The sequence below is a fragment of the Vigna umbellata genome, chromosome 8 (assembly GCF_029865625.1).
Source record: "Vigna umbellata cultivar VRB3 chromosome 8, Vumbellata_1.0, whole genome shotgun sequence".
NCBI lineage: Eukaryota > Viridiplantae > Streptophyta > Magnoliopsida > Fabales > Fabaceae > Vigna > Vigna umbellata.
This window is the reverse complement of record NC_142172.1, coordinates 15,082,345-15,154,433: the sequence shown is the minus strand read 5'-3', so window position 1 is coordinate 15,154,433 and position 72,089 is coordinate 15,082,345. Positions and strand designations below refer to the sequence as shown.

General features: G+C 32.4%; 4 protein-coding genes and 1 non-coding gene across 6 annotated transcripts; 2 read left to right on the top strand and 3 right to left on the bottom strand.

Annotated features, from left to right (window-relative positions):
• Window positions 1-26,492: 26,492 nt before the first annotated feature.
• LOC124842336 (guanylate kinase 2-like) lies at window positions 26,493-30,169 on the bottom strand. Its single transcript, XM_047318797.2, has 11 exons — window positions 29,958-30,169; window positions 29,511-29,539; window positions 29,265-29,372; window positions 29,079-29,155; window positions 28,870-28,996; window positions 28,371-28,736; window positions 27,653-27,774; window positions 27,422-27,557; window positions 27,288-27,330; window positions 27,093-27,198; window positions 26,493-26,895 (listed from the first exon to the last, which is right to left on the bottom strand). Exons 2-11 carry the CDS (start codon window positions 29,511-29,513, stop codon window positions 26,775-26,777), a joined length of 1,209 nt encoding a protein of 402 aa, XP_047174753.2. The 5' UTR covers window positions 29,514-29,539; window positions 29,958-30,169; the 3' UTR covers window positions 26,493-26,774.
• Window positions 30,170-44,089: 13,920 nt separating this feature from the next.
• LOC148194103 (uncharacterized) lies at window positions 44,090-47,665 on the bottom strand. Its single transcript, XM_088097110.1, has one exon. The coding sequence runs from the start codon at window positions 47,663-47,665 to the stop codon at window positions 44,090-44,092; it is 3,576 nt and encodes a 1,191-aa protein (XP_087953236.1).
• On the top strand, window positions 47,025-47,131 carry LOC148194104 (small nucleolar RNA R71). Its single transcript, XR_015781810.1, has one exon. It is a non-coding gene; the product is annotated as a small nucleolar RNA R71 (small nucleolar RNA).
• A 10,337-nt stretch (window positions 47,666-58,002) lies between the features above and the next one.
• LOC148194102 (uncharacterized) lies at window positions 58,003-59,881 on the top strand. Its single transcript, XM_088097109.1, has 4 exons — window positions 58,003-58,557; window positions 58,650-58,873; window positions 58,950-59,084; window positions 59,302-59,881. The coding sequence occupies exons 1-4, from the start codon at window positions 58,003-58,005 to the stop codon at window positions 59,879-59,881; spliced, it is 1,494 nt and encodes a 497-aa protein (XP_087953235.1).
• A 520-nt stretch (window positions 59,882-60,401) lies between these two features.
• Window positions 60,402-65,241, bottom strand: LOC124847693 (putative disease resistance protein RGA3). Of its 2 annotated transcripts, XR_015781501.1 has the most exons (3): window positions 62,527-65,241; window positions 60,772-61,066; window positions 60,402-60,698 (listed from the first exon to the last, which is right to left on the bottom strand). XR_015781501.1 is itself a non-coding variant. In XM_088096076.1 (2 exons), the coding sequence occupies exon 1, from the start codon at window positions 65,154-65,156 to the stop codon at window positions 62,529-62,531; it is 2,628 nt and encodes an 875-aa protein (XP_087952202.1). In that variant the 5' UTR covers window positions 65,157-65,241; the 3' UTR covers window positions 60,402-61,066; window positions 62,527-62,528. The 2 variants fall into 2 exon arrangements, 1 of the variants encoding a protein (XP_087952202.1); XM_088096076.1 differs by having other exon boundaries at window positions 60,402-61,066.
• Window positions 65,242-72,089: the final 6,848 nt, after the last annotated feature.

Sequence of the window (72,089 nt, the reverse complement as noted above, 5' to 3'; positions counted from 1 at the left end):
TAAAATATACTTGAGAAACTCCACTAATGTTAAAACTTATAGTGAATTATTTTTTCTTTTCAAGTAAGTTGAGTTTAGTTCATCTTAATTGAAATCTAAACACAAAATTCGTTTAAGTATATTTGTAAACATTGTTAATCATACTTGCAAAGAAGAAGCTAGTAGAATTTACAATCACCTTTTTTTTTCCTCTCTTTATTTTCATGTTTAGCTTCTCTATATGAGTGCAAAATTATGCTTCTAAATGGAATACAACTCACTGTTTTGATAGAAGGGGTCCCTTGAATATTATTTTAATAATAGTGATGATTAGAGATTTTTAGAATCTGTGTTCTTAACAATATCTATTTATTGCAATATATTGGGAGCGGAATTTTCGAAAGCTAGTCATTCTTTTAAAACTTTAAATGAAGCCTAGGGATGATTATAACTACTTAGATATTTGATTAATTTTGAGAAATAATTTTTTCAACAAAAATGTAAATTTTATTTTCCATACTCATATGAGAGAAGAAGAGTGAAAACTATATGATATAAAATGAGTGTGGTAAAAAATAGGAATAAAAATTATAAAGATATTGTATAAACAATATAATAATATTTTTTATTAGGGTTACTCGTTTAATATTTTGTTTTTTCTTTATAATATAGTCAATTTTTGTTTTGTTTTAATATACAAATACTTTCTTTATTATTACTCATTATTATTATTACTCTAATATACAAATACTTTCTTTATTACTAACAAGCTCAGCCTAAGTTATTGAAAAGTAACAATCCATTATTCAAGAGCAATAAAACTACATGATGAATTCTAATAAAAACAATTTTTAATTAAGTTTACCAAAGAATAATTCTATTTACAAATAATGTAATTAGATTTATTAAGACGAATTTTTACATACATAAAAATCAATTATACCCTTTCCATCACATGAATATCATCCTTATAATGATATTTGAATGTATGTTATATCTTGCAATTATATGTGACTACCAAAATGTGTCTTTTTTTTTTTAAATTCTAAAAACATTCTTAGGAAACACTTATACCAACCTTTAAAATATTAAAAATTATACGAATCATTTAAAAAGTAAAAAAAAACTAAAATGAAGTAAAAACCTATTAGAAATTTAAGTATAAGTGTAAGTTTATAAAAACGAGGAGGAAATTGAGTACAGTAGAAATTCATTATCTAAAATCTTAAAATTTTGGATTAGAAATTATTTGTATTTTTTATTTAACTCATGTATAATTGTATTTCTCTAATAATTTTCTTCGAAAGATCCATTACAATTAACATATATTATAGAAAAATATATATATATTTTTATATACTTATATGATCCCATTATAACTTTAACTCGAACTGAAGTATTTATGTTGTAACCTTCACGTACATAGAATCTGACCAACTTTTTGATACAAAGTGGTTTCTCTTGATGCTACTTTAATGGCAATGATTAGAAATTTAAAAACCATGCATTTCATTTCATGTGTGATTTCACAGCACTATTTTATGAAATGCATGATGTCGAAGTCTCTACAAATTGTGCATTATGTGTATACTTTTTAAGAATCTTGAATACATTTATAATGGGTTTGTAAATACGTGTACATGTATACAAATACTATGCATCCAATTTGAATTAGGTTTTTTGCTTTTGTTGTTTTTCCATGGTTTCTCACCCACACATAACTTGTTTGAGGTGCTTGTCCTTTTTGTTTAGGGCCATTCTAATTGTTTGAACTTGGAATTCATATTGATTATAATTTTTCATCACCAAGAAATCTCAACCAACCCACCATTAGCAAAAGTAATAACATATTAATTATTGTATATTCATTAGGTAAGTTTACTTTCCTTAATTTTCATAATTATTAATTAGAAATTAAGTCTTCGCAGATTGTGGTTGGAAGAAGATCATAACTTTGGATGGTAAGATACGTGATCTCTGTTGATACAACATATATATAGAGACAACTTAGCCAAATTTTAATCCATTTTGTCCTTAATTTGTGAAAACCATGGACTAAACAAATTCTTAGCCATGATCTTTTAGGTAACAATAATAAACCTATTCTCTCTTATCCTGATTTTCCTGCTTATTTTATACCCTCTTTTGGCTCTTACTTTTCTTTTATATCACTCATTACATCATTCCCCTTCACTTTTATATTCTTTCCATATCCAATAAATACACACACACACATTACTCAGTAGGATTTAAGAGGGCTACTTTTGTTTAAATTTTTTTTTTAAATTGTTCTTCTTTAAAACTTGATAATAAAAAGAAAATAAGAGATTGAAAATGAAATTCTATTTAAATGAAATTCTATTTTTTTAAATGTAGTTCTAAAATATTTTTCTCTTCTTTCTAAATTTTTGAAAAATTTCCTCATCATTTTGTAAATCAAATGCCATCTTAGAGATTCTCGTAGAGAATAGAACAAATATGGTTAATTAGAATTTGTTTAGGGGTAAGATTTTATTTTCCTTTCTTGAATTGGTTTTGAGAATCTTTGCATGCTTAGAACTATAATATTTGCATGTGGCTCTACGAGGACAAAGATGAATTTTTAGTTTAGGATCTAGATTGATAACAAACTTATGTACCATTTCAACCCTCTTGCGTAATTTGAGAAGTGGAAGCTTAAGTATGAGTAAAAGCATGTCTTAATAGGTAGGAGGAGTTATTTTTGTTTTGATAGTAATTTAGGATGAATAGATTGAAAACTTGATTACACTATCTTCATTTCTATGTACGATTTATGTTTTGTTTGAGTAAAATTTGAATGTTTGAAATTGAACAAGATACCATTGTTAATAGCGAATTATTTTAAATACTTTGAACTCAATACTATTGTTAAGATATTGAAATAGTGAATATATTTCCAAATTAATGTTACATTATGAAGATTCTTAAAGTGAGTTTTGAATATAATTTTTTATGAGAATAATCATTTTATGAATTGATTTATGAGCTTAATGAGAGTTCAAGTTACTTTTGAGTAATTTATCGTGTTAATAATTCTGTCTAAAAGTTTCAAATTATTATATTCATGTTTGGGTAAAGTTTTGAAAACAAGTTTGATCCTCATTCATGAAGTTGGTATATTTTGGTATTTTTTTTTGTTAAACAGGAAATCAACATTTGCTCTTAGTTTTGTTTTCGATTAATCATAATAGAAAGTCAAAGATTTTTTTAGTTTAAGTGAAGTAATTTTTTCTAAAGCTAAAAATACTGTTTTTTTTTTAATTTTTAATAATTTAATGCGAATGCTAAATACAAATGTAAATATATAGAAAATATTGAACTGTGATTTTGTTTAAGTGAAATATATTGTATGAAATGTTGATGAAAATAATAAGAATGGTATGAACACAAGATCATGTGAACCAACTTTTGAGTTGGTGTTAAATAAATACATTTATGTTATAATTAACCAAGATCCTCTTATGTTTAAGTCCCATATCTTAAAATATTATATGGTGAAAAATTGAGAGAGAAATGATTGTATATCATGTGTAGATATGCAACTTTCACTATTCTTAAGTTCATTTATTGATCTAAGTATTAGTTCATATATGATATTAGTCTTTAGTGAAACATATTTAATAAGAATATTTTAGAAGACGTTAACTGGTATTTTATTTGTTTTATATCTTTTGATATATAAAATCATTTTATATTTGTTAATATATTTACGTTGACGAGATGATTTTTGTATTCAATTGGTTAGTGAGTTTTCCAATTATGATGGTTTTGTATACACATTTGTGTTATGGCAAACACTCATTAAATTTACTCTGATAGTTATTGTTTGTGTAATGATGTACTATAATTATGATATGTATATAAGTGTAGATATAGATTTCATCACTAATTTAGGAAGGAACTAGAAATAACTAATGATTATATAATATATGTAAAGGAATGTGTATTTTGTTATAAAAAGTTAAAGTTTTGGTTGAAAATTAAAAAGAAGAAAAATAAAAATAAAAGCATAAAGATGATACTTTTTTCAGCGGCTGTCCTCCCACTTTTGTATTAAAAAAAGAGTAAAATGGGGGCTACCTTATAAAACCTGGATCATAAAGTTTAGCTTTGAGTTCAAAAGATTTGGAAGAACCGCGTAGAGTTAGATACAGGTCTTAACTGGGACCGCCTTCATCATCATCATCATCAAATATTGCTAAAAAACTTTAACCCATTCTCTTTTCTTTCAAAATAAATATATATTAAACTCAGCTCAATTTCTGCCAACTTAACTGGGCTGGATTCTCATCTCAATATTATATAAATCAAAACTATACAAAAAATAAAATAAAATATCAATGAAATTTGAAAAAAAAATAAAGATAAACATTCTATAAATAAAAAGAGTGAGTAAATTTTTCTTATTTCTTTTGGGGTGGTGTGTTATATATTAGATAATGGGCTAAGCTTTAACACCTTTATGCTGAATAAAATTTTATAATAAATGTTAGAAACCTTTTGAGGATTTAGTTTTTCAAGAATACATTTTTTTATTATGAATTAAAATTCAGTTGAGGTCATCAAATTTTGCTGCTTTTGCATATTCTTTCTTTAACGCTCATCTATAAGTTCTAACCAATGGTAAAACATGTTCTAAAAAGAGTGTGATGAATAATAACATATTAATTAACACTTGAAATTTTACTGAGAAATTAATAATAGTATACAGAAAGTTATAAACATCAGTCAGAAAGGGAGAAAATATGAAACGATTTAGATAACAGATGTGATGAAGGAGATAACAAAACAATGCTGTAAATATGTTATATTAATAATATAAAGTTATGTTAATCTGAGTGGCAGTAGGTTATTGCTGTGGCACTGTTTTTGTTTATTTATTATTTTTGCAGTTATATGAATGATGTCAGCTCGGTAACTTTTCAACCATGGAGAATCTTTGATGTTAATATAAAAATCACAAGATAAATTGCGGTGAGTGCTGACCATAGAGAATTTCTCTACCATACAAAAGGGTCTTTTTCTCTGTGCCCCCGTTTTCCATATACAATCTCAACTTTTCAACTAATCTTTGTGCAGTTTTTTGAAGAGAGGACCCTTTGACATTAAGATTTAGCTCAAGTTACATGGCACCAGGTTCTTCAAGAACAGTGATGAAGTGTAAAAAAGTTGAGGAAAGAATGCAGAAGAAAAAATCAATGGCAAGGTCTTCTGCTACTCTTTCTACTACTACTACTTCTTACTCTTCTTCTTCTTCAGGTACCAAAGAAGTAAAGGGTGAAGATGATCACAATGAGGAAGATATATGTTCTACACCAAAGGGTAAAAGGTTCAGAATACCAGAAGTCTCAACATGTCCACCAGCACCTAAGAAGAGAAGAGTTTCCACATGCTCCTCCAAGAAATCCCCAATAGCATTTTTTTCTTCACCAGATATGGAGAACTTTTTCTTTTCAGCCATTAAAACTGTAACAGCTTCGACTTTTACCCCAAGTGGAGTTTGAACTTCAGTTTCTGATCACCCTTTTCAAGTGACAGTGTTTATGTCTAGTTTGTAGTATGCAGATATGCAGAATACACACATATATAAATAATATATATATATATAGCTTAATTGATTGTTAGGCTTGTTTTTTCTTTTATTAATAATACTTCTAATGGTTTTTGCTGATGGATGATGTTGTTAATTAATCAAGCTGCTTGGTTTATCTGTCATCTTTGTCCTTCTTATTGGGGTCTGATTTCCATAGGTATAACATAATTTGCTTGATCAATATGTTGACTGAAACTGGCTTCAAAATTGTTGTGATTTGCATAATTATATAGTAATTGATGAATTGATGAAAATGTCACCGATAGACACCATTTTTTCTGATTGATGTTTAATTTTATGAGATATATATGTTGTTGATTTTCATCTGCTATATCTCTCTGATATGCTTTAATGTTACCTGCATAGAGTCATCTCCACACAACACGTAGAGAAAGGAGAGGGAAGAAAAGTAACTTTTTGAAATGAAGGGTAATAGGCTTTTGAATGTTCCCTCCTCTAATACTTTTCAATTTTTTCTTTTTTTATTCTTGTATTCCTATTTTTCTTTTTATTCTTATTTTTTTTAATACATTACTCTTTCTTATTGAAAACATATTCAATGAAAAGAAGTTTGTCATGTTTTTCAATAATTTTTACTTTTTATTTACAACAATTAAATAGTGTCTGTATCAGTATCATTAATATTCCTTGTTATACGTTTACTACAATATGAAAATAAGTAAAATAACTAGATAACATATAATCATCATTCAATTGAGAGGAGTTAACACATATATATAGGATAAAATTTAAACAGTTCATGCTATTTCTTTTAAATTTTATTTTAATTATTGTCTAATTTCACTGAATATTAAATTTCCATCATATCTCTCTCACAAACATATTGGGACTATCGCTAATTTGGATCTCACACATACGTATATGCTTTGTTTTTTTTTTTTATATATAATAATGTAAATAAAACATTCGAATGAGATAAATGAAATTATTGTGAGCAAATGCAAGTGTAACAACAATTTGGAACTGTCTAGTTTTTATTTCGAGCCGAAACATTGAATGAATTTTGAATTAAACTGAAATAGATGGTAAAAACAATTTTTATATTAACTTTAATATGCTTTTAGTTTCTAAAATTTGAAGAGGATTATTTTGTTCTCTCAAATATAAAATTAATTTTTAGTTCTTACAGTTTAAAAAGTATTTGAAATTAATCCCTTTATTCTAACTTTTTTTTTTCAAACTTCACCTATGAATAACGAAATACAAATTTACTTGCATGATAAATCACTTTGCATTTGCATTTTATATCAGGAAAAATCATATTACATATGAGTTTTCTTTTTAAAATACTTATTGGAGGAAAATTGGCCACAAAGAGTAATATAATAAAAAAACACAGGATCAAAAAAATTCCAAAAACAAAATATTTATTTAATATTTGAGGGATTAAAATATGTTTATATTTAATATATTCATTCATTGAATGTTATAGAAATATTTAAAATGTTTAATATCCTAAATCATTTAATAAAACATCACTCAAATCCATCTTTATAGATGAATATTCAACCCTTTCATTTAAAGAATACTTTTAGCACATAAAGTTCAATCCCAGATTCAAACATGTAATATAGACTCATCTTTCCTTTTAAAAACAAATAAAAATAAGAATCATATTAAGATTTGTTCTTATAACATTCCATTATTTGACTTAATGAATTACAAATTATCTTAGACGATTTATTCATCCAATAATAAATAGTGATCGGGTATTTTTTTATTTTGTGTAAATCAACTAAATACATTAATAAATCTTACTTCCCTTTAAATTTCTCTTCCTCCCCTTTTTTCTTTTTATCTTAATTACTTTATTCTCTTTACCTGTGTACTTCTCCATAATCATCTGTCTTTTCTATTCACCCCAATTGAAATGAGAATTAAAATAGTTAATCAGATTGAACAGCAAGTAAAGAAGGAAAGAGATAGAGGTATAGGAGCTATGCAAAAAGAAAAATGATAAATGAGTGATAAACTAAGATATTGGGTATGATTATCATTGCTGTCAATCTTATCTTGTACATGATTCGAGAGGGAACATGAAAAGAAAATAAAAAATAAAAAAATAAATAAGGCAAAGCACTCTCTGCGGCTAGAAAACGAGAATCCAAAGACAATGGATAGCTTCGTGAGGGAATATGCAAACCAAAAAAGTTGGGTATGTGCATGCAATTGTTTAGGGTTAATTATTCAAAGAAAAACAAGACATGAAAGATGAGAGAGAAAAAAAGAGGCACATGGACGAGAAGAATCCGATGAAACAGCTCGTGTCGAAGCTGATAATTTTAATTTAGGTTTCTATGTATGGACACACATAAATGGGGGAATCTCCAGAAACTCCTCGTGAAAATTTTAATTCTTACGTTCTTTTACTTTATGACAAAGAGCAAAATCGCAGTTATAAATTTGGTGTCGGCGCTAGGGACACGAACTTTTCCTGCATTGTGACGTTGTTCTTTCATGCCAATGTCGTTTTACCACTGCTTCCTGTGTTTTTTTATTAACCACATTCTGATTCAGTAGCATAAAGTGTTTTAATGTAATTTCAGAACTTTTATTTTTATTTTTTTAAAATTAATTAACAATGTTACACTGTTTGTGAACTATTAAATGATGTTTACTTCCCTAGTTTCTCATCCACAGTCTTTAAGCTTTACCACGTCACTCAATTAAACTAAATAATATATATTTTGTCTTAGGGATCTTTGCCCTGATTATTTTTTATTTGAAAATTTTCTTAATGTTTAAAAGGTTACTGTAAAAAATTGTTATTATGCATAATATTTAAATATTTTAGTGATTATTATTATTGTTTAAAGAAAATTACTTTTATAAATATTTGTAAGAAATTGTTGTATACTGCTGAAATGGAGTGTGAATTGGTATTTCATGACACTTTCTTTTCATAAATTCATGTTAGACAAAAAATAATTTGATATTATTTCAACAGAGTTTTTATTAATTAATAAAATCTCAAAAAAAGTTCTTGTAAAAGTTTATTGAGATACAAAAATACAATGAATAATGTTATAAGTAAATCATAAAGAAATTAAAATAAAGAGAGCATAAAAAAAATTATATAACAATGGTTTTCACCAAAAAAGTTGTACCATGACTTTTTCTGAATTAAGACAAACAATACAAAAACAATGGTTTTATAACCATTCTCGAATATATCTTACCACAAAAGTTATGACAAGCTTGACGTTTTCTTTTATATGTTTGTGTATTGCACAAAAATATCTTACATGTTTTAAAATATAATAGGTTAATGATAAAAATAATATAGTGTTAAACAACGTCATACTTGATTGAGAAGGAACTTTTAACATAAATCAATTAAGAGTGTGGGATTGGAGATGGAAGTATAAGAAAACTAAGGTAAACTTTTATATTTTGGATTGATGCATTGGTTCTATATATTGCATTATATATATAAATATAACAACTCTTAAGAATCTTGGACTACAAATGCAAGATCATCAATTGTTGTTTGGGTAGATACATAGAGGGAGGGTGGAAGGAGGAATGAATGAACCAAACACATATAGTCCAACTTTTGGTTCTATATAGGGTTGGGTACAGTTCACTTAAAAACCATAAACTATAGTTTATCTGTACTGTTTTGTACCTAAATAAACTTAAACTGTTTTTACTAAATCCAATTATATTGTTTAATAGTTCAGTTTAAAAATATTGAACTTGTTATACAGTTAACTATTAACTGGGGTTAACTGGAGTTTAGGTCATTCACTGTAACAATTTTCTGCCCATCCCCTTACATTTCTTTTTTCAACTCGCCCATTGGAATCTTGTCGCTGTTGAAGGCTCGTTGCCGTCGAAGGTTCGCCGCCGCCGTTGAAGACTTTTCCGTACTCTGTCATCGCCGAACTGTCGAAGGCTCTACACGGTTCGCCGCCGTCGAAGACTCGTCGCCGTTGAAGGCTCACCGCCATCGAAGGTTTTTCCGCTCTCTGTCGTCACCTCCTAACTGTTGAAGGCTCTACCACCATTTCACTCTAAGGTACTAATGTTTTTTCATTTCTTTTTCAAAAGGGATAAATAAAATTGGAAAGCGATGCACTCATGAGGGTGTATTCATCTGGGATGATCCTAGCGGTGGTAACACTTGATTTTCTTCTGGATTTTGTGGGAGCTTTAATTATTTAGAAAATTTTGATTTTATTTGCTTTTTTTGGATAAGGATAGATTCTGTGAATGAATGGTGTATTTGGTTGAGATGCATGACATACCTTTGTACAGTTAACTAGAGAAAATTACTAAAAGATGTAGTTCCTCGTATATTTCGAGAATCTGGATTTGTGAATGATGAGTCGTATTCAGCTGACAAGGATGAGTAATAATTTGCTGTGAGATGCAATTTGGTTCATTGTAAAGGAAGAGCAGAGTGGTATGCTACAGTTCAGTGGTAATACACAAAGAGGAAGAAAGATGGAATGGAATGGGAGTGAGTAGAAGTGATATTAAATAGCCAAAGGGAGAGCAAAATTATTTGTTTTTTGGTAAAGGGAGAGTAGCATTGGCAGCATATTTTGTTCAATGGAGAGCAGTATACACAACATTTTTTATTTATAGAAGAGAGGCAGTCATGACTCAGTAGTTTTTAGGCTTAGATTTATATGGGGTTACTTGATGGTTTTTAGGCAATGGAGTGAGCTGGGTTAAGTAATTAGGCTTTGAAGGAAAAAATGGGCTTAAATTATGGGATTATATTGTGATTGTCAAGCTTTTAAATTGGTATAAAACAAGTTGAAATAAATCTTATAGGAGACAAGTTTCTTAAAGCACTGAGATTTGAATGTGCATTTGGTTTGGATTTTGTTGAAAGTTGAATTGAATAATGAAGGTAGGAGAGTTTGTTGAGCGTTATCTCATATATAATAGAGTAGATTATAATTAGCACAGCTCTCTGCAGAATTAAATGAAGTCAAAGGGGAGTAATAAGATGGAACAATGATAATATGAAAATGGTGTGGGCTACATAGGATATAGAGAGATGTAGTGTAACAGATTGGAAGGTATATATAGTGTTAATGTGTATGTTTTCTCACCGTGATCCCAGGAAAAGCGGATATGCATATGTGTTCATTAAGAATCTTGATGTATCAGTAGATAACAAGACACTGTATGACACTTTTGCTGCCTTTGGAACTGTGCTATCTAGTAAGGTAGCGGTTGATGAGAATGGTCAATCAAAAGGGTATGGATTTGTGCACTTTGACAATGACGAGTCTGCTCAGAATGCTATCAAAAAATTTAACGGCATGTTAATAAATGATAATAAATGTTGTAGTAGCTCGGCGAAAGGAAGAAAGGAAGTCTAATTTACAGGTGATTGTGTGTTTGTTTTTAAATTTTGAATTAATCTTGTTTTAAATTTGTATGAATCTTGTTTTAGCCTTTTATAATATATATTCTTTTACTGTATTCAGGCCCAGTTTTCTCATATGTAAATTGCACCTTTCTCTGCTGGCATTACGGGATACCATCCAGCTTATTTTGGTCCAGGAACACGTGGGTTTGTCTCACCTCAAGCAACAGGCTATGGTTTTCAACCTCATGTCTTACCACAAAGCATGTGTGGGGTTGCTCCAAATTTCTTGCCACAAAGCATGTCTTGCCACAAAGCATGTGTGGTTTAGAGTGGTTTTAATTGTCAGTGATAACTGTTAGAGTGATTTGTATTGTAGAAGTGTCCAATACTTTAATAGCAGTACCAAAACTGGTTTCACAAAACAGTTTACTGAACTGTATTGGAGTTAACTGAACTAAAAAATAGTTCAGTTCAGTTTTTTTGAACTATTTTTTAGTTCAGTTCAATTTTTTTGAACTATTTTATAGTTAATTGTAATGGGTTTATAGTGCAGTGCAAATAGTGCAGTTTGCCCACCCCTAGTTCTATATGCAGTTGTGAATATAATGTAGAAGCAACTAGATGGAGGGTTAATTAGAATCTACCCAAAGATTAAAGAGGATGTAGAACGATAATATGATTTCTATATCAGGTGCAGCAGGAGCAACCTTCATTTGGACAACATGTCAAGTTAATAATCAGATGTAATATTCTGAAAACACAACCAAGTGTAAGTGTTGAATGTTGAGTTAATCACACTTGTTAAAGGTTTGGTCATACACAATTTGGGTGGGGTCCTACAGGATATTGTAGGAATTTCTTATGTATTTTTAGAATATATGTTCCCATGCAAATGTGCACTTTAACCTTTGTTTTGCTTGATAGTTATGTTTTGTTTGAGTTGTTGAATGTACCAAGACCAACTATAGATGGGTATTGGACAACAAGTTTTGTTATCAAATATACATGTCTTAACTATAAAATACTTAGACCTAATCAGAGGGAACATTGTACAATTTTTGTATACAGGTTGGAGCACCATAAGTGATCAATATATGTGTTAATAGTTATACTTTCACTAGTGCAAAAATAGCGTATAACGTCACGCGTTCAATGTCTAACCACTGAATAACCAACGTTAAAAATGACCGATGACATTTTTGTAAATAAATGCAATTATTAGACGTCGTTTAGAATTGTAATTCGACGTCAATTTGTTATATTGGGTAAATTTTACGGAAATGTTTGGCGCGAAGGTGAAAATGTATTTACCTATGACGTCGAATTCCCTAGAATTAGACGTCAAAAGGATAAAAAACATTGAATGCCCCAACGTTAGATGTTAAAAGGTTAGTGAATTCAATATAAATTTGAGCGGGAGATTGAAAATTCATTCACTTTATCTTAGCGCGCGATACCCTCTTCTCTGCTCAAACTTTTCTGGAACGAAGTTTGACGACCATCACATATAATCTTTCTTTCATTTGTTAAAAATGCATGTTAATTAACTACTTTAGGTATGATTTTCGTTTGTTTTGACCGATTATTTTCGTGTTCTTGTCCTTCATAGGCGTATTCTGCTTTCTCTCTCACCGGTGGCAATATTTTATTTCGACGAACCCACTTTTGAAGGTTAGTTTTCGTTTTCGTTTTCGTTTTGAAGAACTTATTTGTTGAACTTGTTTTTTTTTAACTTGTTTGTTGTTTTTGTTTGGTTGAACCTGTTTGTTGTTGTTTGATTGAATTTGTTTGTCGTTTGTTATTATTTGTATTTGATACTACACTACATGTTCATAGTTCGTATGCTTTGTAAAATATCAAAAACTGAAATTTGTTATTTTCCTGTTTTTCAGGTCGGTAGAGTTGTAAAAAAGGATCACAATTAATTAAAAAAAATAAAAAAAATTGATTAATGTCGAATTGTTCTATATTCGACTTTAATTTAACGTCTCCCGATATAACGTCGATCTCGAATTTGACGTAAAAGACCGAAAAATAATGACGTTATACGGTGTTTTTGTACTAGTGTTTGTTGATAAAAAAATTATTAAAAAGCATAAGATTCTACAAGAGCTTAAGAATTATCATTAAAGGGAGTTTTAAGTGCCATTAAAATCTATTTTCTACTTTTGCAACCTTATTTTACAAGTAGAAAATGTTATTACTCAAGTTGTACAAATGTTATTACTCAACCTCAAGCATGTAGAAACCAACTATATGAATACATCAAATTTAAGTGTACAGTAAATGAAAATTAGAAACAAAAGTATGGGAAAAAATACCACTTATGTGATATCACGAATATCATTCGATGACTTCAAGTGTAAGTTTCTTTCAAATATATAAGAAGAGAAGATTTAAATATATTTTTAGTTGTTTCTAAACTTTAATCTTTAAAATTGGAATTTGTCCTTATTTGAAACTTTGATATAATTTGGTTCTAAAACTTTAAAAATGAATAGATATAGTTCTTCTAACATAAATGTGATAAATTTTTTTGATGTGTCAAATGACATTTTGGGTTAGCTTTTGAGTTGTTTATATCGTTTGACATAGTCTAGCTCAAATGTCAGTCTCAAAGGACGTTTAACATGTAAAAAAAAACATCTTTGGATTAAGAGGACTATGTCCATTCATTTTAAGTTTGGAGATCAACATATATCAAAGTTTTGAAAAGAGACAAATTCCAATTTCGTGTCCAAGTTTAGGAACTAAAATCATATTTAACTAAGAAGAGAATCGTTTTTCATGTTTTCAAGAATTATTGCAAGTTAAAAGCATGTTTGTAAATGATTTAGAATTGTCAGCCTCAAAATTTTTTTAAAAAAGGAACCTTTACATGAATTGATATAGCTTTTGATGGAAATTATCCAATCACAATGTGAAAATAGCCAAATTCTATATTTATACCACATTCTTTATTTATTTATAATCTCTTTTAAGTACCTTGATTTGACTGTTCCCATTAGTCTCACGTCATATGAAAAAAAAAGTCAAATGTAAGCCTATTTGGGATGCTAACTTTGGTCGTCCTTAGGGTGAAAGAATCAAGAATAGTACACTTGAGTGAAAAAACTCAAGTTAAATCCCAATACTTTAATCAACATCACTTATATTTATTTTCTTTCAAACTATCAAACCTTTATCATTGTGTTATTACAAAGTTAAATATATAATAGATTATTACTTTATCAAACCAAATCCTTGTAGATACGACATTATTCTGTTACAATTAAACCGATGCACTTGTTGGATAATTTATACCCTTAACTTGGGACCATCAACAACGTCTCAAACTCATTAGTAGCACATCTTTTGTTATAAAGAGTCAAGTAACTAGGCATCTATAAATTAGATTTCTTGATACTTGTACTAACCTTTGAATAAAAGAGAATTGATTTAGATAAATATTTTCTTGTGTTTTAACGTCATACATGAACGTAATTTTCTCATAATTCTTCTTAAAGGAACCTTCTTTTAGCAATAAGTTTTTTTTAGAAACTTAAAAATTTAAGAATTTTCATTTGTCTTTCGTTATGTGGAGGAGAGGGTGTTTTCCACCAAGACTTGATATAATTGATTATACTTTAAGATAATCAAGTGTATTAATTCTTGTTTGAACATGGAAACAAAACAAGTATAATATAATTGATTATTACTATTATTTGTTAAGTTTTGTATGTAAATTAAACTCTAAACAAATTATAATCTTAAATAATGATTGACTATGTAAAGATTTGTTTAAATTCGTGTTTCATAAATAACTTATTATCTCACTTATAATTATTGATTATGACATAAAATAATTGATTATTTGTACATACACTTTAATCCAAACCAATTATATCTATCATAATGAATTAGTATGTTATAAAAGATTTTTTAAAAAGCAATTGAAAATAATGTTTAAGTTCAATCGGAGGAAATGAAATTGTTATAACATACATAATCTCAGTATAACTTATATTAATGCATGATTTACACACACTCAGATGAAAACAAAAAATACATATTTTTTCAAACTTATATCATCAGAACCAAACTCCGTTTGTGGATATAACATAGAATGTATAAATAAATTAAAACAAAGAGATTCAAGAGGTGGAGAGGTTGGGCCTTATTGGATTGCAATAACAGTCCATCCTAAATTTCATTGAGTGTTGCTCCCTCCACCACCACCAAATGCTCTTTACATCATTCTATATCTAATTTACTTTTGCTATAAAATGGATGTTAATATCCGTTTCGCATTTACATATTTTAACTTTTTCTATATTTTAGTTTATTATTTTTATTTTAGATTTTATTTTAATAATATTTTTTATTTACGTAATATTATTATAAAAAACAAAAAATATTTTATAATTAATTTAAAATATAAAAAATTTAAATAATATTTATATATTAATTTAAAGTACAATAAATTAATAAGTTAAAAACTAAATCCGATTAAGTAATTAAATAAAAAATATTTAAATAAATAATTAAATAATAATATATAAATTAAATTAATAATAATTATTTTGTTAAATAAAATAAAATTAATTTATATAATTACGTAATAAATTAATTTATTTTATTTAATTAAATAATAATTATTAATTTAATTAAATTATAAAAAAAAATTTAATTAGAATCAACGGACGTGCCATAAGTGTTTTTTTTTAATTTTTAGTTTATTTAAGTACTATATTTTAGATAATTTATAAATTACTCAAAATTTTTTATTTTTTTATTTTTTTATAATATATTGCGGAAATTAATTTTATTTTATTTAATTAAATAATTATTATTGATTTATTTAAATTATAATATCTTTTAATTAATTATATTAACGGATGTGCCACATCTAACGGATGTGGCCATATTCGTTTATGTTTTTTTTTTAATTTTTAGTTTATTTAAATATTATATTTTATTTAATTTATACATTTTTTATTTTTGTTTTTTATAATATATTACGTAAGTTAATTTTATTTTATTTTATTATTAATACAATAAATTAATAAATTAAAAACTAGAAAAAATATTAAGTTTAAATGGACATGGGCACATTTGGATGTGACATATCTCTTAAAGAATTTTTTGTCAATGGATGTTGACATCCGTTGAAGAAAAGAAGTGAGGATGTAAAATTTTTTAAAATATAAAAAGTTAGTTTTGAAATTTTAGAAAAATATGATGATGGAGGATACAATTTGAGGTGGTGTAGAGAGTGATCCTCAATTTCATTAGATGATATATAGCCCGTTACGTTTTGGGGGTAAAAAGGCTCGGCTTCAATATAGCCGTTTCGGCTATAGACTAGAATGGGGTTTGTAACAAATAGTTAGGGTCCTACTATTTGGAGTCCCTTTTTCTCCTACATACACTACCATTTTATTTCTTTTATTTTAAACATACTTTTTCTGCTTTTCGAAAACACTTTTATCTCCTTTGCATTCAGACACTTATATTACATACATACGCTCTTTATGTTTTCAACCCTAGGACTATGCTTATATATAGTATTAGAAAGATTAATTAAAATCACGTTTATTTATATTCAATTAAATTAAAATAGTTGTCACTCTTTTAACGTCGTCCCTCCCTTACTTTAAATGAAACTTTAGATATCTTTTTATGAACATATTTTTATTTATTTTTTCATAATATTTTAAAAAATATTTTGAGACATTATTGATTTTCTCTTCTTAGAGGATTTACTATAAACAATTTGAAATACATATTTTAAAATAATTTTATTTTCTTAATATTTCAAAAAACAATTATGGAATATTCTTTTCATTTTTATAGTGACAAAGTATTTTACAGAAATTTAAGTAAATATGTATTCTAAAATTTTTGGATAGCTAGTTACCATTGGTCACAACAGTTAATTGTTGGGTGATGGTTTTTGTTAGCGGCTAGTTAAAAATGTTGTTAGAGAAAAACTTGTTTGCTGCAAGTTGCATATATTTTTGGTTATCTATTTATTAAAATTTAGAATATTACTCTTAAAAAGATAAATTAAAGAAAATTTTAAAGAAAATACAAATTAATATTAGAATTGCAAAATATTGAGGTAAGAAATATAATATGCATGATTTTTTTTTTTTCAAAATTTTTAATATTTCTAATTTTGTATGTTAAAAGAAATTGGTTCCATAGTAACGATAGTGTTGTAATTTTACTTACAAATCATTGTAATTTTGTTCTGAAGTATATGTAATAATTAATGTTAATTCTTTTAACTAGATTTTTTAGTGGAGGTTGTGCAGTGAATGAAAATCAAAATCATAGTTGATGGTCATGAAAGCTCTGTTATTGTTAATCAAGGTTATTACAAACTTGATTAGGTATTGCTATCACCACGGTTAAACGTGTTTTAGGAACTTCGTTCATTGACAAGACTTTCTATTTTGTTTTGGAAAATGGTATTTTATACCATTTGAATCGGTTGAATATTTACTTTTTAGAGAAATTTTGATCATTAAAAAATTAATTTTTATATTTATAAAGAAAGAGAAATTAAGAAATAAAAAAGTAGATATAAAGTGTATGTAAAAACTTGTTGAATGTCAAAATAATAGTATTCTTGTTTTTATATTCAATTTTTGCTCACTTTGTTTCTCTTGTTTTTTTCTTGTTTATTTGTATGATTTATTTTTTTCTATTAAAAAGTAAGAGATATCTCAATCTATTTTATATTGTGATGACAATATATTTATTATGTTACATCCAAGCACTATATCATAGAGCCTCACAAGGAAACATTATAAGTTCAAGAATTTGAACAATTATGTGGTAAAACATATATTTTAGTAAAATTTTGAGTTTATTACACCTATCCTTTTGTAGGATGATGAAAATTTGATAATAATTGAAATATGTTGTTATGCAACTCAATATGTAATGATTATGTTTTCATTTTTTAAAAGTAAATTAGTATATTTTGAAGTAATTTATGTAGTACATTGTTAATAGAAACTAGGCTTAATACCTCTTTTGGTCCATCGAAAGAGAGGGAATGTTCAAGTGCGTCCTACGTATTTTAAAAAGTTAAATGTGGTCCCAACTTGTGAAAAAAATGTGCAATTAAATCCTTTTTGGTCACGGCGTTAATTTTTTAACGGTCCAGCTGACAGCTTGAACTGAACTATGTAACGTGTTAGATAAGGGTGAATACGTGGCTGTCTGAGGGTAAAGATACAAATAACGTGGCTGTCTGACTCCACTGTCAACCACCGCAACCCTGGCAGCTCCACCGCGCAACCACCAACAGCCACCACAACCCTAATCGAAAGAAAAACACCCTCCAACGTGAAACCCAGAAAACTCAAAACGTGAAGACAGAACCACCCCAAACCAAAAATGAAAACTCCATCATCGCTAAACTCAAAAACATAACAAGATTAGAAACCCTATATTCAATTATTTTGAAATTCCAATTACATATGAGAATCTTAATTTCCCACCCTAAAACACAAGAATCAGAATCCCCAAAATTTCCAATTTCAGAACCCAAATATGCCAAATCGGAAGATTAACTCCGCTGCCGCGTCGGTCTTCCTCAGCACGCGTCACCACCATCTTCACCTGTCATCACCGTTCGCACCCAGACCTGTGTGCGAAAGAAAATAGGAAACCCCTAAACTCAAACGAAAATAAGAGAAGGAGGAGGAGAAGGAAGCTTAAACCCCTAGAAATTGATCTTTTTGGTTAGTTCCCAAATCGGAGGAGGAAGGGCTTAACCATGCTTACTTTGTTGCCGCCACTTTCAAAGGGTCTTCAAAATTAAAAGAACACCCCTGGGAAGAAGCCATTCCTATCTCGCCCTAAACACTTCCCTCACCTCAGAGACCAAGTGGCAGGAGTCGAAACCCTAACCCCTCAGATTTTTTGACCACTGCCACGTTATTTGACACGTTGCACAGTTCAGTTCAAGCTGTCAGCTGGACCGTTAAAAAATTAACGCCGTGACCAAAAAGGATTTAATTGCACACTTTTTTCACAAGTTGGGACCACATTTAACTTTTTAAAAAACGTAGGACGCACTTGAACATTTCCTCCCTTTCGAGGGACCAAAAAAGGTATTAAGCCTAGAAACTATTAACAGTTATGCATGTACATCATGCCATCAAGATTTTATAAGGGTGTGCACATACATGTCCACAAGTACAACATATGAAAACCTAATAAAAATGTGGTTGAAGGAGTTGGTATGTTGGGTGGAATCCTTTGAACTAGAAGGTTTAGATTTACTTAGGAACAATATCTCTTCTATCTTAGAAGAGCCATTTGTAGTTGATATGTCGAGGTTTTGCACCCAAGGTATCAACATAGCCTAAAGTGGCTCATCTATTATTAATTGCTACCAAGTTTAAGAGAACATGTATAACCATTAGTTAAATTTTGTGTATTATAAAAAGAAATGATTTATGTGATTAACAATTATGAATAAAAGTAATTAAAAAATAATGATATAATTATCATAGTGTTTGTAATGTTTTTAAAGACTATGGGCAAATTTTATTTATGGGTTAATGATTTTAACTTTATTATAAATTATTATTTTATTTAATTAGATTTATTATGATTCATTCTTATTTTACTCTCTTTTACTTATAAATACTATCTTCAAGAAAAAAACACAATAAAACAATTGCTTATATAAAATTGCTTTCAATCTTCTTCTATCGTCTTTTAAAACATTGGTATTGATAAACTTTAAAGATTCTTTGTTGCACTCGACCTAATGAGTTATTATATAGTAAGAGAGAAGCGCATAATATTTTATCTTGCCATATATAGTTTAGACATTTCTATCTAAGGCCAACATTATGTGTGTTTCAACCCATACTAATTCTAATTCTTTCTTTACTTACAATTTTTATCTTATATTGTTAGGATTTGTTATAAGAATTGTTTGGCTTCATCAATCTCCATTTATCCATATATCTTCCTTATTATTATTTATTTTGATTATTTTTCTAATTGCTAGTTGTGAGAGTTAAAGGGGATTATATTTAGAGCATAGATAAGAAATTGAAACAAATATAGAATTTACTTTTTTGGAGGATGATACGCAACCATAATATAACTATAACTCTTAAGAGACACGAGTAAGAGATAACAATACACAATCTTTAAGTTTATTCAATACACTAGTCTTCCAGAGTTACATGTCTAAGTCTTAAAAGCTAGTGGAATGTGATTTCATATGTGTATGCTATTGAGGACATGTTTTATGTAGACATTTGATGTTTGTTATATGTAATTGACTAGATATGATGATGAGAAAATCTATAATTTGTATGATCTCTTATCATTAAAGCTTATCTTGATCTTTGTTGTGTCGTGGTTGTCCATTTACAATAATAGTATATTATACATGGATAGATAATAATGTAGGTGAAAAAATTGTGAAGTAATAAGACTAATGATAATTTAAAAAAAAAAAAAAGTAGTTGTTGCATATGTATAGAATTTTTGTATTATATAGATAATTCTTATTGATGAACTATTAATTATCATTTAAAAATTTAACTTTGATTTTCTCATAAAGGAGTTGTAACATGTTATATGCTTACAAGTTTGTTTATGTTTTATCAATTATGTAATATTTTACATTAATAAGGTGATCCTAATAAATTAAAATATTACACCAAGTTCTATTTTGAATTTTTCATATATATATATTTTTTGTAAAGAATAATGCTAAACCTATTTGAATAGCTGAATTTCTGTGTAGTGTTGTGTTCATTGGTTTTATTTATAATATACATTATTTGTAGTAAAAATAAATTTTCGATATGTAATGACTATGAAAAGTGTAATTTATTTCTTTCAATAAAATATTATTTATACGCATATTCTTGTCAATATTTTCAATTTAAATTATCTAAATGATTCTCGATTAAAAACCGTTTCAAAGTTTCTTCGTTAAAAATTGAAAGATATTAACAATTTCTTTATGTAAATATATGCTTCAAAATTGACTGATTTAGTTTGTTATTTTTTTAGCTTATTATGTGTAGCTCTTTATTAATATATTTATTCTTATATATGAAAAACTAAAATTTTATCCTATTTGTAGTTTTTTTATTAATATATTTTTATATACATAATTAACGTCTAATCATAATTGCAACATGATTTATCTTCTAAAGAGATATCTAACTAAAAGAAGAAAAAAAATACTAAATAGAAGTTTTTATTTCATATTTCTTTTACCAAATTACTTATTGTTTCACTAGGAATTGTGTAGGACCAAGAGACTAACCCTTCTTACGTGTCTTTCTTGCTTCCGAATGCTTGGAATGTTTGAACCGCTCGCTTTTAGTCTGGACCGCTCGCTTGTCGACTGCTCCGTTCGGCCGTCGCCTGCTCCGTTCGGTTGTACTCTTGACCGGAGGGGGAAGTATTTGCAAAAGGCGCTCTGATACTCAAGTTAGGCGTGTGTTTGAAGAGTTTCTGCTCACAATTGAATATTCAGTGAATTGTTATCATTATTAAGTATTTGGATCTAGTAGAGCGTAAGTAGAACGTGAGTTGAATGTACTTGGCTTTTGGCCCTATCATTGTATTTATAAGTGTTTCATAGATCAAATAAAAACAAACTTACCTGGTGATTCGGTTAGTTACTCATAAACGGTTTATTAATATCTCTAATAAGATATCTTTGGTTATTTTACTATCTGTTAAACTTTTGGCCCAATAATGATTTAAACAATAATAACTTAAACATTGGCCCAATTATGGCCCAACATTGATGTAGCGAATGGACCGAACGATGCTAAGTGTTCAACTGTTCGGTCCTGACTATATACCATACATATGCTCCCCAAGTCCGAGTTAACCGTTCGACTTTAACCAAGGTTAAGTATAGGACTTATATGAGCTTGGGAGAGGTCGTTCCTGTTGTATTGGGGAGGCTATTTTCCGTGTGTTTTAAGGCGCTACTTATCTTTGTACCGAACGACAAACTCTAGGATATGGGAATTCTCTCGAGAACTTTTTCTCATGTGGAGCAGTAGACGCTAAGATCCTGACGGAATCTTCCTGGCAAGGATAGACCCTGGCACCAGACTCCTAGATCGTAAAACCGAGCGGTAAAGGCAGTCCCCGATGGATTGTCACTCTCGACCACTAGGAAGTTCTCCATAACTCCTAGGTTGTAAAACCGAGCGATGAAGGGAGTCCAGATGGACGATCAGTCTCGTCCACTAGGAAGTTTTTCGTAACTCCTAGGTCGTAAAACCGAGCGGTGAAAGCAGTTCTCGATGGACGGTTGCTCTCATCCACTAGGAAGTTCTCCAGGAACTCCTAAGTCAAAGCCTAGAGGTAAAACCCTCTCACTAGGAAGTTCTCCAGGAACTCCTAGGTCATAGCCGAGAGGTAAAGCCCTCTCACTAGAAAGTTCTCCAGAAACTCCTAGGTCAAAGACCAAGCGGTGACAAACGTTCTTTGTGAAATTTCATCTGGTACACCTTATAGGATACTATTAATCACAGATTAGTACGGGAAAAGTTCTAAAAAGGACTTCCATCAGTTGTCGCTCGGCCTACAAAAAAGTTTCAAGTAGAACATAGGAAAAAGTTTCGAAAAACAACTCCTATTACTCACTGCCCGATCAAGCCTTGCCAGGAAGATACAGTCAGGATCTTAGTGTCTACTGCTCCACATGAGAAAAAGTTCTCGAGAGAATTCCCATATCCTAGAGTTTGTCGTTCGGTACAGAGATGACATTGCCTTAAAACACACGAAACACAGCCTCCCCAATACAACGAGAACAACCTCTTCCAAGCTCATATAAGTTCTATACTTAACCTTGGCTAAAATCAAACGGTTAACTCGGACTTGGGGGGCATATGTATGGTTTACACTCAGGATCGAATGGTTAAACACTCAACACCATTCGGTCCATCCGCTACATCAATGTTGGGCCATAATTGGGCCAACGTTAAAGTATTATTATTTAAATCATTATTGGGCCAAAAGTCCAACAGACGGTAAAATAACCAAAGATATTTAATTAGAGATATTAATAACCGTTTATGAGTAACTAACCGAATCTCCAAGTAAGTTTGTTTTTATTTGATCTATGAAACACTTATAAATACAATGACAGGGCCAAAAGCCAAGTACGTTCAACTCACGTTCTACTTACGCTCTACTAGATCCAAATACTCAATAGTAATAACAATTCACTGAATATTGAATTGCGAGCAGAAGTTCTTCAAACCCACGCCTAACTTGAGCGTTGGAGCGCCTTTTGCAGGTACCTCCCCCTCCGGTCAAGAGTACAACCGATCGGAGCAGGTGACAACCGAGCGAAGCAAGCGACGACCGAACAGAACAGCCGACCAATGAACACGTCTAAACACCCGAAGCGTCGGGAGAGGGGGGTCGCAACGGATCTCGCCTCTCCAAGCAAAACCAAACCCCGACAACAGACGTTCCAAGAGCAAAATGTTTCGGTATGAATTATGTAGGACCGAGAGACTAACATTTCTTATGTGTCTTCCTTGCTTCCGAATGCCTAGAACGTCTGAACCGCTTGCTTTTAGTCTGGACCGCTTGCTTGTCGACTACTCCGTTCGGCCGTTTCCTGCTCTGCTCAGTTGTCACCTGCTCCAATCGGTTGTACTCTTAACCGGAGGGGGAGGTACCTGCAAAAGGCACTCCGACGCTCAAGTTAGGCGTGTGTTTGAAGAACTTTTGCTCACAATTGAATATTCAGTGAATTGTTATCACTATTGAGTATTTGAATCTAGTATAGCGTAAGTAGAACGTGAGTTGAACGTACTTAGCTTTTGGTCCTGTCATTGTATTTATAAGTGTTTCATAGATCAAATAAAAACAAACTTACTTGGAGATTCGGTTAGTTACTCATAAACGGTTTATCAATATCTCTAGTCAGATATCTTTGATTATTTTACCGTCGGTTGGACTTTTGGTCCAATAATGGTTTAAACAATAATAACTTAAATGTTGTCCCAATTGTGACCAAACATTAATGTAGCAGATGAATCGAACAGTACTGAGTGTTTGACCATTTGGTCATGAGTGTATACCATACACTCACCAAAAGAATTATGTCTCTTTTCATTTCTTTTAGAAAAAAAACAATTTATTTTTATTTTTTTTAATCACATTTAAACTTAGTTCTTTAAAAAAATTACACCAGCTTCTTTTAGAAAAAAAATCATTATATTGTCACCTATTTTTGTATTACATATACACTTTTCCAAATTTCACATCATTAAACTTACCTCTTGATAGGTTAATGTAAGGGTTGAAAAAAAAACAATTATTGTAGATATAATTTGAGAAAAATTCAGGGATGTAATTGTACTATACTATTTTTTTCTCTTTCACACTCCCAAATCGGTTAAGATAGATTTACATTTTTTTTTTCAAAAAGAACTTCTAAGAAAAATAGAAGAGAAACTCAAAACTCAAATTCTTCACAATTTATAATCAATTTATACATAAGTTGTAAAATTTAGAAAAATTATATAAAAGAAATTCTACACATTAACTGGAATATAAAGTAATTTTAACTAAAAAAATTACTTATTTGTTGTTTTTATTTTAGTAAAAGTCATTTATTATGATGAAAATGTATATTTTGTTGAAGTAGCATGTGAAGTGCAGAACCCACCAAAACAGTGGTGACAGATGTGAGTTGTGAAAGCTGCACTGGAGAAAGCATCCCATAGCAGAAGATGGCAGAGATGCAGCAGAGAAGGACAATTCTGACTTTTCACTTGCCAACTTGCTTCTCAGAAGCACTTTTTGGGTCCCCCAAACGCTGTGGTGGAGATGGCAAGTTGCACTCTCACACCACCTTTTCCACCGTGAAACCTCTCACTTTCACCTTTTCTAACAATTTTTTCTAATACTTTTTATTTTTAAATTTTTTCATTCACATATCCAAAATTTCACTCACTTTTATAGTTTTTGATAAATTTGAACAAAATGCATCTTCACAGCACATTCTGAGCCTCAAATTTTGACATTAATGTCACGTTTGGTGGGGCTGCCTGCCAAGGAAAACACTGGCCTAGCAAAAACTGTATCATATGAATCAAATATAAAATTCAATTAAATATGTTTTTTTCCTTTACTTAACTTAGGTAAAAATTAAAATTATTTTTTTCTTAACTTTAACAAAAATTGAAATTAATTCTTTTTTAAAATTTTTGACTAATTTAGTTTCATATTTTAATAAATACATAAATTCACTTTTTTTTAACTAAATTTTTGTTAAACTTATTTAATATTTCAAACATATTTATCATCTAAACAATTTAAATATTTAAATTTTTTAATAAAATTTTGTTGAAATGATTAGATTTAAGTATTTATAAAAATGGAAACTAAATTAATTCAAAATTTTGAAAAAAATATTAATTTTAATTTTTACTGAATAAAAAATAGATTTAATCTTATAAAATTTAAATGTTATTTGTTGTTCTTTAAAATATATAAGAACATAGGGGTCCACGCTCTTCCAACTCAGAATCAACTAACTTCTGTTGACGGATAGAGACAAAAAGAAGCTCATATAAAATTGAAATATAACACTAAGAAACATTTTTTATATTTCAAGTAATTGAAAAAGGTATAATTAAGTACTATATAATTGATAATATGAATACTTTCAATTAAGTATATAATAAAAAAATTGTGTATAGTGTGGAGTTTCATTTAGATATGAATGAGATAAATAATATACGAAAAAAACTTATAAGTTTATAACGTTAAAGTTTTAGGTTGAAAATAATGTTAAAATATCTATTAATAGTTAGGACCATATAATGTTAAAATATCTATTAATACTTATGACCGTTGGATGAAATGTTAAAATATCTATTAATAGCTATGACTGTTGGATGAATATGGAAATGAGAGAATGCCATTTGTAAAAGGAGAAATCGAAAAAAATTGACTATTTAGACAAAATAAAAGGTATTTTAATCATTTAATGAAACGATTTTTTTAACAAAAATTAAATTGAAAATACCTAGATATACAAATTAATTAAAAGGAGACAAAATATATTTAATTTTATCATGCAACATTACAAAATCAAATTTTCAAAACTTCATTTAAAGATGTAAAATCAAAATTTCAAAACTTTATTTAATGATGTAACAACAAATCTAATTTCTCTTAATAACAAAATCTTCTTTTGCACATATAGTCAAAAACTGAAATCTAATAACATTCTTAAAATACTAAATTATTATTGACTATGTCAGATTTTGTTACCGGGTTACTAGATTTCATTTAACTTGTTTCTTAACAAAACAAAAATAGTGAGTACATTAGTTTCAATGAAACTTTTTTATTCGTTGATCAATGTCCTAAGATCATTAATTAAGATTTAACTTAATGATTAATGTTGGTCAGTTGGCCTACAAATTTTGTGTAGACATGCATGTGAATGTTTCTTAAGGGCGGCTAGATATGGACCTCCAGTTACAGGACATTTCTCCTCCACGTGATTTCCTGAGATGCCAAATAATTTCTGTAATTATTGATTATACACACAAGAAATTGTGGATTACAACCTTTGCCTTTGTTGATGATTGGAATGTACTAAGAATAACAACATTAAAATTTCTGATTCACTGTAGGGTAAAAGAATTGTTCCAGACGCATCAAATCAAGACATGAAAAAAACATCTCAAAAATATGAACCTAGTGCCTCACCCTCATCCTGTGACCTATTGTTTCAAATAATTTTTATATATGAATGGAGAGAAACAGAGTTAGTTTGACCAGGTTCATTGAATGTCAAATTGGTCCATTCCCATTGCCATCGAAGCCTACTGAAAACGAGTCAATGGCTTCTATATTAAGTGCTCTTGTCCGTCCAGGTGCACCCCCTTTAAGACAAGACACGTCTAACATGATCCTGATTCAGAAAAAAACATAAACTCAGCACTTCATCACACCACTGGTTGCTAAATAAGAAAAGGGTCTGTGACCAACTTGTTTGAGAGTAGACTGTGTAATACAAGTATTTGATAAGAAAAGCAACACTTGATACAAGTATGTTTTCTCATCAGTGATTGTTTGGAGCAAATATCAAAAGTAAATGGCAAGGCTTACAAGTTCTTTGATTCCTTTTCTAGTTTTGAAGACGTGGAATTTATGATGATTTTGTCATCAATTTTTGACACCGAATGATCCCTTGGGAGATTTATCTCTTTTGGTGCTGGATTGACAAAATTAAACACAATAATTAATATCTTGAAACATTGTGTGAAGGTGAGATCAAGTTTATCTGGTTTAGGGAACTCTTACCAGACTTGGGAGTAGTGGCATATTCATTGAGTCCCAATAATTTCTGCACCAATGGGTGCTTTAAATCAAGCTTAACAGTTAAAGAAAAACGAGTTTATGTAAGGAAGTTTGCTTATAGCAACTAAATAGTTTACCTTCAGATTCTCATAACAGTCCTCAAGATTGTCATTGAATAAGATGTGATCAAATATGCCTGATGATCTCCCTTGCTCAATCTCAGCCTGAGCATTTCGTAGTCGCTTTAGGACCTGTTCTTCTGTCTCAGTCCCTCTGCATTAAACATCATGGTTTGAAGTCTTTAGATAGCAGCATTGTGGGAGGATTTTGAAAGTGAAAGAGCACAGGTAAGAAACAATTAATCTCACCGGTCACGAAGACGCTTCTCCAGTTCGTCCATTGATGGGGGGCAGATAAAGATGAACATGGCTTCTAGAGGACTAGCCCTCACGGATCTTGCCCCTTGAACATCAATATCAAGAATACATCTCTGAACAAAATGTAAAAATTGAAGATTTCACTATCTCAAGACAAAAGGGTAAAGTCATATGAAAGTAATGCTCACAAGGTTGGTTTGGTATGATTACAAACAGAAAATTCAATCTCAGTACCATCACAAGGCAAGACCACAGAAGACTGATTTATATTTAAAGTTTAATTTTGCTGTCAAGGTATTCATAAGACAATCCCCAATACATGCCTTTAAAATTTAAATTCTAGAAGGGGAAAAGAAGGCAAAAGGCTGTTACATTCGATAGAAATCATGTTCTTTTCCACAATATGTGGCGTTAAAATTTATTAATGTGCAGATAAGTGATAATATAACAAGACATTCTGCTATGAGACTGCATTGTGCATGCTGCAACAATTACAATCAAGGTGGTTAAAAAGATCCAAACATTTCAGACCTTTCTAGTACTCATAAAACTCAATAGATTACTATGAGTACTTTGATAAAGCCTAATTCCGAATTAAGAGCAATATATTTGAAATAGGAAAGAATAAAAGCAAAGCATATTCAGAGAGTGATTGATATGTGTAGGTCTGGGATCTAACGTTCTAAAATAAGGCCAATAAGGAACTTACTTTCCCTGCATCTGATACCAGCTCCACAGCCTCAACACTGGTCCCATAGAGATTTCCATGGACAGAAGCAAACTCCAGAAACTTGCCATCTTTAATCTCTTTCTCCATAACATTCTTCTCCGTAAAATGGTAATGGACCCCATCTTTCTCCATGCCTCTCGGGGCACGGGTTGTGTGGCTCACAGAAAAGCCAAACATAGAGGGGAATTCCTTCATGAGGAGAGATATCAATGTTCCTTTACCTACTCCAGAAGGACCACTTATAACAACAGGTTTCTCCACGTTTCCTATCACACCCTTACTCCATGCTACAACCTCAGTCCCCAAATTTTTTTTCTGCTGCTGCCTGACATATGTAGTGTCCACCTGCCAATAGTAATAAAACAAAAATATTTAACACCTATCAAGCATTACATAGTCTAATTATAATTTTTCAGAGTTTCCACACAATAACAGCACTTTGGCATTAGATTAAGGACCATGGTCTGAAAACACCAACCTCCAGAAACCATATACAGTCATCTGGGTTAGAATTTTTCTTAAGAATTAGTATTCTGTCTTTCAAAAGCACGGCTGAGTGGCCATTACATGAAATGGGTTTAGTGCCTAGCTCAACCACATTAACCCTGCACATTAAAATAGACATCAGAAGCAAAATTAAACTAGTAAAAAAAAAAAAAAAAGTGAGATAAAGAACCTTTAACCTACCATTCCCCAAGACAGTTGTTGTCAAGAATTTGAACTTTCACATAAAAAGTTTCACCAGAAGTTCCACCAATGACATACTGTCAAACAAATGGAGGTGGATGATTTGTTTTAGACAGAATATTTTCAACTTAGTAAATTGTGCCACATTGAGAGATGACATTACAATAGATATTGCATTATCAAAACCTTTTTTTCACCAATGATAGTGCTTGTTTCAAAAGTCCCACTTTTTGATTTAAAGTCATTGTCATTCCCATTCTGCAGGTCTTGACCAATAATGATAGGTGCTTCTCCCTATTGATCATAAACAAAGAAGCATAACATACACCAAATCAAAAACGTCACTCTGATCCAATATAATAAGCTAACCATATTCCACATTTTGAAACCATTCATGCTGATCCCCCAACAAAATTTATGCTTAAAGCTTACCATAGAGAAATCCTTGTCAGAATCCAATCCTGATCAAAATGCATAAACAAAAATCAACCTCATGAGGGATCTAGAATACATACAAACTTCGATAGGTAAAAACACAGAACGTTTCCAATAAGATATTCTGATCGAGTTCAACATCATTCTGTTCCCACCCTTATACCAAAATAATTAACCATAGTTGGCCTTTATTCAATATCTCTCTGACCCCACACCATGCAATTTTCCGTAAGATTACCCTCTTCCAAAGAAAGAGAAAATCAACTTGAAAAAGAAAATAAAAGAACCCCGAAAAAACAGAGACATGTACATCTGTGAATGAAAAAAGAAGAAAAAGAAAACCAATGAAACAAGAGTGGATCAAGGAGAACCCAGATCGCATTGATGAAAAAGTCTAAGCCTTTCAAAGGCCGAAAACAACAATTTTGATGATAATGTTGTTACCTTATGATAATAGCAGCAAGTTGGGTTGTGCACATAAAAGAACAAGGTTTGTTTGATCTATTTTGAGGTGGCACTGAGTTTTCCTTTGAGGTTCAACTTGTGTCTTCCCTTGTTGACAACCTTTTCAACTTTGGATTTTTAAGAATGAAAACAAGGCATGAGATGCAATGAGAGAGAAAGAGAAAACAAGAGAGAGAGAGGCGGCAGAGGAAGGTGCAACAAAAATCAAGAACCAAATTTTCATATTTGTAGGCGCAAATAGTGAAAAAAAAAAAAAGAGATTCGGTTCGGTTTATTCTTTTTGCTTTCAGTTCACGAACCGGTTTGACCGGCTTTAGTCTTTTGTGAGGTGCGTGGGAAGCTTCGCTCCTGCTATTTTTTTTTTTGTTGATTAAGGAATGGTTTACTTTTAATTTTTGTATTTAATAATTATATATCTTAGGTTGAATTCATATAATTATCTTGTGAAAGAAAAAAAAAACTGAATTTGAATTAGGAGTGAAAATGCAGATAAGTCTTTTCTTTACTTGCATTTGAGTCAGCCTACCTGATCTATTCTGTATTATCATCCATAATTTAAAGAAAATAAATTATTTTTTACATAAAAAAATTAACAAATAAATAAGTTCAAAAACCACTTAACAATGGAAGGATATGTACATATTAATTAAATTCTATACAAATACAATTAATATATTAGTCATTTATTTAATCATGTGATATAAAATATTTTAATTATTAACGGCAAAATTTAAACATTTGTGTGAAAAAATATAGGTATATTCACATAGTCAAGTGATAATTTTTTTATATAATTTTCAGTATTGCAATTCAATTAAGAATAAACAGATAGATTGAGAAAATCATATTTGACCTTATTGAAGAATTAATTAATCTAAGTTGTTCATACTTGAATTATTTTCCACTCTTGTTTATTTAAAAACCTTTTACGGTTTGATTGTAACATATGTTTATTGAAGTATAAAATTTATTCTTGTAGCTTAAATTCTAAGTTATTCTTTTATATGTCCAATTATTATTACCGTCTCGGATACCTAACATACGATCCGTATATACGCACGAGCCTTTTTTTATCTTTTTTTATTTATTTTCGAAAATAAATATAATTGTTATTATATTTATTTAAATAAATTCACGAAATATATATTTAATTATTACAGTCATATATATCATATATAATATATAGATGTGATATAAAAATAAAAAATTCAATCATGCGAAGAAGAATTAAAGAATTATATTATTATATGATAATATAATAATATAATTCTTATATAATAATATATACAAAAATATTTTTATATGTTAACTTTTTGTATTTTAGTGGATGATATATATAATGTTTAAATAAATAAAATAAGTAAAATGAATATTTCTTGGTATTAAAAGTTAAAAAATAATATTTAAATGTTTGTACTGTATTTTTAAAAAATAATTAAAAGTTTGATTAAAGAATTTTGATTATTATTTTTAAAGTATTATTCAGAATAGTTATATTATAACTGTTTTAGAAATTTCTAATTAACTTTTATATTTTAATTTTTTTAATAAATTATCATTTGTATTTTTTATCTTTATGATAATAATATCATAATATATTAAAATTTTGGAATGATTATTTATTATGTGTTTTAAAAGTACATTAAATTTTTTAAATCATGATTATGTTATATGTTTTTCTGATTATTGTCAGAACCATTAAATTTTCCATCTTAATGGGAAACGTGTGTCTGCAAGAGGGGAACAAGCCTCAGGAAGTGGAAGACAAGTGGCTACAGGAGAGTGGACGATCGATTTTCTGAGGGAATATATAAGCTAAAATTTCAAAGCTGGTTCCACTTTCTGCATGCAATTTTCTCCTCCAAACCTTTTGAACTCGTTTCTCCTCCTTCTCTCTAACTTCTCTCTAAAATTATCATCTTTTCCTCCATTAAATCTCATGTTTTCTTCCATCTGATCATCCATCAGAGTGTATGTAAGGTTGCTGGTGGCAAGGATCCTCCTTTCAACCGATCGTTTAGTGATTTGAACTGGTAGGTCTTCCTGATTCTAATAAAGTCTAGTTTGGGGCACATGCAAACCAAGTTTCTATTGCATGCGTTTATCTTCTTCTTCTTCTAAGGTTCTGATCACGTTTCTGGTCTTTTGGGTGGTTTGTTTTACTCAAACAGTGAATCTGGGAGGTTGAGTGTTGGTCATGGTGTAAAGTTCGTATTGTGAGCGATCAGTCTGTTAAGAGGTAAGGGAAGCTATTAAATTTAATTATGCATGTGATGATTTTGTGTATGTATGGAATGAATTGATTGATGATTTGTATATGAGTGTATGAAATGCATGTTTCTGGGTTTTGGGTGGTTTTGTATAAGTCTATAAGGATTCTGCAAAATTATGTAGAATAGTTGGGTCTCAACCGTTCGATTATGGTCAGGGAATAAGTTATCAATAGAATTAGCATTTTAGCCTTATCAGGGTATAATCGTTCGGTTTATAGGAAGTGATTAATATATCACGTATTGATGGTTATATACCTTTATAATCAGTCTTATTAGATTAGGTATTTTAGTTTGTGATAGCTCATATATCATTATTAGTAGACTTCGTACTTAGACTAGGCTTAAATTACGTTCATTTATAATCAGATACAAGTTTATGGGTATTTAAGCTAAAATGTCTTAACGTTCGGTTTCCTTAAAAGTACTAGGTTTGATGAATAGTTTGTAGGAGTAATTATAAGTGTTCGGTAGAAGCTCTAGGCGTTCGATTTTGTAAAATAAGTAAAATACCGTTCGGTCTTACACCAAGGATCAATAGTTATAAGTGTTCGATATAAGCTCTAAGCATTCGGTTTTGTCAGATAGTGAAATAGCGTTCGTTCTTATTTTGAGTATAGTAGAATATCGTTCGTTATTACTTTGAGGATATTGAAATACCGTTCGTTCAAGTATTGAGGATAGTTAAATATGGTTCAGTCTTATATTAAGTATTTGGTTTAATTAGAGTGTTCTATTCTTAAGTTGTGTTCGACTCATGTCAAAGTCATATCTATTAAATAAATGTTTGGTTATATTCGTCTGTTGTTTAGATCCTTTCCGTTCGTTGGTAACTAAGGGTGGTGTTATTTGAGCATTCGATCTTCTTATGTGAAATGTTGTTTGATCTTTCAATGCTGATGTTATGGCTTGGTGCTGGTTGTTTATTACAGCAATGATCTATTATGTATGGGAAGTATTATTGGTATTCAAGTAAAAGTTTATGTTTCAAGTAATGTGGAAGAGAATTCCGGGGAGGAATGTCTCAGTGTAAGGATAATGTTGTAGTAAAGTATGAATACAGATAGTGAAATTCACAGAGTTCATCCTGATATTCTAATGATTACCAGTTCTCAAGTAGAGATGGGTAAGTCATTGTATGAGAATGACGGGAGGTCCTAGCCCATAGGTTTTTGGGTGAGTTATAACGGACTAACATCGGGTGGCAGCTGATGGTTTTCCAGTTACTACACCACCCGAGTGCACGAACGGCCTCAAGCTACATATTCATACAATCCGGATGGTCAAGTCAAGTGTCAGTCGTACGTGAATTACGATATTCAAGTTATGTGTGATATCTACGTTAGTTCTTGTATGCTATAACGTTCGGTCAGTAATGATTTGTAGTTTTATTTCATGTACGAATGCATGCTTAATTGAATTATAGTAGCTTACCCTTATTTTATGTTTTTATCCATGTTGCCGTTCGATTTTCTATTGCAATAATCATCCTTGTTGGATGTGAGCAGAAGGGGAAGGGCTTACGTTGGAACAGGAGCTGGACGGTGAGACTCCTGCTGAATAGGAGATGACTGTTCGGTCATATAGTATAGATAGTTTTCGTGAAACGACCGTTCACTATTTTGTTCTGTAAATATAACCGTTCGGTTATATAATGAACGTTCAGATAGTAGTATAAGAAGCTCTTGTAAAGTTCGAAAAAATTTATGATTATTTTTGTAATAACTGTAAGTTTGACTTTAATATTGTAGTAAGTGTTCTATCATATTATTAATTGTTGACATCTATATATAGTTGTGTGCTATATTTCTGGGATGTTACAATTATAATTTACAATTATTTTAAAATTATACTAACATATTGGCTAAATTATATGAATTTTTTTAATGTGATTTGTTATATTTATTTACTATAGTATAATAACTTTTGAAATATCTATTTGTTATATTATTAGTATAATACTATAATATATCTATTTGTTATACAAACATAATACTAATAATAATTAAAAATTATAAATTTTGAAAAGAGTAGGAATCTATTTAACAAAACAATTTAGTACAATAACTTTTTTTTATTATGAAAAGAACACTAATATTAATACTAATAACAAGATAATTGTAAAGACATAGAATTTTGTATAAGTGATAATGATATAAAAATAGTGAAACTCAATTATTTTAATATTAAATGATTTTAATATAAATAATTTTGTTATGAATGAGATTTATTATTTTAAAGCATATTATTTCTCTAAAAATTACTTTTATAGGACTTTTTGACTTCTCTCTAAGTGATTTTTTCTCTTTGTTCACTAATTGAAGAACCGAGACAATATGATTGATCATTGTGGCGAACTCTTTAATTTATATCGACCAGTTCCTTCGTTTGAGTAAGTTGAGTTTCAACCATTTTTCTTAGTTTTTTCTATTATCGGGTGCATGTGAGCCTCATTCTACTTGCATGCGACTTTTGAGTCATCAGTATGAGTCTTTGCTGATAGTGGTTCTAATGGTGTGTCATTATGATTTTTATGTTGTTTTTAGGTGTCGATAAGACACCTTGTGAGCTTAAAAGGGGTTTGTTATTCTTTTCAGCAAGTTCGTATGTCTTTCAGGTAATGGAAACTAATTACCTTGTTTTAAAGTTATAGATATGTCGAGTATTGTAAATTGAAGGCTTGCTTGGTTTGAAAATGTTGAATTGCTGATATTGGTGTTTAAGCTGTTGAAATTTGAATGTGTTGGAATTGTTATGTGTTGTTTGCATTGTTTGAGTTGGCCTTGAATTGAGGGACTTAGAATCTGATCAATTAAGCAAATTGGTATGAGTCTTGACATTGAAAATTATTTTTGACCAAAGTCCAAGTGGGGAATACCACCACTTGAACAAGTTCCTTTTTTCCCCAAATCATAGTTTTAAATATAGTAATATTTGATATAACATTGAGTGGTGGAAAGATGATGTGGAGCGCTTGTTCATTGTGTAGTGATAATGACATATTTTACCATGATTTCAGTAATGAATTAAGCGAAAATGTCAATTCTTCCTTAGCTTTTTGCCTTGTAAATCCTAGTTTTCTTTTAGTTTGTTCAGTGGTTGCACCTTAAGTTTTAATGAGATATTTTGATCACTAATCCCTGCTTTTATGTGCTTAAAGTAGTTGGAAGAAGTCTATGCATCAAATGGAGGCACCGAAACCCAAGGAAAGCAAGTAAAACAGCAAAATTGAAGGGCCAAAATTTTGCTGAAGCTAGTCCAGACACCCCCAGCTTAAGGGCGCTTGAGCGCCAGTGCACTACGACTGACGCGCGCCTGAGCGCCCCTCCTTCTGGGTGCTTGAGCACCAACTTTGCTGACATGACATATTTTCCCTAATTAACTTAGAAACACGAAGAACTTTGAATCTTTTGACACCCAGACACGATTTCTCTCATTTGGAGCTCTTTGAGTCGAGCTAGGAGCTGTGGGAACAGTCCATCTTCTTCCTTGGGTCTTCTTCCTTCTTCCATTTCCACCATTGTTGTAAGCTCAAGCTCTTCATTCATTGAAAGCTAGTTTCATTGTTGTTGGGGGATTGATGTAACCACTGAACTGATATGTAATTGCTACTGATTTGAATATATTTGATGCTTCTTTCATTGATTGTTGGTATTTTGTTCATTCTCTTAATGCTTGTTGTGAAATTGCTACCCATGACATGATTATTGGTTTGCTTGATATTGGGAAATATTGTGTAAACCTAGAACCGGAACAAATTACCCAAAGGGAATTGTATCTAGGGATATAACTTGAACATTTGGTTGTCTTAAATCTCAATTCTTAAAGCAGATTAACTTATTATGTTTTCCAAGGGATTGAAGTTTAATAAGAAAGTCTAGGCTTTCTCTACCAAGGGATTGAGTTTGAGTAAATTAAAAGATTGACATTAGTAAGTTAATGAAGAAGGTGTAATTTTAAATGCATAAGAGTGAAGTAGGTGAAATCATACCCCAACAATACCAATTCATATCATTTCTAATCCTATCCATTTTTAAGTGTTTGAGTCATCAAATATCACTTTACCATTTATGTTTCATCTTTACTTTAATTGCATGAAAACCCAAATTATGGAATCATTCTTTATTCTAAGTTAGTTCAAAATTATACATTGTTTGGTGACACGAGTCTCTTAGGAAACGATATCCGGTCTTACTAGTTTATTACTTGATACGATTTGGTACACTTACCTGTAAATCCCAAAAATACAATACAAACCATACCATAAAATATTCACATATTAACAATATTACAATTCAGTTCTGAAAGCCAAGGGGTATGTTCATGGCCGAACGACCTTACAAAGATACTACAGAATTTAAAGTTTACAGAACTACAGTCTAGACCGAATGGTTTCAAAACTAAACTTACACCGAACGGTTATACAAAATAAAACGATCCTAACGACCGAACGATCCTACGGTTCTGCTTGCACTTCCACTTCTTCCAAGGCCTCTTCCAGCAACTCTTCTCCTTCTGCTCACATCCACAAGATGATCATTGCAACAAGAACAGACAACCGAACAGCAAAACAGACAGGACAAAAATAGGGTAAAGCTTATGTAATTTAATTAACTCAATAAAACCTATAGTTCACATGAATCTAACATAATTCAATATACAATCATGTAACATCTAATCATACACTTCCAATCAAAATTATATGTCAAAGCATGCAATGATCGACCACTTTACTCTAACTGTCCGGACTGTATGAATTCTGTATAGCTACGACATTTTTGCACCCGGGTGATGTAATAGCTGGAATGCCCTCAACAGCTGCCCTCACACATGACTTACTCCTCTCTACTTGAGAATGAGTAATCACAGAATATCAGGATAACCGCCAGCTAAGCATAACCACATTCATACTCTATCATTCAATAACCACTCATGAGATATTTCTCCCTGGAATACTCTTTCATTTTCATACTATTCCATTCATATACCATAATACAATCACATCGAACCAATATAAATCGATCCTATCTGAAACCAAAACTGAATACTAACATCCACCCCAGAGACAAGACCGAACATTTTGAATACGTTCTAGACTAACACTATTGAACACTCAGTGTAAGACCGAGCGGTCTTCCACTTATACATAGAACAGGACTGAACGATCCATTCTAGATAAGACTCATCATAAGCCGAACACTCGTGATGATATTTGGACATTTACTGGTTAAGTAACAGTTACTACAAAACATTAATTTACTAAACAGAACTTCTAAGAATATACTGAATACTAAAGAATACATATATTTTAGACTTAATTGAAAAATCATAATAATTATTGATGAAACCTAAGAACTTAAACCGAACCCTACAAGCTTAAACCGAATACTATTGATTTGGACCAAACACTCTTAGTTCAAATATAGTACATAATAGAGTATGATATAAATACCGAGCGCTTGGTTAAAGACCAACCACTATTGAGACCGAGCGCTTGGCTCAAGACCAACCACTACTAGGACCGAGTGCTTGGTTCAAAATCGAGCACTATTGGGACCTAGTTCTACTGAACTTATGAAAATGAAGGATAATATATATACAATTACACAACACTTATTTTCAATAAAGGATAAAGATAACGTCTACGACTTTAAATATTATAGAATATATTAACTAACTAATTAGGAATCATAAAAGGGGAAACTATACTTAGATCGAACGCTTTCTTACAAGTATATTAAGAGAAAACCAATCAGTCATTAACTGAAATTCTCCACAGAAGAAGAATCCAGTTCAGACCGAATACCCAAGGATAAACTGAACGGTCAATAATGACTCTCGATTACAGTTTACAGAATTCTGCAGATTATTGCAGAATCACAATCAAACTATATTCCTACCCAATTTGTGTCTTTTCCTCAATCATCAATACATCCAAACAAGTATGCAGTAACACCTATACTTCATAATCATCAAATGAACAAACAAACATTCAACCATTTAGAACAAAGAATCATAATCAAATTATATTAGCTTCCCTTACCTCTAAACGTAGCCGAACGCTCAACGATGTAAGATATGGCTCACCACTACCAGAAATCTTAGAATTCTATGGTCACACTTTATGAAACTAAACCAAACAAAAGACCAGAAATACTCAGAATGAGATGATAAACGCATGCAACCAGAATCTGGGTTTGCATGTGACAAAAAACGAACGGTCTAAGAAGAGAAGTACTTACCAGCTTAAACCACAACTTGATCGGTGCAAAGTGTAACTCTTGGCACCAGGAATACTTAGGCGTTGCCTGAATGATGATCGGAAGAAGAAAAGGATGAGAAATCTTAGAGAGAAGATGGAGATTGTAGAGAGAAGGAGGAGAAAATGGAAGATTCAGAAATTTGGAGAAGAAGGATGCATGTAGAAAGTGGCACGAAGTTTGAAATTTAGCCTTAAATACTACCGTCACTAAAACCGATTGGCCACTCAGCGCTCACACCTGTCTTCCACTTTCTGAATTTCAGATACCCTTCCTCTGGCACCTGGCTTCCACTCACACGAAATTTAAGGGTTCTGACACTTGCCAAAGTCTCAACATATAGGTTTGGGAACATTTTAGCTTTTGGCCATTGAGCGTCAGTCTTGTGCCACTGAGAGCCAGTCTTATGTCTCTAAGCGTGCATAAATGCAAATATTTTGGAGGTAAGCGATGGCAGGATATCGTTGAATGCATTGTTTCACAATAGGTATAGAGAAATTTTGTTCCAAGACGTTGAGCGATATGAGTGTTTCTGTGTTTTTCTGATTCTTGTTTAGTTTTAACTGGTTTATATAGCTTGAATGCCTACTTGTGTGGAATTATTGATGTTTGATGGTTTGTAAACATGGTTGTATGTATGGTTAAAGAATGTTGTGAAACAAATTCCAAGGGGAGTTCTTATGGTTGTTCCAAGGAGTGTATTCATTGATGTAGGGATTCTGTTTTAGGGGTTATCTTGACACTCCAATAACCATCCAATCTCAAGTAGAGCAGGGTGAGTTATGTCATGAGGAGTAGTAGAAAGTCCTAGTCTAAGGTCTTATTCCTTGGCCATAGGTGGTTTACGGACTAACCTTGTGTGGTAGTTTAGGTGGCGAAGTTGTTTTACCACTACAAGTGTATAACTTGCCAGAGTTTGACATCGATACATGTATCTGGATGGTCAAGTCTAGAGTCGATGTGTATACTTATGGTTTGCTAAATTTGAGAGTGAAATTGATATATTATTGAACTAAATTGCATGTTTATTTCTTTGGTAAAATTAGCTTACTCTTTTGTTTTGTTTGTATGTTTGCTCATGTTTCTCTTTTGCAATGATAACCTGATTGGTGTGAGTAGGGGATGTTGTTTTAGTAGAATAGGTATTGGGCGGCGAGAGTACTAATGCATAGATAATAAGAGTATTTCCCATGTATAGTTGATGTATGTAAAATTATCTTAAGACCCTTAGCCTCTGTATATACACTCTTCGTTTTATAAGTTCGTTGTATATAAAGTTTGATGTTATGGTTATGATCAAATAACTGTAATGATATTTTATATGCTTTCTTTAAAGTTAATTATTCTTGCTTATTGGGTATGTGATGCTTCCATAGTAATATTAAAACTATTAAAATGGCATGTTATATCATGTGTTAGTTTGTGGATTTTTTTTGTTTTTTCTTTAAATTTTTAAAATTTAAAAATATTGTTCACATGTCAAGTAAACATTGTGCCACATGTCAGTATCAATGCCACGTGACAATAGTAGTATCACGTTGATACGTTGTCGTTGAACAAATTAATACTACTTTTCAAGGCAATTTCAGTATTGCCAAGTAGTATTCAAGAAAGTAGATAGGGTTAAAGTAACCCTGAGTCGTCTCCCAATGAATACAAAATTGCTTTTCAATATTTGAATGTTATGAATGTTATGCAATGCTTTATAATAAAAGTGAGAAACTATGCTAATGAAGTTAATTTTGGAAGAATGTTTAAGGAACAAATACGAAACCTAAAAACAATTATGATGAAATAGGCTAATTCCACTGCTTTTCCAAGATAGATTCATCATCGGTTATTCACAGATCATTGCTCAATTGATTATTGTTTAAGTTTCAAATTAATTAAAGTACATTTTTAATTAATTTGAGCACGATCATGCAATTAAAGAAAGTAGATTCTCAATGAAATGTAAGACCCTTCTAGATTATTCACAATGAATTCAACCAAAGTACATTCTTAATCAAATTCTATTGTGTTTAATCATGTCTATTCCTAACCAAATTAAAATCTAATTAATCAAAGTAAATTCTCAATTAATTATAGTTGAAATTATTACCACCAACCAAAGTACATTATCAATTGATAGCAAAAACCCGTTTAATCATATGAAATTTCCTAAATTTAACCAAAGTAAATTCTCAATCAAACCTAGAAACCCTTGAACTCATATGATTAATATGCATGTATATTCAAACACCTTTTGATGCAAAATTCATGGCTTTTAATATGATTGAGAGATGAAAGACATAGAAAGAGAATAACTCAAATCAATAATAAAAAGAAACAATTGCATTAATTCAACTTAATCTCATAATCCATAATGAAATTACAGTGGAATAGCCCTAGAAGCTTAGCCCTCCATGAATGGAGTGAAACACATGATGAAAGAAAAGTGAGAGGAGTGGTGGATGCTTGCTTCCAATGAGAGGAGTGGTGGATGTTTGCTTCCAGTGGAGGAGTATGAAAGAATGAATGAATTATGCCTCCCCAGGGTCTCTTTATATAGGCTTGATTGGGCTTGGACTCTGAATCTTCTGTTGATAAGATATTTTATTTTATATCTAATATCTTTCAAATATTCAACAAATTTAATCAGTTTTTGAGAATATTTGATAATATCTTTCCTAGATTCAAAAAGATTTGGCAAATATTATCTTTTGATATTTATTGATATAGTTAAATAAGGTAATTATTTAACAATATCAAATAAAATATCTTAAGATATATTTTCTCCAAATTATCTTTTAAAATAAATTTGCCCAAAATTACATTTCAACCCTTGTTATTTTATTCAAAATTGCACAGAAATCCAGAAATTTCCTCTAATTGCACTTTAGCCTTTTCTCTCTTTTTCAGAATTACAATTCACACTTTAATTCCAGCTGCATCAATAAACATTAAACTATCCAAAATAATTTATGCAACTAAAATAACATTTTAAGCCTCTTTAATTCCCAAACCCGATAAATTCAATCATCACAAATCTTATTTTAAATCAATCATTTAAGCACAAGAATCTCATAAAAATTTGAATTTTAAAACATAAATGTGGGCATAATATGCACTCATCACAAGTATCAGTGTTTTATGTAACAACTCGAGAAAAAAAAACATATTTACTTTCTCAAGTACTTACAAAGTTGATAGAGAAACAAACTTGACTCATGAAGAAGGATACAATGTTCATGATAATGTAGGCGGGAAAAAATTAGCTTAACTACATTGAACTATTAAAACTTTTAGTGACCTAAAAAATAGTTCACCTGAACTTAACTAAAAAGTAGTTCAGACGAATTGAACTGAATTACACTATAAACTGAATTGGACTGCTAGCTGCACTAATTTTGAACTAAATTGCACTAATGTTTCTTGTGTTTTGTATTGAACAGAAATTAGTGTTGGCATTGAATGAGAAACTTGATGTACGTTTGGCAAGTGTACCAATCGTAATTGTAGTAACAAAATATCGTCCTCAAGGATTGAATGAGTTGAGTACTAGTTTACTAATTTACTTAATTTTGAGCAACAAAGATTGTCAAGTAGAATGATGAACATAAACAAGTGATGGAAATTCAAATAGTATAAACAATGTTAGAGAATTGATTTCATACCTTTTCATATAATTTCCTCCCCTTTTCAATCGATGTGTAAATTATAATTATCCACTTGAGTTTATTTAGAGCTTGTTTACCCCTAATCCCTTAGTAGGCAAACGTATCCCTTGAATTTGAATCCCCAATCCCTTAGGCCAATTACAAATTCAACAAGATCATGAAGAACAATCATATCTCAATTCAAACTAACTAGTCCTGCCCAATTTCCCAATTGTGACAGCATCTAATCTGTTCTATTTATAAACGCAAGCAATTCCCAATCTCCCAACTGTGAAACTGCTCATAGAATAGACATTAAAACATAAATAGAACACTGGGATAATTATAATGAACTTAACATCAATTGAAAAAGGTTCAGAAAATATAATCTAAAGTACTACATCAATCCACTAACAAAAGGAAATTTAGTTCTGCATAATGTAAGAGAAGTCCTAAAGCAAAAGTCTGAAAAAGCTACAGAAGAAGACCAAGATCAAGAAGAAGAACTTTGTTGTGCTTGAATTCCCCCTTTTTGTCTCACCCTTCCCCGTGTTTTCCTCCTCCCCCATCATTTCCACAAATTCCTCTTTTTTAGGAGAGTGGTTTTCCTTTTCCCTAACTTCCTCCAATTTTCCTTTAATTTAATCTCTTTAAATCAGTCATAAAAGAGATCACTAACTGCTCAATAACTGCTCCTGGAAACTTTCACAGCCCATGGAAAATTCCCCACTCTGCTTGTGTTCTTCTCTGCTTTAATTCTGTTTTCTTTCGTGAATCCACAGATTACTCCACAGGTTGTGGGAACTTTCACAGCACAGTTGTTGAACTTTCTGTTTTGCAACTCCATTTAGAAGCAACATCCACATGTAACTCCACAGGTTGTGAGACTGTTCACAGCTTGGTTGTTGAACTCTCTGGATTCATCTTGGTATCTTGTACATCAATTCTTTCCAAATTGTGATTTTGGCACTTAGAATCATCAATCTACAATAAAAACACAAAATGCCAATGTATGATCCGAAACAGAGATAATCCATGACTAAATCCTTCAATGAATGCAATTATGCATGCAAATGACCTAAACTAAGACATGAATGCAATTACATGTACTCACACATCAAAATACCCCATGCTTAGACGTTTGCTTGTCCTCAAGCAAAGAGAATTCAACTAACACAGAATGATTATGCACACAGAATGATATAAAACCTAAATGGAAACATACCATCTCATTTCAAGTTTAGTTCAAACAATGATATTCCTCAAGCCCATACTTCACAAAATTTCAAGCATAATGACTAACTTATTGGGACCCTAAGTGCAATTACTGAATTGAGGTATGACACAAGACATTAAGGCAGATAATATTTGACATTGAAGTGTCCTGAAAAAGATTTTCTATTAGGTTCCTCACTTAGAAAACACTTACCTGTCAACTAAGCATGGGTCTTCCACTTGCCACACTCAGTCTCAAAGGAGTGTCTCTTCCCCAGTAACATATAGTCTCAAAGGGGTGTCAATTTATTCCGCAATTTATTGTTTTGTTTTTGTTTTTTTTTTTTTTTATATATATATAAACTTTGACAGACAATTCTCCAGTAACCAAGTGCAGTGAGTGTCACCATAGAAACCTAACAGAAAATATTTTCTATCCTTTCCCCAAATATTATCTTCCATTAGTATCTTAGTGTCAAATCGCACTGTGTAGTGTGTGAAGTTTCCCAACAAGCAATCAGAAATCTATTCACAATGTGCTTAGAAAATATCATTGTTCAAAACATAGAACTCAAAGCTAAAATGATACATTTCCATATAAACGTTAAATGCACATGCAAATGCAAAATGTAAGATGTCATACATACAAACACCCTAAGCCTACATATTTACAAAGTCCCCAATGTATGGAAAGTAAAAAAAATTACAGGGGGTTAGAACTCACAAGATTAATGATGACTAGAGTTGAGCTTGGTGAGAACTTCTTGTAAGAGTTGTTCCACCTTCTGCTGATGAAGAATTTGATTGTCCCTAAATTGGATGAACTCCTGATAATGTAGGAGTTGTTGTGCTTTGAGTTCAGTAAGGGACTGCTGGATATGAGCATTAGTGTCAGCCGTAGAAGGCCGAGGAACTGGAGGTATGTGAGATGACGGTTCTGGATCATGATGAAGGGGATTTTGGCATTGAGAAGCAGAGAAGGTCCAGCTATCTTTACCCTGCACTGAGGTGAACTCTGGATTTGGAAGACGTTGAGGTTGCAATCCTGTGATAGCACTCATGACTAAGCAATAGTGATCTTCCCTTTTCACCAGCATCTCATTATGGATTAACATTTCCAAATCAATTCGGGAATTCCCTGAGATTGCCTTGTCATTCTCCAAAGAAATGTTGAGATGCAAAGCAATAATGGTGATCAGGCCACCAATTGCTATTTGCCCAGAGGATGCTTTTCCTACCTTGAGAAACTGCCTTGCCAACCAAGCTCCTGAGTCTAATGGAACATCGTTAACCATACCCCACAAGAATAATAATTCTGACTTTCGAACCGTAGAATGACTATCACCCCTAGCAAATAGTGTATGAGCCATGAGGCGGTGGGCATATCTAAAACAGGGGTGTTGGATATTAGCCTCCTTGGAATCAGATGAGACAAAAGAGCTTGATTGAGACAATTGATACCAAAAAGACCAAGCATCAAAACTTCTAGGATAGTTCCTTTCACCTCCAGTTGGGAAACCAAAGATTGCATTGAGCTCAGCTAAAGGGAGTCTATAAGACACATTATGCAACCTAAATGCTATCAGCCCTTCTTCACAATCCTCTTCCAAATAAATTTTATGCATGCACACAGTAGGACTAATACCTTGCAAATCATCAATTTTCCACCCAAGGGCCGATTTATACTCCCTCAACACCCTTAAAAGTTTATCTTCTTCAGTACATGAAAGTTCATTGCTCACAATTACTGGATTACGCTTTTGCTCATCAAGGAACCTATATGTAAGGTGAGAAGGGAGTTGTTTCAATTCCACCTTGGACGTTTCTACTCCTCCATCTTCACTCTTGTGTAAATCTTCTATTCCTCTAGTGGAATTGAATATTGGCTTCAGCACTTCCAATTGATGAGCACACTTCACCACCTCTTCATCATTAATTTCTCTTTTCAACTCCTTTGCTTCCATTCCTGACAGTAGAGTTCTCTCTAATGGATTCTGCTTTACATGGAAATTTATCTCCTTCAACACAAGAGACTCAAGTATTTCAGCTTTGAAACAGTCCTCTCTGTCAAGTTTGTGCTTCACTGCTTCAGTCATAGAAAATGTGACTTTTTCATCTGCCACTCTTAACATCAATTGTCCTTGTTCTACATCTATCAATGCTCTTCCTGTTGCTAAGAATGGTCTTCCCAATATAATTGGGACTTTAGCATCTTCTTCCATGTCAAGAACCACAAAATCAGCTGGGAAATAGAATTTATCCACCTTCACTAGAACATCTTCCACAATTCCATAAGGATAAGTCATTGATCGGTCTGCCAATTGTAAAGTTATCATAGTGGGCTTTACTTCACCAATACCCAACCTTTTAAAAATGGACAAAGGCATCAAATTGATACTTGCTCCAAGGTCACATAATGCTTTACCCACAGTTATGTTTCCAATCTCACATGGAATGACAAAGCTTCCTGGGTCTTTCAACTTTGGAGGCAATTTTTGTTGAATTATTGCACTGCATTCCTCTGTGAGCATAATTGTTTCATCTTCTTGAAGCTTCCTTTTCTTTAACAGCAAGTCTTTCATGAATTTAGCATAACTTGGCATTTGCTCTAATGCTTCGGCAAATGGAATATTAATGTGGAGCTTCTTAAAAACATCAAGAAATATTGCAAATTGTTTGGCTTGTTCTTGCTTCTTCAACCTTTGAGGGAATGGAATTGTAGGGACATACTCACGCATCTTTTTCTCACTCTCTTGATTTTTTTCTCCCTCTTCCTTCTCCTCACATTTTCTCTCAATTTCTTTTTCAGCACTCTCTTCTACTATTTCATCAACTCTTTTCTTTTTCTCTCTCTCCATCTCACTCCTTTTTTCATTCTCTAACACTCTTCCACTCCTCAATTGAATTGCCTTGCATTGTTCCCTTGGGTTTGGTATTGTGTCACTAGGGAATGTGCCAGGAGATCTCTCTGAGAGTTGTCTTGAAAGTTGTCCAATCTGGTTCTCCAAATTTCTGATTGAAGCTTCCTGGTTCTTGAAATTAGTCCTTGTCTCATTCATGAAATTTGAAGTCTGGTCCACAAAGGTAGAAGTTTGCATTGTTAACTTCTCTAATGCATTTTCCAACGTAGACATCTTGTTCCCTTGATTGCTGGGTTGAGCTTGATATTGATATGGAGGCCTTGGCAGGTTAGATTGGATTGGATTACTCCAAGGTCTAGGTTGTTGGGGCCTCCAATTTGCATTAAAGTTGGTAGAAAATTGATTTTGTTGTTGTCCCACTGCATTTACTTGTACCTCTTGGTGAGTGGCCTGACATTCACCATTTTGATGCATTCCTTCGCAAAAATCACACCCTGGAGATCTTGTATTCACATTATTTGCTTGCATATTTCCCAACTTCTGAGTCAAATCAGTGATCTGTTGTGTTAATAACTTGTTTTGGGCTAGGATAGCATCCAAAGTATTAACCTCCAACACTCCAGCTTTTCTATTTTGACGATCAAACTGCATATTCACTGTGTTGTTTGCCATTAATTCAAGAGTCTCCAAAGCTTCCTCTGGTGTTTTCAGATTAAATGATCCTCCACTTGCTGCATCCAAAATTGCCTTAAAAGATGGTGAAAGACCATTATAGAAAATCTGCACTTGCAACCATTCCGGTAGAGCATGATGTGGACATTTCCTCATTAGTTCCTTATATCTTTCCCATGCCTCATATAAGGATTCATTGTCTTGCTGCACGAAGGAGGTGATCTCATTCCTCATTTTCGCTGATTTGGAAGGAGGGAAGTATTTGATTATTTTTTTTTTAGCCATATCCTCCCATGTAGAAATACTTCCTTGAGGTAGTGATTGAAGCCAGCTTTTAGCTTTATCCCGTAGTGAAAACGGAAAAAGCCTCAAACGAATTGCATCATCTGAAACTCCATTATACTTCAAAGTATCACAGATTGCCAGAAAATTCTCCAGGTGAGAATTAGGATCTTCTGAAACTGCACCTCCAAATTGATTCTGTTGAATGACTTGTAACAAGGCAGGCTTGATTTCAAAATTATTGGCTTGAATAGGAGGTCTCACAATGCTTCCTTGATAACCATTAGGATCTGGCATAGAATAATCACGTATAGTCTTTCTCGGATTTTGTTCTTCTGCCATTGTTGATGTCTCCTCTTCTTGCTCAATTCGTCTCTGTTCCTTTCTTCTTTCTCGCTTTCTTCTTCTTGCACTACTTCTGTTGCTTCGTGCTGTGCGTTCAATTTCTGAATCAAAAAGTAGATCTTCCGGAGCAACAGTACCTCGCATAAACAACTTAAAGACACAAAAACACTGCACAAAAATTATACGTTACTAAAAACAAATAACAACTCAAATCTTAAGCTAATTAGATCACTAATATCAACTAAAATCAATCCCCGGCAGCGGCGCCAGAAACTTGATGTACGTTTGGCAAGTGTACCAATCGTAATTGTAGTAACAAAATATCGTCCTCAAGGATTGAATGAGTTGAGTACTAGTTTACTAATTTACTTAATTTTGAGCAACAAAGATTGTCAAGTAGAATGATGAACATAAACAAGTGATGGAAATTCAAATAGTATAAACAATGTTAGAGAATTGATTTCATACCTTTTCATATAATTTCCTCCCCTTTTCAATCGATGTGTAAATTATAATTATCCACTTGAGTTTATTTAGAGCTTGTTTACCCCTAATCCCTTAGTAGGCAAACGTATCCCTTGAATTTGAATCCCCAATCCCTTAGGCCAATTACAAATTCAACAAGATCATGAAGAACAATCATATCTCAATTCAAACTAACTAGTCCTGCCCAATTTCCCAATTGTGACAGCATCTAATCTGTTCTATTTATAAACGCAAGCAATTCCCAATCTCCCAACTGTGAAACTGCTCATAGAATAGACATTAAAACATAAATAGAACACTGGGATAATTATAATGAACTTAACATCAATTGAAAAAGGTTCAGAAAATATAATCTAAAGTACTACATCAATCCACTAACAAAAGGAAATTTAGTTCTGCATAATGTAAGAGAAGTCCTAAAGCAAAAGTCTGAAAAAGCTACAGAAGAAGACCAAGATCAAGAAGAAGAACTTTGTTGTGCTTGAATTCCCCCTTTTTGTCTCACCCTTCCCCGTGTTTTCCTCCTCCCCCATCATTTCCACAAATTCCTCTTTTTTAGGAGAGTGGTTTTCCTTTTCCCTAACTTCCTCCAATTTTCCTTTAATTTAATCTCTTTAAATCAGTCATAAAAGAGATCACTAACTGCTCAATAACTGCTCCTGGAAACTTTCACAGCCCATGGAAAATTCCCCACTCTGCTTGTGTTCTTCTCTGCTTTAATTCTGTTTTCTTTCGTGAATCCACAGATTACTCCACAGGTTGTGGGAACTTTCACAGCACAGTTGTTGAACTTTCTGTTTTGCAACTCCATTTAGAAGCAACATCCACATGTAACTCCACAGGTTGTGAGACTGTTCACAGCTTGGTTGTTGAACTCTCTGGATTCATCTTGGTATCTTGTACATCAATTCTTTCCAAATTGTGATTTTGGCACTTAGAATCATCAATCTACAATAAAAACACAAAATGCCAATGTATGATCCGAAACAGAGATAATCCATGACTAAATCCTTCAATGAATGCAATTATGCATGCAAATGACCTAAACTAAGACATGAATGCAATTACATGTACTCACACATCAAGGGAGGTTTGAAAACCTATAGGAATCTTTAGATAAAATGGAAAGTAAACATCATGAAAGTATATGGACTTGAAAACTTAAAGAAAGGGGCAAAGATGGTCTTATTAATAGCACTGTGAGTTTATCATTAATAGCTAACGATTCATTGTATTGGATTTTATAAGTTGGTTTGTTTGATGAAGGAAATAAAGAAAATAAATGAAATTCAAGCAATTATGGACAAAACTGACACTAATGTAACTGAGGTACAGAGTTGAGGCTTAAGCTACAAAAACAAACCCATTGGAAAGGGAAACCTCAAGAACTAAACCTAAGGCTAAGCCATGAATACTCCTTTCCAAGGAAGTTATCTTAGGAGCTGAAGCACCAAAGAATGAGGCTTACGCCACAAAAACAAACTCAATTAGGGAGGAAACTTCTATAGTTGGAGCCAATAATGCACTGTCGAGCACTGCCCTAAACAATTTCTAAATAAAGTTGTACCCTGTTTAGACAGAGTTTTTGAAAAGGTTATTTTGGGAGATTTTTAAGAAATCGTTTTAGACACTTACCTTTGTACTTAGTATAACATTATTAGAAGGTATAAGAGACTATGGGTCTTCAATATATTGTATTATTTTCATCTATCATGAGGAGCTAAATGTCTTTAATTGTTGAAGTAAAGATGTAACCCTTTGGAACTCTCTTGTATTGGTACTGCTTTATTTATCAAAAGTATGCTTTTATTTTATGATTGTGAATTAGTTTATGCTTGTTGTTGGATGAACTAATCACTCATCTTATTTCACTGGCTTGAGATTGAGTGGGAACTGATTTCACGTTGTGGTCTAACTAATCTTCCTTATGCTTTTAGATGATAGGAATAGAATTAAGGCTTTTGTTGACTCTAAAGTCTTAACCTTAATGCAATTGATTCATTCAAGTAATCATCGAGAAATCATACTAAAGTTTGATGATCTTAGGTTGTAGGTTCAGGAATGAACCTAAATTTACATTTAAAGAGAACACTAGAATATGAATAATTTCATATTTGTAAATAATGATTGAATCAATACAAGAGAGAAACAAAATAGTGAAATCTAGCTCTAACACATCTTTATTATCTTGAAGTTAATCTTTTACTCAAAACTAATTTAGTATTTTGCTACTCCTATAAATCAATACTATCTTTACATCAAACTTGTTTTTCACACTTCTCGTACAACTCAAACATTATTTCATTCAAGTCAAACTAGTTAAAAACTTTTGTGTATTATAGTAAATTCGTGTGGCTACGAAAATTGTTATACTAATAACTACCTAGTATTCTTACTGAAAACATGGAGCATCAACAACAACACAATTTAAATTTAGAAATTTAAAGTGTCAAACTTTTATAAACAAACTCATATATTGAGAATTGTCACTACATCTATTGGGACAAAGATGCTTTTGTACTTCAAGAGAGAATTGTCGTTGCAAAGGCCGTTAGTCCGTCGTCGTTGATCTGCCACCGAAAGTGGACGCCACCGGTTGGAGGGGAGAAAAGGATCATAAATCGTTGTTGGAGGAGAACAACGTGAATTATTACAGATCCAGAAAAACGTAACGTTGGTACGCTGTCAAAAGTCGTCGTTGTCGTTGGTACCCCGCCGAAAGTTGTTGGGGAGCAAATCATTGGAGGAGAGATGGGGTGATGAAGGAGGCTTCATGTGAAATGAGAAACCAACCTCTCCACGTAGTAAACTAGTGCTGGACAACCATGAATTGTGAAAGATGCAACGAAAATAAGGTGAAAACTAGAAACGAATTTTGGTGACTATGGTGTTGTGTATGGTGTGAATTCGAGTTAGATAGTTTGTCTAGTTAGGGAGAGAGGCTAGAAGAGGTTCAAGGACTCTATTTCCAAAAGTGATTTTTCCATGGTATAAGGTGTTGAATTTATAATGAAATCAGCCCCTTGCTCGTGCCTCATACATGGTTGATCATCGGCCTTGATTTGTTTATCAAATGCCATGTGGAGGTGCATGTTTTAAATGGTTAAACACGTGTAAAAACAAAAAACAAAACATGAAGATGCCTCAGCACATTGACGTTGGGTGCAAAAAACTTCTGCTGAGAGCAACATCACACGAATGACTAGTAGAGGCTACTGGAACGCTTGGCGTTGAGCGCCTTGTGTTTCTCATTGAGCAGTCTCTCACTGAGTGACTTGTACATGTCATTGGGCGAACATGGATGGCCTTGGTGGGTGCTTTTGATATTGCATAGTTGATAGATCTTGACTTTCTTATTGACCTTTATTTAGTTATTTTTCTTTTTATGGGTCCATTGGTTGGACCCAATTCATCATGGGGAAGGAGAAATATCGTGTGGGAATTAGTAATCTGTGTAGCACCGCGAATGTGAGACCTAACAGAAGTTAAAAGATAAATTTAAGTCTTTTGGAGGATTAACATACTTAAAATCATCAATTTAAGTCTACTAGAAAACTAAACATATGCAAAATTTAAGTGTTTCTCTTCAAACAAACATAAAAAAATAAATTTAAGTATGCTATGAGACAAACAAACTTAAAGTAATGCCTTTTATTTACAATAATATCACCCCACAATTTTTAAGTAATGCCTTTTATTTACAATAATATCACCGCACAATTTTTAAGTCGGTTTCCTTGTGAACAAACTTAAATTGATAGCCTAAAAGTTTGTTTTTGCACTGGTGAAAAAAAAATAACCACCACTAAAAGAGTAAAGGGTAAGCTAATGATAATTTTTACATTCTAAAATTTAAATCACACATACAAATATATAACCTTTTAAGATGTTGACAAATGTATTAAATTGTACAAGTAATAAAATAAAAAGTGAGATATCGTCTTCCGAAGAGACTTGTGGAACACCTAACAACTCTTGCAATTCACAACTCAATTAGACAAAAAAGCTCACAAAAATATAAAGAAACTCTTTTTTTATTTTTATCATACAATTGGAGCGCAATAAAAAATTTAACATAGAGTATTTACAATTATCAATACTAGATTTCATTCACTTTCTTCTCATGTATTCACAAATGTCTCAATTCTAATTTCATGTTAAAATCAACTCACAAATATACTCAAATCCTATCCTTAGAGACTTTGAGCCTATGATAACTCATTAAAGTCAAATCCCCTGGATCATCAACAAGTGAAACCATGCATTAAGTTTAAGTGTTGTTAAGATTACTAATGAAGAAAGTTGTATCCCTAGATACAATTTTCATTAGGTACTTAATTTCAGTTCTAGGTTTAAGAGACATTTTCCAACACCTCGAGAACCACAATTAAGCCATGAGTGTTCAAGCCACAACAAGTGTTAAGTATATAAATCAAATACTAACAATGAACATGGAAAGGATGTGTATTAACTTCGCAAAATACACAAGAAATTAATTTATTACATCTAATATCAACAAAAAGGTTTAGCTCTCTTAATGGAGAACCTAGGGTTTATAAAATTGAAGAATATAAAAGAAATTGAAACCATAGATAAGAATCAAGTCCTCTCCCAAGGTTCTTGGTAGTTGCTCCATGCTCCAATGACACCTTCCATTTGCATCTCCACCTCCAATTTCATGACCTATATTCCTCCTAAACCCCAAGGGGGAAAAACTTCCATGGATGAAGATGAAGACCTAATGAGGAGAAGGGAGAGCTTCCTAGAAGCCCAAAGAGTCTTCAAGATCCTTTCTTTAGCACCGTAGGCAATTTTCAGTCGTGAGAATGAAAGAAGATACTAAAACCCTCATGAAAACATATTTAAATACCTAATTTTACATACTAGGTCCAACATTCTTGTTGGGAAAATCGGCATAGCTTGTTGGGCGGCTTGACCTTACTTACTAGGAGACTTAGTCTTGTTCGTTGGAAGAATTGGTCTACATTGACTGGGCTTGAAAATTATACTTGAATGAATTGTATCTAAAGGATGATCTTTAATATATTCTTTAATCTTTTGAGATTTCCACTTATCTACAAAATATTTCACAAATAAAAATCAAAGACTTTTTTTTGCAAAATTAATTAATAAAACCTTTATTATTTAAAAAGTAATAATAAAAATACCAATAAAAGATAAAAATAAACATAATAAAAACAATAATAATGACAATTATCAAAATACCTCAAACTTAAACTTTTTGATGTTCTCATGAAAGTTATTATCAACCTATCATAATATCTCCAGAACAAATAAATATCTTCTCAATTGTAATCATGCAGTAAAGAGAATTTCACTTATAGCTCCAAAACTCAAGACAAAATGACATGATTCTTTTTTATCACTTCAATCCTCAAAACAATTTAAGAGATAATAACTAGACGTTCTATACAACTGAGAGTCATTGTCAAGTGAGCATCATCGGTCTCAGCGTGACACCTAGTGCTATGGTCATTAGAGTCATTGACTTGGCGTTTTCCAACTAGCACCCGGTTGTGCCCTCCTAGTGCCCCACCAAATTTCATTGTGAATTAGTAATTTGATTTGTGCAATTGGTTTGTCTGTCCTTTTTCCTTCTTTGCAAACTCCTAAATGGTTACCAAAATAGTGTATAAAATGTTCTCTCATAAGATAATTACTTAACTCAATTGTCAACTTTGAACCACTCCAAACAATCATACAACAAATATACTATGAGCATTATATCAAATGACTTCATATTCTCAACTCAAACACAACTCAAATATCAGGCTTAATCATGTAATATAGTTTTCTCATTCATTCCATTATCACACATTGAACCAAATCAATCAATCAATCAAATAACAGGCATATACCAAATTTATGGTAAAAAAGACAATGTACCAAACATTCATCTAGAGAAAAAAATTGCTAGAATTAAATATTAATGCCCCTTACATTAGTTAAACTGTCATTTTTACTTAGTTACTCCTTACAACTCTATTCCTCACTAATTTAACTAGATATATAAAACTTGAATTAAAAATCTAAACATATCACCATGATCATAGAACAACATAGATTCACTTTGAGCAAATTTGAAGAGCATGTATAACATCTTTGCCCACATGCAACTCAAAAAGCAAAACGACCTAAAAAAGGAAAAAAATTGAACTTACTTTGTTCTTCCTTCTAAGGTGAATTTGTAAAGTTCTTCATTAGGAATACTTCTACTATTTTTTATCTTCAAAAGAATGAAAATTGAAACAAGAAATATGGAGATGGTAGAGAGAAAGTTTAGAAGAAAAAAATTAGAGATATAATAATTTTTATAAAATGAACTTTAATTAATAAAAAATCCATTTATACTTTTATTATTAAAATATTATTATGTTTATCCTGTAAAAATGCTTACTCCTCTTAAATTATTATTCTAAGTTACGTGATGCGTAGACTTTTTCTTTTTCAAATCACAATAGGTGATATGAATTTTTAATGTCGATTTCTCAAGTTAAAAGAAAAATATATTTATAGTAGAAGACTATGTGTATTTGTCTTTTTACTTAGTTTTATGTATGGAACATTAACGATGTGTTCCCATGAACAAATTTTACTGTTTATGCGGGTTTGCGAGCGATGAGTCCAAATGACAGTGTTGTTCATTTTCGCGGATTTGCGACGACGAAATTGAGGAAATTTGCCGGATACCTCCTTTTTGTATCACCCACTGTGCTGAAAAGATTTGCGATGAATTGAAGGTAAAAGACTTTTTTACCCTTAATACATATGATAATACCAGCTGTATATGCCCTCTCATCTGAGTAATCTTTCTTTCAGATTTTGATGTAGTTGTTGTAGGTTGGAGCTGAGATGACGAAGAAAGGGGTTCATAAATGACAAAGAAGGAGCTTGAAGCAGCGGTTGAAAAAGAGTTAAGTTGTTTTTCATGTATTCGATTCCAGTTCTTCAAGAAGATGGTCGTGTATTCGGTTCCCTGTCTATGAGATATCCGGTTCCAACTTTTAGCAAAAGTTGCAAAACACATGTATTCGATTTCAAATATCACGTATCCGGTTCCAGTGCTTGCAAAAAATTAATTTATGCGCCTAGTATTCGGTTCTATTGTGTGTTATAAGCCCTTTCACAGTTTCATCCCCTCCTCCGCCCTCTTCCTCTTCCGACAACAACAGCATGCCCATGTTGTACTACGGTCTTGTGGTGGTGGGAACCGCCGCCATAGTGCTGGCCGTATACAACGTCTTCCTCCTGAAACGCAGCCACTTGCAGTTGTCCGGGGTCGAGTCCCAATGGTGCGGGAACAAATATTGAAGGGGTTTCGAAGATAAAGAGGAGCTTGGAGAACCGACAGAGACAGTTGCTTTCGAGCTTCAAGTACAAGAGAGAAGAGGTGACAAAAGAAAAAGAAAAGTTGGAAGATTTTGAGCCTCGTTTGCTTATCGGTTTACGAAGAAGGAGAAGAAGTGAGGAAGCTTCCACAATGCAAACACTATGTTCACGTTCTTTGCATAGACATATGGCTCTATTCTCACTTTGATTGCCCCATTTGTAGAACACCCAGTTTATTTTTCAACTCTCTTTTGATAACATATCTAAAGTTTTTTTTCAAATATAAAGTAAAAAATTAGAACGAGTTATTTAGATTCTAAAATTTTGTTGGATTATTTTTAATGTTTATTTTCAGTTATATATATTTTCCTGTATAAAAATATTTTTTTTCTTGTATTTAAATAAAGATAATTATTTTAAAATTAGTTTTCAACAAAATTATCTAAATATTGATTTTAATTTAATTATAAGCACTATTAACTGTTATTATATATATATATATATATATATATATATATATATATATATATATATATATATATATATATATATATGGCTTAATACCCTCTTTGGTCCCTAGTTTCAGTGGTTAATGTCAATTAAGTCCCCATTTATGAAAGTGCTTTTAATATGTCCAAAGTTATTAAAATTAGTGTCAAATTTGTCCCTTCCGTTAACTATTAGGAAACGGAGTTAATGCGTTGATGATGTGGCAGTAATTATTTGCAACGTGGAAATAACTTGTTGTGTGTGTGGTGACGTGTATGTTACTGATAGAAGTAACTCTGCTGTATTAAAGAATGGGATTTTTAATTTGGGGAAAATCTGATTTAGGGCACTGATACGCGAGATTAGGGCAATTGGAAGTGTGGGAGAGTAGATAGAGTAGATAGAGTCATTGTCGCTGACGAAGATTGCGAGCACAGAAATCGTGGATACATCTATCTTCGTTGGATTTGGAAGGTGCGTTGAGACGTTTGTGGGTATTACGAAATTCGCGATTCCAAGGTGCGTTTATGGTAGCCTTTTATCTGTGTTTGGTTGCTTCCACCATGGTCCCCCCCCAAAAGTTTGTTTATGGTCTGTCTGTTTATTGTCCCCCATTATCTGTGCATGTCCTTTGTTTTTTCTTGCGCCATTGTGGTTGTGGTCCCCCGTGATGGTTTGTGGACAATATTTGATTATTTTTGTAATTCTGGTTTTGTAATTGTTCTTTTGTAATAGTGTTTTTGCTTTGTTTTACTTGTTTTTTGGGTAGATAACATTTGGGTTAAGCAATCATTAACTTTAAACAATTTTTATATTAGTTTAGATGGCCAACTCAGACGTTTAAATTGTGTTTTACCATGCGGGGAAATTTGAGAATAATGGAACATTCAGATACCACTATGGTCAAAACCACAACTTTAAAAATTGATCCAGATCGATGGAGTTATTTTGAAATATTAAGCATTCTTAAGGAGATGGGTTATAGGAATGTAAAGGCTTTGTGGTATTCATTGGGTCGTGGTCCTGTGTTAGAAGATTGTATGGAACCTTTATTAGATGACAAAGGTGCATGTCATGTAGTGAATATTGCTATGTTGAATGGTCAAGGTCACGTTTATGTTAGACACAAGGTGTGTGAGCCTGAGTATATTCTGGAGTTGGAATACTCTTCCCAACCAGATATTGTGGCACCTAGTGGTGAAGCAGAAGTTGGCAGAGAGAGTGTTGAATTGGGTGTTGAGATGGAGGTTGGTCAACCAGAGGTTCAAGCAGTGGGTAATGTAGAGCCTGAGGTAGAGGCTGAAGTACAAGTAGAAGGTGTGGTAGAAGTTGAAGTAGAGGCAGTGGGTGATGTAGATGTTCTGGTAGAAGGTGAGGTAGAAGTTGAAGTATAGGCAGTGGCTGATGTAGATGTTGGTGTTGAAGATTATGTAGAAGTTGAAGTTCAGGCAGTGAGAGAAGTAGATGGTGCTATAGAAGATTATGTAGAAGTTGAAGTTCAAGCAGTGGTTGATCTAGATGGTGTGATAGAAGGTGAGGTACAAGTTCAGGCTGAGGGAGTGGCTTATGTAGAGCCTCATGTACAAGTTGAGGGAGTGACTGAGGTAGATGGTAATGGTGTGGATGGACAGGGTGAGGGTGATGTACATGCTGATGAGTATGATGTTAGAAGTTGGACTGGGTCTGAACAGGATGTCTCCACTGACGATGGAGATGAAGTGGAATGTGATGTATTTGAAGCTAGTAACCAAATAGAACTTGGGGGACCTCGGGGTTTATCAGAAAGTGATTGGGAATCTGAGAGTTTGAACAGTGTTGTTGAAAGTGATAACACCAATGATGATGATAGAGATGGGTATGGTGATTTCAGTACTTTTTCAATGCCCAAAAGTATGGACCAACATCAATGGGAAGTGGGCACCTATTTTGCTGAGAAAAAAGATTTTACAGAAGCTATAAGAACGTATGGAGTAGAGAATGGAAGGAAGTTAAAAGTTTACAAAAATGACAAAAGAAGAGTGTGTGTCAGATGTTGTGGGGCAAAAGGTAAATGTTCATGGTATGCATATTGTGCATATAAGGCAGCTGAAGATACATGACAGCTGAGAAAGATTATAGACAAGCACACATGCAATAGAGAATTTAACATCCGTTTAATGACTTCAAAATGGTTGAGTGGGAGGTTAGAAAAGACCATCAAAGAGAATCCGAATATTAATCTATATAACCTCCAAAACAAAGTTTCTAAGAAGTGGAACATTGGTGTTTCTCGGTCTACTACCTGTAGGGCAAAAGCAATGGCTTTTAAAAGAATTGAGGGTGATTTTAAAGAACAATATAAAAGAGTTTATGATTATGCAAATGAGTTGCTTCGGTCTAATCCTGGTTCAACTGTGAAAGTCAAGGTTGAACCTAATGAGGACAATCCAATATTCAAGAGAATGTATGTGTGTTTGAAGGCCTGTAAAGACAGCTTTGTGTTTTGTAGGCCTATTATAGGTTTAGATGGTTGTTTCTTAAAAGGAAAATATGGAGGTGAGTTGTTAACTGCAGTTGCAAGAGATGGGAATGACCAAATGTGTCCTTTGGCATATGCTGTTGTTGAAGTGGAGAATAAGGACAGTTGGCATTGGTTTTTACAATTGCTCATTGATGATCTTGGTGGTGTAGAGCTGTGTTCAACTAGCACATATATTTTAGATCAACAAAAAGTAAGTAACGTAGCCCAATGCTGTTATATATCTTTCAAACCTTCTTCTTTTGTATTATACCGTGTATAACTTCATGTTTGGAACTGTGATAGGGACTTCTGCCAGCATTACAAGAACTTCTCCCTGGTGTGGAGCAAAGATTTTGTGTTCGCCATATTTATGCAAATTTTAGGAAGAAATTTCCTGGCCAAATTCTAAGACGTCTATTATGGAAGGCAGCCTCATCTACACACCCTGTAGCATGGGAGGCAGTGATGAGAGATATTAAAGATGTAAATCCAGATGCATTTAAACACTTGCTAGCAATTCCACCAAGGTAACATATATTGAAATCCATTCTTCTTGTTTGTTTGCCTAGCTGATTATATGTAACTGTTTTTTTCTTATGTTAGATTTTGGTCACGTTCAAGGTTTACGGGTAGAGCTGTATGTGACACCTTAGTCAATAATATGTCTGAAGCTTTTAACAGTGTCATATTACATGCAAGAGGTAAGCCCATCATTACAATGATGGAAGACATTCGTTTGTATCTCATGAAGAGATGGTCAACAAATAGACAGAAAATAACTACATTTGAAGGTCATCTTTGCCCAAAGATAAAAAAAAGATTTCAAAAGGAATTGCACATGACTCAATTTTGGCTACCTAGGTATGTCAACATCTGCACATAAGAATTTGGATTTAATGTTCATGTTATAATTTTTGTTTCTATATATACTTATTTAAATTGGTTGTCATTGCAGTTGGACAGGAGATAAAATATTTGAGGTCAGACACACTTCAATGATTGGTGAGAAGTATGTGGTTGACATAGACCAATTGGATTGTACTTGCAGAAAGTGGACTTTAATAGGCATGCCATGCTGTCATGCATTAGCTGCAATGAATTTCTTAAACATTAATGGGGAAGACTACGTGCCAAATTGGTTTAGAAGGTCAACATACCAAGAAACATACATCCCAATCATATACCCTGTCAACTGTCATCAACTGTGGGAAATGACTTCTCAGCCTGATGTTTTGCCCCCACCTAAAAGGACTTTACCTGGTAGACCAAAAAAGAAGAGAAGGCTAGAGGCTTGGGAACTGAAGAAGGATGAGACACAACTAAAGCAAAATGGGACTCGTAAGAGATGTTCCATATGCAGACAACTTGGTCACAAAAGAAATACATGCCCACAACGTCATCCAACAAACCAATGTGAAGCAAGTCAGCAACCTGAAACCCAGCCAACTTCAGGACCAAGTCAGGCACCACAAACCCAGAACAGTACAGGACCAAGTCAGGAACCTCAAACCCAACCATCTACAACAGGACTTTAGAAGTTATATACAACTTCACTTGTATTTTGAACATTGACATCACAGTATGATCAACTTTAGCTTAAGTATTACAGCCATTATTGGCTTCTTTGTAAACATTCAGTTGTACTTTGAACTCCATTTTGAAGTGGCTATTTTGTTAGCTGTGATGTGGGTATTTTGTTAACTATAATATGTATTTGGATGCTTAAAATCTCAATGTCAATGACAGTTTATCTTTTGGATGTCAATTTCATTTCCAATTTCTGATTATAATGTAAACATTTCCAATTTCATTTCCAGTTTATCTTTTGGATGTAAACATTACAGGTACTCATATTTTTCAGTCCAGGTCACCTCATCTACACTTATGAGGTGCTTAAACCTCTTCTTCATGAATGTGCTTAAACCATGATTGTGCTTAAACAACTTCTTTAGTTTATTTTTATTTCAAATTAAACTTCACAGTGCTTATGTTGTATATATCAGACAACATTTCAATTCAGACCACAAATTAATATGCTCTTGACAATAAGGCCAAACTGTTCTTCTCATTCATTACAAAACATCATATTACAATAAACAATGATGATGTTCATCATAGTAGAACACATCATGGACTACTAAACAAAATACATACAACAATGATATTCATCAACCCCATCAAACATACCATCCCTAACCACATCTTCTCCCTTTTTTGACAACCCATAAGAGATTTCTCCAGAGTATTAATCTTTCTCCTTTGTCAAGCAACAATACTACCACCATCATCTACATTATCATCATTACGCCATTTAAAGAAGTTGCATCCTTGAAATTCTTCATTTCTTGTCCGCTGTTCAAAGTATCCAACCATAAACATTTAGTTAATCACCAAAACAATTTATAACAAAAATTAAACTACAAACCTTGTAATTAGGGCAGCCCCATAATTGCTTCCCCTGGTTCTTAACTGTTCTTGCCACTCTCAACACAACAACCTCCCCACAATGGCATATTTGGTTTGCAACGAATCCCCTCGATGAAGCACCACGAGAGCTCCCCCATGAGCAAGACGAACAACCTTGATTGAAAGACATTGCCAATACGTCGCGAAGCTCAAAGCGAGACAACCACCAACCATGAACCACTTCGCCAACCAACTGTGAACGACCAAACACGAACTCGGCCACCACAAACCGCGAAACACGAACCACGACCTTACTGCCAACTCAACATAAACATCCAAATCGTAAACAATAACAACACAGAGGAGAAGAAGAAAAATTTCAGGAAGAAGACCTCTGGCGTAATGGAGAAGAAGACCCTTATTGGTTTTTTCTGTGCCCTAAATCACTGCCCTACCCAATCTTTAATACAGCAGAGTTACTTCTATCAGTAACATACACGTCACCACACACACAACAAGCTATTTCCACGTTGCAAATAATTACTGCCACATCATCAACGCATTAACTCCGTTTCCTAATAGTTAACGGAAGGGACAAAATTGATACTAATTTTAATAACTTTGGACATATTAAAAGCACTTTCATAAATGGGGACTTAATTGACATTAACCACTGAAACTGGGGACCAAAGAGGGTATTAAGCCTATATATATATATATATATATATATATATATATATATATATATATATATATATATATATATATATATATATATATATATATATAATTAAACTTGTATTACTTTTATTAAATGTTAGACGCTAAATTGATTCAATTATTAAGTTATAATCTCATTTAACTATAATGATGAATATAAAGTGTTAATCAATTTGAAGAATAATTATATATATTTAAATATATTTTAAAAAAGTATATATTACAAATATTTTATTTATTTTTGAAAATAAATAATTTTATATTAATATAATTATAAATAAAACTTTTATCTAATGTAATATCCTATTTTTGTTTAATTATTTCTTTCTTTAAAAATCATACCACTTGGTAATAAATAATATTACAACTAAAAATAAATTTATTTTACTAAAATAATTTTTTTTGACAATATTAAAATTAATTCTAATAATGAATATTAATTTTTCACTCTTTATAAACATTTTTTCAATTAAATATAACATTAACAATTATAATTTTATATTACTTTAATAAATAGGGACATTTTGGTAATCTTTAATTTTTAACAATCAAATAAATTTTTTAAATCTGTCACATCAATCAAATTTTATACTAATTCTCACAAACTTTACTTCCAAATCCACTTTCAGTTACTTCCAAATCCACTCAAACAAACAACAAAAAAATTATCCTCAAATCCCCTCAAATCCATTCAATCATTCTCTCCCAAATTATCTAAAGTGAACAAAGCATAAAAGGCTACATGTATTTTTCTTCTTGGTTTGATCTATACTTGATGTTTACACTATTACTATCAAATATTAGCTTACGGCACTTTATTTTGTATAAAAGAAAAACATTGTTTCAAAAGTTCAGAAGTGAGAAAAAAATGTATAAATTTATAGAAAGTACATAGTTTGCATGTAAATAGGAGATTGCATAACTTTATGTTATTAGATCAGTTCCTGATGTGGAGGGACTCACAAAATAGTATAATGTATCATTTAAAATTAGAAAAAGGAATAGTTGAAAAATAATAATATAAAAAAAGTTAAATGGTGAAATTAGTATATACCTTCAACTTTTGACTGTTAATTCTTTTTCATTTTCTGATCGATAATCTTGCCAAACAAGATTGACATGAGATATGTTGTGCCAATCCTGTCCAACTCCTGGCCTGTATCTTTTCCATAATTCAGAAGAACCAGTGACATCTATCTCTTTTAGATTTGTGAGGTGAAGCATGTTATGAGGGAGTGATGATAGGTTTGGACAATAGAGAACTGAAAGTCGTTGGAGACAATTTAGAGTTGGTAGCCAATCGGGAAGCTCCTCAAGATTCAAGCAATGTTCAATAGCTAAGGACTGTAAAGAGTTGGCAGATCCTTGAAGCCACCGAGGCAATCTGACTAGACTTGGCAAGTCTACAAGAATGAGAAGCTTCAACCTTGAATAAAGGATTTCGTCGCTAAGGCCCATTGACAATTTCAACTTCTTGCAGTTGGAAATCACTAAAACCTCTAAATTTTTTATGGCATGGAACGGCACGGTCTTTAGACTTTTACAATCAATTAAAGTCAATCTTTTAAGAGTGGGTAGTAGTATTCCTTTGAACAATGACTCCAAATTATCACAATAATAAAAACTTAAATATTTTAAAGAAGTCAAACTTGCAACTTCTTTTTCTGGAAAAACAGGTTGTTTGGTGGTTATAAACAGGTGACGAAGGCTTATTAGATTTCCTAGTCCTTCGGGTAACTTTTGTAGCTTTATGCACCCGTTAAGGTTCAAGACTTGCAAATTTTGAAGTTTGCAAACTGAATCAGGGAGTTCCGTAAGGTTTTCATTGTTCGAAAGGCTGAGATATCTTAAATGTTTCAACTTTCCGATGCAGCGAGGCAGACTTTCGTAATCACAAATATCTAAGATTAAAACCCTCAAGAATTTGCACCTTGATACCAATGTATTCAAGAAATCTTCATTATTAGCTCCATTAGGAAAAATGATACTTCTTAGACTTGAGGGAAGAAGAGCTTGATCAGGCAAATTATTATTCATTAATAACAAATGATGGGCATTCTTGTATAAGTTTGGATTGTGCTTTTGTATTATTTCAAACTCACCCTTTGCAATATATTTGGCAAGATCAACCACCAAATCATGTAATTTGAACCGGAAATCACCTCCAAAGTCTTCATATTCTGAAAGAAAAGATCTTGACCATAGCTCATGTAACAATTGAGTGGCAACATCAAACATTGATTCACTTGCCTTTGGTGGTGGAAGAAAACCAAGTCCTCCCCATAACCTACAAACTTGAGAAGTAAAAAGAAAAGTGTCTTCCGGGTAAAGGGAGAAAGAAGCAAAACAGGGTCTTAAGTATGAAGGGAGTTGATCGTAACTTAGTTTGAGAGCAGGCAAAATGTCTTTTTCATTTTGTTTTAAATTCCAAATCTCATTGTCTCTTACACTCTCCCACTCTCTCTCGTCAACCCTTGACAACAGTGAACTCCCCACCGTTTTCACCGCCAATGGTAACCCTCCACATTTTCTTACTATTTCTTCCCCAATTTTCAATAGTTGTGGATGTTTCATCTCATCTCCATCTTCAAAAGCATATTTCACAAATAGAGAAAGAGAATCCTTTTCGGAGAGACATCCTAGAAGGTACGAATTTGAGGATTTAGTGTGCATAATGGCAGCTACTTTATGGCTACGAGTAGTCACTAGGATCTTACTCCCTTCAACACCCACATCTATTATTTCTCTCAACTCATCCCATCTTGCACGATCCTCGTTCCACACGTCATCCAACACAAGCAAGGACTTCTGCCCTTCAAGTGTATTTCTCAAATGAATTTGAAGTTGCTCTGTCTCAAAGTTATTGAAGTTTTCCCTATTTGGGTTTGGAGCAGAATTGAGGATTTTAATGAGCACATTCCTAAGTTCAAAGTCATTGGAGACACACACCCACATCCTCAACGGAAAACATGCATTAATAGTGGCGTCATTGAAGACCAACTTAGCAAGTGTGGTCTTTCCCGAGCCTCCCATTCCCACAATGGGAATAACTGAGAGACTTTGGCCATGATCATCTTTCAACAGAAGTTTTATTATTTCTTGTTTATCATGTTCCCTCCCTATAACATTGGAAGGGTTTACATGAGAATGAGTCATTTCCCTCACGTGCACGACACGTGTGTCTTGATGAATGACTTGAAGGCCAAACACGTTTCTTTGATATGCAAGTTTGGCCAACCTGGTGTTGATGTCTTGAATGTGATGCGCCATTCTAAGACGATAAACAACAGGATTACTTGATGAGAAGAAACGGCGTACCTTTCTTGAGCAGCTTCCATAGGTGTTGACAACTTGTTTCCGCAAGGCTTCGCACTCAAAATCATCGACTATGTCTTCAGCATCAGAAAACACGTGCTTGATCTGAATCAGCCATTCGCTCAGGGCACTGCTCTGCGGATTCTTTTTCTCGGCATCCAAGAGCACACCTCTTATGAGTTCCATAGTTTCTTTCATCTGTTGAAGATGGCGGTGCACACCAAACGCTAGAGAAGCTTCTTGAAAGGCAGCAGAAGCAAGCTTCCCTAGGAGCGATTCTGCAGAGCTGAAAAGAAGCGATTCAGCCATGAGTTTTAAAAGTGGAAGAAAGAGGAATGGAATGGAAAGGGGTGTTTGAAGTTGAATCATATATCAGATAAGTATGATATTTATATTTGTGGCCGAGCGACCAATAGAAATGACTCTCATGCATTGCCTCCTCTTCGGGAAAGGTATTACTTAAAATGACTGTTGAAGAAACGTAGCATCAAACAGAAGCTTAGAGAGAACATTATTCTTTGTTCCTTTCTTTGCCTCATCTGAGACGTTTGGTATTGGATAAATCATGCTTTTCTCAAGTTCCAATTCTTACACACGCAGAGTCTATTCGTGTGATATTGCATGAACGTTTTTTAAAAAATGTTAGCAAGCGCATTTCAAGTGCAATTGCTGATATGGATGGAGACAAGGTCTCTGGAAGAAAGTCTCGGCTGCAAATTTAATCATCAATAGAAATGACTACAAACAAGGAAAGAAAAGAGTGTTAGAAACTCATCCTTATCCAACATATTTAGACATTGATCAAATTCAAGCAATAGGAAGAAAAATGTTTTGAACCCCATGAGACTGTTCCTTTCCCGGAGATGTATGACAAAAGAAAACAATTAGGTTTCTTGCGTTTCAAGATAAATCCATACTTATAAATATTATAACAAAACATTTTTTATCGTTAATATTTTTATTACAAGTTTCTAGATATCCATGATATACGAAATTAATTACATTGACAAAAGATTATTCAGACAAAAAATTACATAAATTAAAATTATTGTAAAATATATATCTCTTGTTAAATTCTTAATATATTCATCTCAATACTTTGTTATTTTTATTTTTCTAAATTTATAAATATTTTTAGGACATATTAGTAATAAGGATAAACAAAGAAAACTTGATAAAGATAATAGCGTATAAATAATATATTTTTCTCCAACACATAAATAAGCTATTATTAATCAATTTTAGCACCAGCAAAGTTTATTGTGAACACAAACTTTTCCTTTAAAAATGTTGAGAATCCTTTATTGCAGGCTGCCTCATTTAGGGTTCAATCATAAGGTAGGATGTCACCTTAGAATGTGGAACCTATTTCTCTGATGACCTCTCGGATTTCTGCGTTAGCTCACCAACAATTCCGGATTCGGGGTGATAGTTCTGATCATCATTATTTTTATTTTATTTATTTTTATTTTTTATTAGTAATTTTAATTTATCTTTTAAAATAATTAGAATTTCTATTTAATAATTTTAAAAAGATAAGTATTTGTTTTATATTCCTGAAAATTTCATAGATTTAAGAAAATTATTAATATAATTGGATAAATAAGTTAGAGAGTTAATGATTTCAAATACAAAATTAAGTATATAAAATTCAGATCCAGTTCAGTTCGAACTCAACCTAACGAGCCAATCCAGTTTGTCCAAAGAGTAATGTTTAACTTACTCAATGAGATAATTCTTCCAACAAACTATGCGCTTTGAGAAACCTTACAAAGTTAAAATTAATACTTTTGAAAAGAGAGGACTTGATATAAATGGAAAGACATTAGATACTCATTCTAGAGAAGACACATTCATCCTTATTTTTTTCTAGTGCTCAGAATATATAGGAGTAACTAATTTCCTTATTCACGGGTTGGACATAATATATCTTAACTCTTTGTGATTTATGCTATTCAATATTTGTTTTCAATCGCTATTGTGTTCTATTTTTGTTCTTAACTTCATGATAATTGATTGATTGGATATTTGTTGGTATATGATTATTAGACACAAAGTTAGAACCTAGACTAGGATAGAAAAACTAATAGTTTCGACTTTAGACATGGAGATTTATCATTGGTCATTCTAAGCATCTGAACTTAATGCTTAATGTGAATCTATTGTAAAACTATCTTAAGATTAAAAATTTTATTATTAAGGTTTAGACTTGTTTCTAAGAAATTAGGAATTGTTAAATAGTGGTGTGAATGCTAGAATAAGAATTAGAGGTATATTGTTTTGTGCTTTTACATTGAATTTGATCAAAAATCCCAATCCCGGTGAAGTTTTTACCATATATTTCATTTAATCAATTTAATTATTTTCTAAAAATTAGATTCACTTGTGCAAAAATGGGTTTCGATGTCGGTGTTTCTCGACCTTTAACGTCTAACTCTAGGTCGACGTCATAGCGGAAGACGTTATATTGACGTCGACCCATACCATATTGATGATAATGGTTGTGGCTTCTATTGGATGGAAATGAAGATTTGATGTCTAGTAAGGAGAGGGAAGACGTGGATTGCATCAAATTTTCTTACGGGACGACGTTAATCTCGTTGAGCCACAAAGAATATTGTTCAACAATTATTTACTTTTAGAGTCCACTGTTAGGGAGTTGACGTCGGTCATGGTATAGGCCGACGTCAATATATGTATTTTAATGTCGCTTAAAGCATAGGTCGTCATTAAGTTAAGGTTTTATTTTTTAAAAATTGATTCGTTTTTCTTAATTTTACCACACCTGAAAATCAGAAAACCAATTTTTCCAATTGATATATCCAGAATTGATTTATTCATAGTTCAAACTATATCAAAACTGAAAACTAAAGCTATCAATATAAAAACAAAAAGATCTTAAAGCAAACTATTCTAGCCTAATTTTATCTTTTCTTATTGTGACATTTGATAATGAAGATGAATTGTTGAACCGCTGCAAAATCAAGAAAACTTTACTATTCTTTTTATTCTAATGTTGAAAGTTGATTGAGATTTGTAAGATTTCAAATGTAAATTATCACCTCAGTCTTGCTTAGGTGATTGTCTTTATCCATAACATGATGTAGTACCTGCATGCCCAAGAATATGTCTGCTTGTTACACTAAACATGGGAAATAAAATAGTCAAATATGATGGTTTAAATTTCACTACGAAAATTAATAAGTTAAAGATCAATGATGACCAACCTTAGGATATAATATTCCAATATGCTATGCTTTGGGCTTACCCATAACTCTAAACAAATTTGAAACATTTGAAGTATAATTTAATATATTAATATCATAATGAATTGATATGAAAGAATGTAATACTTATGTTTGTAACAAGGATTTCAAGTCATATTTGATCTTCCTATGCATGGAACAAAATTATACAAGTTGGGTTTTTCTTGGTATGATCACCATCATTTGTCAATGACCCCTAACATGTACCAACAAATAATGAGTCTATTAATTAAATTTTGATAAAAGTGGACAATATTGAGTAACACATACCCATCAATGTATGGTGCGATATACAAATTTGATTTCAAGGAAGGAATCTTAGGTGTCTTGTATACAAATTTTTTTGCCCATGCTTCAACTGAAGATAACTAGTATTTTCTTCACAAATGGAACATGCAAAATGACCTTTAACACTATAACTACTCAAGTTTTCATATGATGAGAAATCATTTATGGTGCAAAACAACATTGTACGCAAACGAAAGCTTTCTTATGAATATGAATCGAAGACCTCGACATCCTCTTCCCACAACATTTTCAAATCATCAATTAACAGTTTCAAATGCATATCAATGTTATTTCTAGGTTGTCTAGGACCCTATATCATCATAGACAACATCATATATTTTCTCTTCATGCACAACATAGGAGATAGATTGTAAATCATCAAAAGAACTGGCAATGAACTATGTTTGCTACTTAAGTTGCCATAAGAATTCATATCATCAGTAACAAGTGCAAGTCTTAAGTTTCTTGGCTCTGCACCAAATTCTTGAAATGTTTAATCAATCTTCTTGCATTGTGGAAAATCAACTAGGTGTCGAAGAAGATTATTACATTTTCTTCCATCAACGTGTCATTTAAGATTCTTTGCATCTTCTTTAATGGAAAACAATCGTTTCAACCTAGGTACTATAAACAATGTAGAAAAGGATTGGCCTAGTTTCTCAATCAAAAGGAGGAGTGAATTGATTTTGTTTAATAAAATTTGTTCTTTTCAAAACCTTTTCAAAATCTTTAAACCTTTATTGGAATGCAAGCAAATAAAAGATATAAGGAAATAAAGTTCTTAACTAATTTTAGTGACTAAAATTAATTAATTTCTAGTGACCAAATACTAATTTATAAATTAAAAACTAAAGTTGTTTTTATTATAAATAAAATATTATAATTAGTTTTTAAATTGTTAACTAAAATAATTTCTATTACATTTTAGTATTTAAATTGGTCACTAATATTATATATTAATGTTTTAATTATTAAAAAGATTAATTTCTAAACTAATATTCAATTACAAATTATTTCTAAATATATTTTTTGTTATTAAAATTTGTCATTATTTATGAAATTTTTAGTGTTTATTATTATGTGAAGCTTTTACTACACCTTAGTTTTTTCAAAATTCGGCAGTTTGTAAGATTTGGATTATGCAAAGTTCAGTTTATGCTAGTAGGCTAAATATAATAACACTTCATTTTCCTTCTATCTACTAAACTTACATTTATATATGCTTGAGCTCGTTTAATCACTCTGTGTTTCAATCTAGAACAATAATATCACTAAAAAAAAGTCACTTTTTGTCAACACTCAATTTTGTCCGGGTTGTAAAAAATTTTATTGGTTATTTATTTTATTTTACCTTTTTGTTTTATTCTATTTTTATGCTTTTAATTCAATTTCTATTTTATTTCTTATTTTCAATTTGTTTTAATAGAGTTAATTAATCAAAATAATTAAAAATAATTAATTAATTAAAAAAATTGAAAAATAATATTAAAAATAATTGAAAAAGAAAATAAAATTAAAAAAAAAAAAAAAAAAAAAAATAGAAAACGTGGAAAAGGGGATATGGGGGACGTGTCTGGAAGGAGGGGACAAGGTGGTTAGAAGGGAATATTTTTCTAAGATTTTGGGGTGGGGGATTTGGTTGGATCAGGGAGAGAAAAAAAGAAAAAGGGAGGCCCGAGATCTTTGGAAGGAGGGGAGCGGAGAGAGGAATCAGAGGAGAAAAGAAAGGTTTTAGAGGGTGACGAGAGGAGATCATCGGAGGGAGGCAAAGGAGATCTGAAGTGACGAATACCAGAGGCATTTTCAGGTATGCAGCTTGTCCTTTATTCTCTTTCTCATGAAGTATGATAAAACACTATAATCTGTTCAAAAACATTATGGTGTGTGGTCATCATCCTTCTCCATGACCGCTTGCTATCATCATTGGTCAGCTCGATTCCATAGTTACCATATACATACATAATGTCTCGTTGGAAACCCAGTAAAAAACACTGCAAAAAAATGCTAACCCAGTAATATCCACTTTATTCATTGCACCATTTTTCGTGAAACCCTTAAGTCCCAAGACTCAAGTGGACCCTCTGAAATTCGAAGTCTCCTCCACTGGAATCGCTCTTTCGGTGAGGATGAACGGGACGATGGAGGCGATGGCTTAATACCCCTACTTTGGGCAGGCTTGAGATGAAGAGAGTGGCTGGTTGTTTCGTGGTTGGCGGGTTGGAAGTGGTAGTCTGCTGTGTGGTGGCGGCAGTGGCGTTGCTAAGGTTGTCCTGGTAGGTAATGGTGGCCGTGTAGGGGGCCGTGGAGGTGGTCGAGAAAGTGGACGAGGATAGGCACGGGGAGCCTTATCGTGGCAGTGGTTGTGGTCGTCGTGGAGGTTTTAGCAATGGTGAAGTTGATGATGATGGGTGTTGATGACATGAAGGGATCGGAGATGAAGGCGGAGGAAGACTCTCCCTGGGAATCGCTGTTTTCGAAGAGAGAAAAGTGGAGACCGTGGCGTCATGATTGGTGGTGGTTCTGGTGGCGCGGGGTGTCGCCGGCGAGGCCAAGGCTTATTCTGGTTGAGGTGACGGTGGCCGGATATGGCAGAGGTGGTGGTGAGTTCATGGTGCAGAGCTTGGGACCTTGGGTCAGAGAAGACGCGAGCTGGGGAATGGAGAATGAGGATGAACCTCCTGAACCCCTAGAAAATTCTAGGTTAGAAAGCATTGGACTGGGCCAAGCCCAGAAATGGGCGTACGTCTGGTGCATTGGGCCTTTTGTGGGGCGCTCGTTAGTTGGCGTCCGTTCACCATTCCCCCACAACGAACGCTCGTTATCCAAACAAACGAGCGTTCGTTAAAACTTAAGCTTTTTCTGACCGTTCGGTCAGCTTCTACCTAACGAGCGTTCGTTATACAAACGAACGACCGTTCGTCCTTAAGCTTCCACATTTGAACGTCCGTTCGTCATGACAATAACGAACGTTCGTCCTTAAGCATCCATTTTTGAACGTCCGTTCGCCATTTCAATAACGAACGTTCGTTCTTAAGCTTCAATTTTTGAACGTCCGTTCCTCTTTTCATACAACGAGCGTTCGTCCTTAAGCTTGCATTTTTGAACGTCCGTTCACTATCTTTACCAATGAGCGCTCGTTATTTTGCTTTCGTTCCAAGCGTTCGTTATTTTGCTTTCATTCAAAACGTCCGTTCGCTCAACCTTCTCACCAACGAGCGCTCGTTATCCAAACGAACGAGCGCTCGTTATCCAAACAAGCGAACGCTCGTTATCCAAACGAGCGAACGCTCGTTATCCTTAAGACTTTTCGACCGTTCGTTCAACATTCCAAACGAACGAGCGCTCGTTATCCAAACGAGCGAACGCTCGTTATCCAAACGAGCGAACGCTCGTTATCCTTAAGACTTTTTGACCGTTCGCTCAACCTTCTCACCAACGAGCGCTCGTTATCCAAACTAGCGAACGCTCGTTATCCAAACTAGCGAACGCTCGTTACCTTAAGCATTCTTGACCGTTCGTTCAAATCTTCTCCCTGAAGAGCGCTCGTTATCCAAACGAACGAGCGTTCGTTTCCGAACCAAAGAACGCTCGTTACTCAACCTTAATTTCCCAACGTTCGTCCTCTCTCCAAACGAACGAGCGTTCGTTTCCGAACCAAAGAACGCTCGTTACTCAACCTTAATTTCCCAACGTTCGTCCTCTCTCCAAACGAACGAGCGTTCGTTTGCGAACCAAAGAACGCTCGTTA

Coding starts and splice junctions, on each gene's coding strand:
- LOC124842336 (XM_047318797.2), bottom strand. Junction 28,737..28,869: donor ACTGTATATGGTTTCTGGAG/GTTGGTGTTTTC, acceptor TACTATTGGCAG/GTGGACACTACATATGTCAG. Junction 26,896..27,092: donor GAAAAGGAATCAAAGAACTT/GTAAGCCTTGCC, acceptor TTTCTGAATCAG/GATCATGTTAGACGTGTCTT.
- LOC148194103 (XM_088097110.1), bottom strand. CDS start 47,665: ATGCGAGGTACTGTTGCTCCGGAAGATCTACTTTTTGATTCAGAAATT.
- LOC148194102 (XM_088097109.1), top strand. CDS start 58,003: ATGACTTCAAAATGGTTGAGTGGGAGGTTAGAAAAGACCATCAAAGAG. Junction 58,558..58,649: donor ATATTTTAGATCAACAAAAA/GTAAGTAACGTA, acceptor GAACTGTGATAG/GGACTTCTGCCAGCATTACA. Junction 58,874..58,949: donor TTGCTAGCAATTCCACCAAG/GTAACATATATT, acceptor TTCTTATGTTAG/ATTTTGGTCACGTTCAAGGT.
- LOC124847693 (XM_088096076.1), bottom strand. CDS start 65,156: ATGATTCAACTTCAAACACCCCTTTCCATTCCATTCCTCTTTCTTCCA.